We start from the raw sequence: 72,089 nt of genomic DNA, 5'->3' as shown, positions 1-72,089 counted from the left end.
GTATTTTAAAAGAGGTCAATGTGTATTTTGTTAACATCAAATCATTAATTTGTTAACATCAAACTTATATACCAAGAAAAATCAACTTAAGTTTAAGCTATATTTCCCCAAAAAGAATAATTTTTAATTTTCAACTTAAAAATACTCTCAGAGATGCATTTCTTTCTTCTCAATTGGGTACTTCTCTAGAACATTTTAGAATATCCTGAGTTACTACTCAAGTCAGAGATCCATGTCCATAAATGATTCATTTTACTAAGTTTACAGTGAACAACCAGATTTTTAAAAAGTAATTCTATTAAAACCTTTAAAAACTCCTTCATAATATTTTTCATTCATGCAATCAACCAACAGACGAAAGATGAAAGCATTCAGCCATGTCAAATCTGTAGTAAGTGATTTATGTGTAACAGACTGAATTCACAAAGAATGCTAAAGCCAACTCTTTAGTACTCCTGCCAGTGGACAAATCTCTAGGTTCATATATCTTGACAATATTAATCATATTTAGCAGCATTTTATTTACAAATAGATTGATCATTTAGAAGCATAATTTGTCAAACAAGATAACCAAATTAAATAAGCTTTAACAAATGCTGGCTTTTGGTACTTTTTAGAAAACACCCACAGGTGTATCTCTACTCCTGGAGAATAGTGATGTCTCCTTTAACTCAAGCATTTTACTTCACTGCCAAAACCCTTATACTTTCTTCAGGCTTCAAGGTAAGAGCACAAATATAGGCCCATAAGCTCTCTATCTAGGTAGAGAGTAGATTATGTTCTCAAAGCAACATTAGTGAGCATAGATTGGAGAGAACCTCCTTCATGCAAGTCATCTGTTCCTGAATAACCTGAGGACTGGGGGTGTCAGTTAATAGAAACATTTCTTGAGTCTACAAATACAAAACAAGCTGTGGGTACGCTCTGCTGATTAAGGTAGAAATTCACCATGACCAGATAGACTCTGGAGTCAGCTCAGTATGGGGGACTCCCTTCTTTGTCAGGGTTTCTCCTTTTCTGACATTGTCTAGGGAATTCTCAGGCCTCATAGAGGCCTCCACCTGAGGAACGTCACATACCTTCAATTACTTTACAGAATCAATTTCTTTTCTCCTGACAATTCCTCTTCAGGAAGCACCTGAGATTCCTGAAATGCATCCCCATGGTAATGAAATATTCCAAGTACCCTATGCCCATAGCCAATGACTTTTTTCGTCCTGGATGCCTATACCCTCAGATCCCCCACACTTTGTAAACCATCATTCACCCTTAGTAAAGTTGACCTGCCTACTGACAGCACTTCCCGGTTTGGTCACTCACCATACATACTCACAGGACATCTGAACCTCCTGTTAGACATCTCTGCTCCCACTGCCCTAGTGGATTGAATCTGTTGAGATCCATAAGAGTAGGGAGACCCATAACAGACATTAAAGATACCACTTAGATATTCTGAATAAATTGCCAAAGCTGTGGGTGTGATGGCAGAGTGTCTGCTATCCTTTAACAGAAAATACAGAGGGGTTGGGGATTTAGCTCAGTGGTAGAGGCCCTGGGTTCGGTCCCCAGCTCCAAAAAAAAAAAAAAAAAAAAAGGAAAGAAAAAAATCAGAAACTACGGGCTGTTAGGTTGTGCATCCTGGAATTTACTTTTGCAAAAAGGCAAACTTTTCTCCAAATTAATATATAACCAATTTAACTAGCAAGCAGGTTCCATACCTGCCAGGTGGTAGGCTTAGATACAAGGTGGCCTTGTTTCCAACATTGTCACATTTCCATCTGGAGAACATTGAGGGCAAAGAAATTGCTATTTGTATCTCTGTTGTTTGAGACCTTTGAGATAGGGTGCAGAATCTGAGATCTTCTAGTGGACAAAGAAATCCATCCCCTGTCATTTGAGGAACAAGAAGAAATTCATCTAATGAAAGCTTAGCAAAGAATGCAAAAGTTTCACAGATTTTATATGACTCAGTTTCACCAAATAAGTAAAGTTAAAATAAAGATAATAAAAATATCACAGTTTTCTGTATGATCCAGTTTTAAACCAAACTGTCTGGTCTTATTTCCTTAGTATAAAGAAAGGAAAAGTAACAATAAGTAGAGGGACACCATGTGATTACCTAAACCAAGATAGAAATAAAGGCTAGTGCCATACTTCCATTCCTGTGTGGTTACCAGCCAAGATGACAATAAACTCCCTGGTTTTTATTACATGTAAATACACTGTCTCTGTCTTCAGACACACCAGAAGAGGGCATCAGATCTCATTACAGACAGTAGTGAGACACCATGTGGTTGCTGGGATTTGAACTCAAGACGTTTGGAAGAGCAGTCAGTGGTCTTAACCACTGAGCCATCACCCTAGCCCAACTCCCTGGCTTTTATTAACTCCATGGTGAGCCTAGGTTTTCACCTAAGATGGTTCCCAGTGACACAGTACTCCATCAGTCATACATCATGTCCTAAACAAGAGTCAAATCCAAATTGCATACATGTTTTATTATAGTAAATTAAGATTATATGAATGTTCTTTCTTCAATGAACCTAAAAATCCTAAAATTCAGAAGTTAAAGTTCTAACAAAGTTATAAAAATAGTAAATAAAACAAAGGATATAGGAGAATTCAGAGCATTGAACACCTTGCGGTTTGTAACTTCTATGGGAAATATTTTACTTATTATTTGTTCTCAAAAGGAAAGTGTCTTTTCTGGGCATATTCTGCTTTGCTCTCCCAGCCACAGAGTTAGGTGGCCTTTCTGTTCCAGGATAGAGAGTTTGGAGTAAACTTTAAAATAATGTGCTTGGGTCTGGAACAGATCAGCCAAAATTCATTCTTCCCAGTAGAGTAGAACAACAAGAAACAATTTTGTGATATTATTCACACTCAAAAGATGAATCGCTGTAAGATTGAACACAATGCTCTACTTATGTATTATGAAATTTTGTGTGTCTTCAGATTAGGCATAGGACCTGAAATGTTTTTACAGCTTAGCTGTTGAAGATCAAGGAGAATTTTCTAGGCTTTGAGAGGTAGAAACACAAGTAGGCCAAAAGCATACAGCAAAAGAGTTATAAGGAAGAAGAGTGTTCTATGCTATCTCAGTTAGGAATATGTACGAGTATGTAGGTCCTCTGGAAACAGAACAGGTATTTGGACAGTGAGCATGGTTGTAAGCCAGGGCCTTAGGAAACAAAGTGAGTGGACTGTGAGTTCTAGGAGGTTAGAGCCTTTGTGTCAGGCTGGTATTCTCTCTTGTTGAGTTACCTAAATTAGTCAAATGTTAGGAAATGAAAGTTCTGAATTTGGGTTGGCAGTGGCCATTTGGCCAAGAGCTGAACAAGTGAACTTGATGTGAGCTTGCCCAAATGGAACTTAACAGATGAGCCCTCAGTAAGGTTGGAAGTTTGTATTTTGGAATGGAGAATTTGGTACCTTCATGGGGGAAGGTAAATACAGAGATCAATTCGTATACTTAATCTGAAATAACCAAATATGCTTGAAAAGTAAGAAACCCTTCCCAACCTATACAATTCCAGGATTAAGGAACTGCAGTGTCACTGGGAGGTTGTTAGAGACTTTAGCTAAATGAAGGTGGGCCAGTGGAGAACTCACAGAATTAGTGTTCTCCAAACTTTCTCACAGCCAGTGAAATATCTCTGGGGCCCTCTACCTAGCAGGTGATGTTTGGTCATGTGGAGGCTGGTTGTCCCAGTGAAGGGTGATGCCAGAGGGGTGAGGTAGCAATGGGTGGGAGGTTAGGGAAGTACCCTTTTATAGGCAAAGGGGAGGAGGGATTGGATGGGAGGTTTGTGGAGAGGAGACAGGGAAGGGGGCAACATTTGAAAAGTAAATAAATAAAATAATGAATAAAAAGAAAGACAGAAAGATATAAGCTCCAATGAACAGCCATACCCAAGTAGGGTAAAACTGTTAGGACCATTGTTACCTTTTGCTATGGTGCAAGTGTGTTCTGGTTGAATATAGACTGTCCTGCTATCTAGGTCAATCTGCCATGGAAATACAGTAAGGTGATAGGAAAAGGCCAGAAACAGTATGCAAAGAAACGGCTACCTGTGAAATACAAGTGGTGTATCTAGGCCTTCTTAGGTAAAGGCTTAGAGCTGGGCTCTGGTGTGACACCATTTTGTTAGCTCTAAGGGAAGCTGTAGATAGATGGAAGGCAGAAAGAAATAGAGACTTGGTGTGACCTCAGGAGAGACCATGTTTATCTACCCACATGTGCAGTTCCCAAAATACCTGCAGAGAAAGATGAGATGCAATATTTTATCAGGGTGAAAATTAGCTGGCAAAGGTAGTCTTTCCCAGAAAACTATCATTTTCTGTCTCTCTGCCTCTGTTTCTTAGTCTCTTTGTTTCTGTCTCTCTCTCCCTAGTTCCCCCCTCCATTTCTTGTTTCTTTCTTCATCCCTCTCCTCCTCTTTCCTTCCTTCTCTCTCACTCTTCTTCTCTCTCCTTCCTAATCTCATTTTCCTTCTCTTAAAAAGAAAACTGAAAAAAAGGTATTGAACAAAGATACAAAATTGCACATACAGAAAGCAAATAAGGAAAAATAAAAAAGGAACAGGAAGTAAAAACCTGAACATAAGAAAACAACCAGCCCAGTATAAAAATAGGGTATAAAACTAGACAGGTAATTCATAAAAAATAAAACACAAAATGCTGAAAAAGACTCAGAAACACATTTCTAAAGTGTTCACCATTCTTAGCCCTGGGGAAGTACATATTAAAACTACTCTGAGAGATTAAATTGTCTTATCCTAGTCAGAATGACCAGAATATGCTGGTGAGAATGAGGGAAAGGGGAATTCTTTTCTTTCATTTCTGATGGGTATAGAAACATGCCCAGCCACTATAGCAATTCATGTGGCAGATCCTCAGGAAGCTGGGAATCAATGCACTTCCATATATAGCTATACCGAATTTAGTGGTGTACCCAAAGGACACTGAGCCATCCTGCAGCAGTTACTGCTCATCCATGTTTGCTGATGTTCTAGTCAAAATTGACAGAAATTGGAAAAAAGGAGGTATTTCGAATGGCAAAACTATTAATCAAAAGCAAACATAACCTTTTAATTCTTTCCTTCAGATAATAATTTTGTCTCTCAAGGACTTTGAGAGATGAACCACTGAATGCTTAAAAGATAAATATGACAATGATAGCAATTAAAAAATGGTGACATCAATGCCAATGATGGTAAGTTTTCTCAATCTGACTACAAAAATTATATTTTAAAAATCTCAGGCTCAGACAATGAAAGACATTTATTACGTCAAAATCATGAAATATTAGACAGGTATACAGACAAGCTTCGTGTTATGGTTGATTCAACAGAGCACCAAAGTCACCAAGAAAAACATCAATGGGTTTCTGCTTCTTCTTTCTGTGTCATCACGGTTTTTCTATTAAGGTTGACTTGGCTTATGATCTTTAACCTGGGTCACATACCCAATTCTACTGTTCAGTTAAAGAAAGCCATCTTCATTTCTGAATGACCCATAAAATTCTGATGATGTCTCCCAGTGGACCAACTTCAATCATCCTTCAATCATTCAATCAATCAAATCAACTTTTATCCATCTCTAAATCAGTAATGTTGAGATTGCTATGGTTATGTTTGGTGGAGTCCTGAACTACATGACTTGTTTTTGTTTGTTTGTTTGCTTGCTTGCTTTTATTGTGATAAATTTAGCAAATTAACTCTGTCGTTCTACAACATAGACAGGAGGAACAATGAAGACCAGAGAGATATATGTCACAATGCCAAGGATAAAGGTTACAGTAGGAATGGTATGAATGACAAAGGTTCTTAACATGAGAGATAATAGAGTAACTTAGAAAATACAGATGATGATGATAATAGTGATGATAAAATTAGAGTTGATGGGAGTGGCAAGATTAATAAGGAATAAACATGTCAGCTTTAAATTATCTGAAGATCAGTAAATGTATGAAGATCAGTGAATTTATATATGGTCCATGTGCACATCTTAAAATCTATCCATTTTTATTATTCCATATAATATTTGTATAATAAATAATACATTATTATAATTTTCATTAAAAGGATGCAACTTCAGGGAGACCACGTCATTATTTGGACTATGCTATGTGAATAAATCACCCAATCAAGACCTGTTAGTGCAATAAAATTTACAGTTAAATTTGTAAAGAGCATCATGCTTGAGGTGTTACTCCTAATGTGCTTTATTATTATAATCATAGCATTTGTTGATTGATCTGTTTCTTTTGTTAGGTTGCCATGTTTCCTCACCTGCTGACTTGGGGTGTTGCCTTGTGAAAAGCCAGTAGGATGCAAGAAGTTAAGCTACTAAATTCTTCTGAACATCTGCTTTTAATCTGCTTGTGGCTTTCCTGGCTCTTCTTGTTTTAGTCATGCCTATGAAAGAAGAATGTTCCAAATAATGGCTTCTCTTTCAGGCTGAACTCAAGTATAGGAGTCTAAATAGAATCAACCTGTGTAACAGATGTGTGTTTAAGAAATCTGAGTAAGAATTAAATGAATGTGGATGAAATTTTGAAGGGATTTTGTATGTAGCATAACATATATCATCCTGACTAATACACTAATATAGTTGAAACGTACAACATTGCATGGGAAAACACAGCAAGCAAGCCAGCAAACAAACAAACAAACAAACAAACCATGGTAGAACTTTATTTTTGTCTCGGGCAATATGAGGAGATTCATCTCCACATTGAACTGAAGAGCTTCCATAGTTAGTAAAACTTACTGTTTATTGGTGTCTTTCCCCCTCAGGGTAAGCTGAAAGAGAAGGCATCTCAGCCCAGTCTATTCAACTCCTTTCCTTTGCTGGATATAAGGTATTGTAGAAATCAACATAGATTGAACCAGATTTAGTATTTAACAAATTAAATACCCTGTCAGCCTGGGCCTTATTCACAACATAAAAAATTGTTTTCTGATTTGCTTATAGTTTTCTTGGTAAATCAAAAACAATCAGTGAACAGTTGCATTTTCTCCAAGAGAGAATTTCCAAAGATTAGGATTTGTATAAACAATCAGGGGCCTTCCTTCTTTTGTTTTTAAAAGGTCACGTAAATACTAGATAATCACCAGCAGAAATTTAAAAGATTATTTATCTAGACTCTCAACGCCACCTGTGAAAAAGAAGGGTGCCTGTCTTTAGGATCCTGTGGCCAAGAGAAAGTTAGCAAGCGCCTGTCAAACATTAAGTATTTCATAAGCAAAAACTGTTACAAATATTGAGGGGAAAGATAAAATGGGAGAGATGCAAGAAAAAAGAAATTGGAAGAATTTGTGAATTGAATAACAAATACAGAGATATACTTGGGAGCTGTTTGGTGGAAAGGAGATGACAAGCTATGCAAACAGTAAACCTGTCCAAAGCTAAAATGAAAGAAGCCCAGACTGAATTCCATCTGTTCTCTGCCTGCACCTGCTATTTATTTACTTTTGGTTTTGTCAGCTGAGGACAAATTGTTATTTTTCTAAACCATAAAACATAAGGAGGAAGTGTAGAGTAGAAGGAAGAGCGAGCAGGGAGAGAAGAGAAATAAGGCACTGTGGCTGATACCTACTGAGTTCTTACTATGTGCATGGTGCCTTTAAATGATGTACATGAACTACTCTACTTACTAGTCACAACTACATGCTCAGATTACTCTTCTCTGTGTATGTTAGATAAAAACTGGGATAGAGATATGCAGCATGGTTTGCATAAAATCTAATAGCTTAACAAAATAATCCCAATGAATGAGTGTTCAAAACAATCAGGCCCAAAGAAGGGGTTCTGCATATAAAGATGTTTATCACCAAGTCTGAGTACCTGAGTAGCTAAAAACACCCAATAAAAGGAGAGAACTGCTTCCCCCACCTTGTCCTATGACCCTTGTGCACACACACACCCAAACACACACTAGCAGATAGAAAGGTAGAGAAATAAAAGTATGGGATAGAGGTAAATAGATTGATCCATGGATAATCAGATATAGCAAATTTAAAGCAATCTATATCACATGATGCACTAGTATGTTACGAGACTGTGCTGAGAGAAAAGACCAAGGAGTATTCTATATCCTTTATTTGTGGTTGGAGAGGATTTTATGTAGGGGGGAAATGGAGATTTAATTCTAAGGCAATATAGATTTGCAGGCTGAAGTTCATCCCAGGTGTTTTTCTCTACTGCGGACATTTAGGCAATCGCGCATGTTGGGTCAGATACCTTGAATCTCAGTTTTCCAGTTGTGAAAAATCTGTACTTGTCTTGTTGATCTCTGACTATCAAATAACAATAGCACACCACTTTTGCAAATACCATAAAATTTAAATCATGCAATGTAGGTAAAATAATTAGTGCTCAGTTGCGGCTCAATAAATGAAGGTTACCATTATAATAATTATATGTTATTATTAAATTATTCAAGTAGAAATAATCAAGAAGCTTTCCATGAGAAAAGTAATATTTCGCCAGGTTCTTGGGGGTGGAGAGAATATGTTCTCGGTGTAAATAAGATGGATTGTATGTTTTAGAAGAGAAAAATGAGCATGGGGAAGTCTACAACCATCTGACACTTTTTTAAAAAATATAAAATTACTATTTTAAAATTCAGAAAAGCATGTGTAATGCAATATTCTAAAGCAGTTTAAAGAATTGCTAAGTAGCAAGGTAGACTGTATTAGTCAGGATTCTTTAAAGGAGCAGAATCAATAGGATGAACTCACATGACAAAGGGTATATTGGCTTACATAATGCAGCTGGGTGGTCCAATAATAACTACATACTAGACAGGCTGCAAACCCCATAACTGCTCCTTCCAGGTGGCTGGAAGCTTCAGTGGTTCCATGCTAGTACTAAAGTCTAAGAGGCTCTTGAAAAGAATTTGTTCTTCAGTCCAAGCTGGAAAGCCAAAGAAGCTGGCCCGAACATAAGCAAAGGATGGCAACAGTGAGGAAAATGCATTCATGAACCAGAAGTCCTGGTATGCAGGCAAAAGCAGCACTGATTTTCAGATAGGGCAACACTGGAAAGAACTGTCCACTCCAGTAGGTCCTTCCATCATCCTTTAATACCTACTGGGAAGAACTTCCTGCCCTTGCTTAGAGGCTCCTTAGTTGACTACAAATCCAATCACACTGACAACTAATATTAAGTGTCACGCAGACCTTCAGTTTCTTGGTGGTTTTCATTTAATAATGGAAGAGTCACATAAGGAATCTTGAAGGCTTTATCATAACAAGAAAAAATCCAATATATGTATTTGCAGGAATACAGAAAACTTGCCATGGAAGAGTCTCTTCCCACAGGAAAAAAATGTTTGACTTCTCAATTTACTCTCCATTAGCTTCTCAGCTTTTTAAGAGACCTTCCTTAACAAAGACTTTATTAGGTAAGTACAAGGTCTAAGATGTTGTGTTTAAATTAGGATCACTTGTAATTAACTCTCTTTAAATTCACCCATTTTTGTATCACACTTACTGAGCAAGATGCCCTTGGTGAAAACAAGCAGAAGTCGCCTTCAGTAAGAGCCAGGAATCAACTCCACATGAACTTCCGGCTTCGAAGGATGAGAAATACCTGGCACAATTCTGTATGTTGCTGCTTCACACTCCCCAGCTTAGAGATAGGTAACATTTTTATTGGAAAGAGAGTCTACATGGTAAGAGTCTCTGTCTTGTCCTGGTCTATTTGTCTCTTTGGCTCATAACTTGGCCAGCCTGCCTTTGGACTTTAATTTGATGTTAATCCTTTGTAAAAACCAGTCTTTGTTCACCACTAAATACCTTTCTTTACCCGTTTATTGCTTACAGGTTCTTGAAATCTTCAATATCCTTTAAAAACAGGAGAATCTCAGCTTCTTTTAGTTGATACCAGTAGAACATTGTTGATAAAGCTCCCTCAGAAACATGGCAACCTTCTGAATAACAGATTATCGTTATTTAACAAAACCCATACCTAGCAACCTTTCGGCCTGGCTTCCTTACATTGGCCATGCTTTATATGCTGTGTGTGCTATTATGGAAACAATAGCTCCAGACAACAAGAAACACTTTCACTGAGAAAACTAATGATTCTGATCCCCTACATTCTTCTTTTTATGAAGTTCTTTCAATGTTTTTAAAGAAACCTGATTTTAGTCCACAATTAGTCATTTATAGTCATGAATGTTTACCTATTACTTGAATGCTACAGAAGTGTGACAAAACACATTTTACACATTTTCAAGCTCTTTGGCCCTTGCATCACAGTTATAGCTATACATCTTTTAAAAAAAAAACCTAAAACCGGTATTCCAAAAAATACTATATGATTATAATGCCATGTTAATCACATTCTATTCCCTCATTTAATTTCACAATTACACTCCTCAAATTGGAGTATAATTTCATTTCATAGTTAGAATAGTAAGGTACAAAGATTAATGGTCATTGCAAAATCACCCTGCCATCAGTATAACTGGTATTTAAACTTCCATTTGTCTGTCTTCAAAGCTGGGAAATTGACCACTTTGCTTTGCTATATTTCATCTTCCTAAGCTCCTCCTCTGGCATTTTCCTTTACCATTTACCCAGCATGGTCTCAGTTGACCTTACTGAATCTAAACCTAAGATCAGAAAGAGTTCTCCATCATGGGTAGACAGATGAAAACTATAGCCCTGTTCTCTTGTCCTCACCTAAAACAAAACTAATGTACCTCTAAGTTACTTCTCTGCAGGCTCTATGCCTTTAGAAAACTTATTTTACATAATCATAACAACCCACTATCTTAGTGCTATTTCCAGGAGGAAATGCCTGACAGAAACAACACAAAGAAAAAAGAACATATTAGTTCAGGGTTTAATGGCCATGGCTGTTACTATGCCAGGCCTGTGGAGAGGCAGAAAATTACAAGGTAAAAGAATGTAGGAAAGGAGACTCACTTCCTGGCTGACAGGAAGCAGAGGCCCAAGAAAGAATCAGGGGGTTGAGAAAATGTGATTCTCAAACAGTGGGATATTCCTCCTGTATAAATGTGAAAAAATCATTCTCCTCAGATAGGGAACTGATAATAGACCAAAGTAAAAATACCACTGAAGTCCTTCCAGGTGAATCATGGGCTTTATTGGTGTTGCTGACAGGAGCATAAATGACTCAAAGTCAGCTGCATCACTAAGGCCCACCCCATCACAGGAAGAGGTCAGAGAAGCTGGAAAGTGACAACTCACTGTTCAACCTGAGGGCAGTTCAAGGGGTTGATGAATATAATTTTTCAGTAGCTCACTTGATCTGAGCCTCTACCAAGCAGTTCAACCCGTCTCTGCCTTTTCCTGGGGCTTGACTTGTGTCTTTTTTTTGTTTTTCCAATCAGTTTGGCTGGCTGCCTTGAGCTTCTTCTTGGTAGCTCAGTTAGTCTGAGAATGTCTCTTAGCAATCCTCAAAGCTTATATATGTTTGGGGAGGAAGGAGCCTAATGGTTCTGATCAGGTTCAGAGACTTCCTGAAGCTACTGAGTTGTTTATTTCCTGAGATTAAAGAGCTCCTCTACTGGATGGAATGTTCCACTTTCCCTTAGAACATCCCATTGGTTCTTCTCCCTATTAATAGCCCGTGTCTCCATTACTTCCCTTCATCACGGATGGTTTTCTTTCAGAGGAAGGTGATACACAAGAGTATGCTACTTCTTCCAGTGAGGCCTCATCATTTCTGGTTCCCACAAACTCTTGAGAAGGGACCTCTTCCAGGATAAGCCAGTATAAGACATTTCCTACTTAAAGTACAACGTCCACTAACCTGTGGCGACTGATGAAGCTGACGAGTGAGCACCCATCAGCCGCTACCACCTTTCCTCATTATCTTCTCTTTGCTAAGTTTGGTACAATAGGAAGGGTAGATGCACAGTTAGAGAAACAAATCAGCCGGCCTCTGATTTTTACTGGGTATATCATGCCTCTAGATATAGTGAAAAATCACTCATATAATGACTATAGTAATTTGCTAGGTAACTATAGTTCACCACAACATATTTTATAGATTAGGGGAAAGTCATTTAAAGTTAGCAAACACAAAGGAATAATAACCAAATGAAAGGGAGATGGAAACAATTACTCTAATTTGATGAGCATAAAGTCTGTATGTTTATCAAATTATCACATAGTACTCATAAATGTGACCCATTATTAGTTACCAATTTTTAAAAACAATGGGTATTTTAGCTAATGCTGAAGACTTATATATAGTCATATTTAAAAACCCAATGGCAGTCATATGAACATTATAAAAGAACAGAATACAGTCCTCAGTGCATTTGCTGATCAGTCAACATTTAGAGCTAGCTCTTAGGGGCACTGCCTGCCAGCACTGACACTCAGTAGGAAGCTTTAAACATCAAGCATTCATTGTTCATCTGATTGCCTTTATTATTGAAGTTTTACTCTTGTGTTTTATATTTGTAAACGGAGAATGGAAAATGCAAGATCTGCTAGATAAAGACGAAGATATAATAAGCTTAAGACAGCCAAGAAAAGATGGAAATCACTTCAGCATACCATGTCAGTAATCACATGGATCACGAATAGAGGATCTACTTTAAATTTATATGCTATCAGTTTGAAGCTTGATAAGCCTAGGCAAACTATGTTTTCCTCTTCTATGAAATGGCAGTTATAATAATCCCTACTTTATATGTTTCATGGGTGTTAAACTGAATAATTGTGGACAGTGCTAGAGACATTTAGCAGCAGTATCAGTGTATTCTGGGAGTTTCCCTTAAATGTAAATTTCTCAATTTCCACTACAATACTCCCAAGTCAGACACTTTGAAGATAGTCACCTCTGACCCAGGCTCTCAGATGACATCAGAGCTTCCCAAATGTTAGAACAGTTATGTGCAAAGGAATATTGCAAGTGTTTTAGGTGTAAGTCTCTGGCTTTTACTAAATGTAGTTTCAACATGACCTATGTTATTTGTTCAAGCCTCAGTGTTCTCATCTGCCAATTACAATAATATGTTTCTCTAGGTCTGTAATAATGAGGAAGAGGAGAGAGAGACAGAGTAATGGAGGCAGAGAGAGAGAGAGAGAGAGAGAGAGAGAGAGAGAGAGAGAACAGTAAGAACAGTAAGACATGAATAGCTGGTTATTTTACAGTTCTCATTATTTTATTAATTCTGATTTTTAGTTTCACTTAGCACAATTAGTTTTATGATAAATTGTGAAAAATGAAAGTGTGCTTACGAAGTATTGAAAATATATTGTGGAAAGCATTTTCTAATAATAGAAGCAAACATGAATCTTATTGGTCTTTCTGGTTATCTAGAAATGAATCCTCTCCTACAGCACGATGCCTGCGGTTTTAATTTGTATTTTAACCATTATATGATTTACGGAATATATCATGTCAAAATGTACTATGCTAGTAACATATCTGAGGCCTGGAGTTATGTTCTCTCACCAGGGATTTCCTACTCTGCCAAGAAAGAGAGAGGATAAGCAAAAGTAAAAGGAGGGTGGCCAGGCCTTGTCAGTCAGAATCCTGAAGGCCAATTCCTCCTGCTGTGTATTTGCTTTGGCCACAGACTATTCCAAGAAATACTGCTGGGACAGGACACTGTGTCCTGTCTCTCAGGTATAGGCTGAGCAGGTGTGACCAGCAGGTGGTCTGATGACCAGAACACCTGGGCCCTGCAGGGAAACATCCTGGAAGGATCCAAAAACAGAGGACACTGGGGAGAGAGTGTAACTGCAAGCCAAGTCTCAGGGATGGATGGAGAAAGGGAAGAGAGTTGAATACAATGTCCCCACTGGGGAAAAGGGAACAGTACAGAGGACATGGTCCAAACATCCAGTCCTATTTATGCCACACACTTGGCAGGCATTAGACAATTGTCTGGTACCTGTGAGTGCCTATACCTGAAAACCAAGGGAATTGCTGCTGTGAATACTCATGATTTTAACTAGTTAAGCATAAACACTATCCAGAGTTGATATATTTTCTAAGAAATGCCCTTGACTGCTGTATCACCTTTTGTTCCTCCAATAAACACCCCCATCTATAGTGTTGGTCCATATCACCACAGGTTTCATTGCTGTTGTCATGGCAACACAGGCATCTCCATATACCTGGCTTCAGGTTTTTTATCTACATGATGATGTCCTTGGACTACAGTGTTATATTTTACCCAAAGTCTGGCCTATACAAAAGCAAACATTGTCATATATGCTGAGATATATCTTTGCCCACAAGATTTAAGGACAACTCTTTATAATATTTTCTAACTACTACATTTCCAGAAGAAAGAACACCTTCCTTATTTCTCTAAGTTCTTTCCTTCTGTCTTTTCTCTACATACCTTCACTTACATTTCTTTTAAGCCTGGGTACTTAGGAGATTAATCAAAGTTATGGATCAAACTTCATAACATCATATAACTTTAAACTTCTACTTCCCTATTTATAAAACGAGGATAGCAACATGTATCTCTTCTGATCTCTAGGAAGAGCAATTACATAAATAAGTACAATCTATTTAATACAAGGCCTGCTATTTAGTAAGTATTTAAAATAAGTACTAATCCCCCAATTCATATTTACCATCACCATAAACTTATATATGCATCTAGGGCTACAAGCTAGAAAGATAGATGGACAGATAGATATGATAATTAGATATAAATGTATGGAGGGATGGAGATAGGGAAGAGAGCAAAATGTCAAAATTTTATATATATAATACCCTGTTCTATGTGTCTATGTGTAAGTACACAATTTGTTCCTTTTGCTTTTTGAACCAATACTTAATATAAAAATAAGATTCATGTTAAAATGCAGAAGCCATTTTCTCTCTCTCTCTCTCTCTCTCTCTCTCTCTGTGTGTGTGTGTAGGTGTATGTGTGTGTGTGTGTGTGTGTGTGTGTGTGTGTGTGTGTGTGTGTGGTTGCATGCATGTCAGTATTTGCGTTTGAAGCAGGTTTTCATGATATCCAGTGTGGTCTTGAACTCATAAAGTGGTTTTTTTATTGTCTTAAATTTTATTTTGTCATCTTTGGTTATTATGTTTTAGAAGCCTGTTCTTTTCTAATGAGAGACAGAAAAGAAGTGGATCTGAAAGAGAGGGAATATGGAAAGGAACTGGGGGGAGTAGAGAGAGGGGACACTGTAACCAAGATATACTGTATGAGGAAGGAAGCATAGTACTTTTTAAATAAGCAATTTGAAAAAAAAGATAACACACCTGATCTTCCTGTTGTGTTTCCTGGGGGCGAAATTATGTCTGTATGCCTGACTCCAGGTTGAGTTTTAAAGTATGGTGTGAGCAAACCAGTAAGGGTGTGTGTGTGTGTGCGTGTGTGTGCGTGTGTGTGTGTGTGTGTGTGTGTGTGTGTGTGTGTGTGTGTGTTTATCAGAGAAATAGAGAGAGTACCTATATATTCTTTGTGGTTTTGAGCTTCACTGCAGTCCTGGCGGGGCTACATTTATTCTCCCTTGCATATGTAGCTCAGTTTCAATATATAATGAAATCAGGTGGAATGGCTCTGAAAGAACCCATTAGTGACAGTCTGATTTTGTCCCTTCCCACATCACTTGTTCTGCCAATCCCCTTCCTTAGGAAGCTATCTCATAGCAACTGGAGAAATTGATTACATGAGCTTACAAACTAATGTGGACAGTGATGGCTAACAACATGAAGCTGATACACAATATCTATATTTAATGTTATATAAAGAACAGAAGAATAGCAAGGACTGAAGTCCATGTCTATGATATTTAAAACCTAACACTTTAAAAATGTTAGGCATGTTTAGAAGGTATGCCAGGGCAATGGTGCCATAGAACTGATGGGTGTAGACAACCAATATCTAATTTGACTTAAGGACAACTCCATGAGACTGAATATACCTGAAGTTGTTTGTGTGACCAAGAAACAGAGACAAGGTACCCAGATATGTAGGGTAGAACCAAATACTATTTGTCCATAAACAAGTAACAGTAAAATAACTCCTAATGATGTTTGGCTATATGCATAAATCCATGTCTTATTCAGCCATCATAGGAGAGATTTTGTCCTAAAGCAGACGGCAATAAATACAGAGACCCACAGCAGAAATTTTCACACACACACACACACACACACACACACACACACACACACACACGAGAGAGAGAGAGAGAGAGAGAGAGAGAGAGAGAGAAAGGAACACACATCTCTGAATGAGATATTTACATCAACTCTCCTCAAAGCTAAGGGAACCCTAAGGAAGAAGAAACAGAAAGAACATAAGAACCAAAGAGGATGAAAAACACCAGGAAAACAAGAACCTCTGAATCAAATGAGCAAGGCTCAATTGAACACACAGAGATTGAAGCAGCAAAAAGTGAACACATATGGGTGTGCGTCATGTCCTCTGCATATATAGTATAGATTTCAGCTTAGTATTTTTACGGAACTCCTGCATGTGTAAATGAGTGGATTACTGATTCTTGTGCCTAGTCTAGTGTCTTTTTTCTTCTGTTGGTTTGCCTTGTCCTGCCTCAATGAAATGGTTTTTATATTGTCTTAAATTTTATTTTGTCATCTTTGGTTATTATATTTTAGGAGCCTGTTCTTTTCTAATGAGAGACAGAAAATGAGTCGATCTGAAAGAGAGGGAATGTAGAAAGGAACTGGGGGGAGTAGAGAGAGAGGACACTGTAACCAAGATATATCATATGAGGAAAGAAGTATAGTACTTTTTAATAAGTAATTTGAAAAAAAAGATAGACAAGTAGGACTGTTCATCTTGCTTCACTCATATTGTTGCCAGGTTAATAAAAGTATCCAAAAGTCTCACATTTTTTCATATATGTCAAGTACAATGGTAAGTACTGTTGTTATGAAGGAAATGAATAAAAGTTCTTGTTGGTAGGAGTGAGAATTTTTACATACATACATACATACATACACACACACACACACACACACACACACACACACACACACCCCTAACAAAAAAGAACAACAAACAAACAAAACAAGAGTTACAATAAAACACAATGAAAATGACAGTAAAGAAAGCCCAGAAGTCTAAATCAACCCTTTCATTGACAGAATGAGCAATTCTTTTCACAAGAGAGTAACATCTCAGCTAGGTTTCTCAAGAGAGTATGAGTCACGGGTCATGAGAGCATGGCATTAGCTGAGAATTTCAATTAGCTCCTTCTGAGTGCTAGCAATGATGCCTATAATGATAATAGTAACTGAAGTGTACCAACTAGTATATTTATATGTCAGTCCTGTTTTGAGTATTTTGAATATATTAATTCACTGATAGACTAGAAATAGAGTCCCCGGGTTGGTAGAGTCAGGGCTTTAGAAACAGACCTGGACTATAGTTCAACAGCCAGGGAATAGAGTAGGAATGAAGTTTTAGGAATTGACTATGGAGTAAAATATTAATAGGCTTAAACTTGGTCAACTGTATGTTCTTTAATAATCATTCTTAATATGCATGTGGTAGTGCACACACAAAAATAAGTAGCAGAAGGAAGACCAGGAAGCCGAATTCTGAAAGTATGCTACTGAGAAACTTCAACATCTGAATTAGGGAATGGGACTGGAAAAGAGGGAGACAATAGAATCTGGCATTTTATGTATTTGATTGTTGACCTGCATTCATTTGCCACAGGGCTCCGCTGCTGGTGGGGAGAAGCAGTGGGGACTTTGATTGTGTTTACTCCTCAGCTGCCAGGCAGGTGCTGGGCTTCAGGGAAGCACCTAGACTCTACTTCAGGGATGGAAAGCACGCTCTGAGATGTGGGGAAAGTCTGAGCTGGCTCAGGGACCCCCTTGCCTGCAACAAGACTGAGGCTGTGGGATTCTCAGACTCTTGGACATCCAGTCTTGGAAGAGCCAAGAATGGAGTGGGGTTTGGGGTTGGGGGTGTCATGGACTAGAGACAACATCTAGACTAGGACAGGGGAAACTGGAACTCCAGATTAGCTTAGCAGTAATTGTCCTTAGCTTTGCTGTGGTTTTCTGGGAGTACAGAGAGGCCTTCCATGTTAAAGTTAAGCTGCTGCTCTGTGGTAGAAGGCCTTCTACATGTTTCCCATGGGTTGGTAGTTGAAAGAGACAATCTAAAGTTCTAAATTGTTTATTCTAAACTGTTCACGGTGGAACATTGATGCATACGTACTTCTCGGGGTCTAACCCAAAATTAAATATCTTTTGGAGGGAGGAATGTCTGTGAAGGTAAGTTTTTTGGCTAAACCCTCAGGACCTCTAGGTATGTCTGTTCTGTCATGTTTCCATATCAGGGGAGTGTGGCATGTGTTTCAGGCCAAGAAACTGGCAGGGAACAGGGAGTCACCTAAGTCTCAGGTGTGTGCCCAAGGAGTCTCTGGGCTTCAACCCACTCTACCCACCAAGTGTCCTGCCATGGTTTTCCCATTCCACATTAGGTACACAGACAAACATGTGTCTGTACTTACACAGTGTACAATTACTCCTGGAGGATGATGGGTTGAGAAAAACTCAACCAGATTCAAAACCCATTTGTCAATCCTTTATTATTGATTTCCAGTGATAATGAACCCCATCATCACTTCTGAGCAGGGCTATCTCCCATGTCATGACTTTTCCTATGTCTTAATTTCCTCATACTTTAATCATAGCAATCAATCTTGTCTTTCAGAACATGCCAGTTCAATAGTATGTTCAACAAATCTTGAACTTCTACATAATTCTCCAGTTTTATCTTTAAAACAAAGCCAATGAGGAGGGTGAAGATGAAGATGGCGTGAGGGCCACCCATTCAACACCATTTCTCTTTGCTTTCACAGACCAAATCCTACTTTGTCACTTGCTTTCTGTCAGTGCCTTAGCTTGGTATTTTTCAAAGAGAATTTATACTTTAACGTTTTTATTTGTATACATTAGCTATACACAATAATGGATTTTATTCTTACATTTCTTATAAGCACATGATATTTTTTTATCATATTCACCCACTATCTTCTTTTTAACCTCCTTTGAGTTCCATAAAACCTCTTTTTGTTCCCCACTATCCCACTTCTATTCTGATGTCTTTTTATTCCTCTTTTATTTATTGTATGTTTACTGTCAGATTTCATTAGGGCTGGCTATAGGCCTGAGGAGAAGTTTCTTTTACACAGGCATCTTACCAGTGGCTACACCACTGAGGAGTATGTTTCTCCATCCTCCGCCTATCATTATCTTCATATAAGTTTTCATCACGGTGTAGAATCCCATAAACAACTTCTTTTTCCATGACAGTGAAAGTTAACAAGGTCAATCTCACACAGATCTTGTGTAGATAATAACAGATGCTGTGAGTTAAGTGTGCACGAACCTGGCAGTCAGGACTCTGCACAATTCCTCAATCTTTATATCCTCCCACCCCTTCTTCCACAATTTTTCTCCGATTACTAGAGTGGAATACATGGATGTTCTATTTATAACTGGGTAGAGTTTTTTTTTCAGTCCTCTCCTAGCACATTGAAATGTGACTTCAGTAGTCCATTCATTACAAACATTTCTATTCCTTATGGAATATTAATTTGTAGTAAATGATTGCTAATGGTTAGTTTAAAAACATGAATTCCCCAATGTCTAGAAGTATGGTAAGAATTTTACCCACACACATATCCTTATGCTCAAACTTGAAGGCCAGAGCATTTCAGTTCTTGTATTACTTAATTATTCGGAGCAAAAGTTGCCAGCCAGGGGAAATGACTGCTTGAAACATGTAATTTGCCTTCCAAAGAAGCTCATTTGGGCTTTGACATTTGACAGAGAAAGGTCTAGAGGGATGAGCTGTTCAGAAAGTGTGTCTCTGCAATCTGACACTGCTTGAACTTTGTGGGGTTGCTTTTTACAATCACCAGATCATCAAAGGTTAAACTCATTTAAATTCTTACTTTACTAACAAAGAAAGAAAACAAAATGCCACAAGCTGCCTCACCCTACTGTCCTCAGCTATGCACAGTCTCCAGAGATGCTCAGAACATTCTGAATGTCTGCAAAATTGTAATGAAGTGAGCCAAGTTAATCTACCATCTCATGGCATTCACTTTCTGCATGATGTCTTCCCTTAAAAGATCCAGAGATCAAAATCAGCTTTGCATAAGGTTTTCTTGGATTCCAAGTGCAAGCCACTCATTCTCAACCTTTCTTCTAGGACTACCCAATGCACTGAATTATTCAGTGCCAGGCAGGAAGCTGGGCACCAGGTACATACTGCTAAATGTATTCTTGTTCTTCTAGCTTCTGTCCCATGCTCTCTCTGATAAATACACAGTGAACGTCTAACTAGTTTTCCTCTCCTCCTGACTCCTGTCATTCTCTCAAAGTCGCCTGGAATACTCTGACAAAACAGTTGGGTAACACCTTCCTCCAGTGATGCAATATCACCATTTAGCAACTTAACTTTTATTTTTTTAAATATTCTTTTGTTAAATTCTAACCATTGACAGTGATATTGAAAATTAAAAAAATCATATAGCAAAATTAACCAGACCCGAAGATGATGAAAGTCATGGACTTCTATATAGTTAGGGTAACCATATGAAACAGAAGCTGTTAAGTTTCACAATGAATTTTATGATTTCATTATCAAATGTATTTTGTGCACTTATCCATGGTTTTCTTTATTAGTTTTTATATTTGTTTGGTTTGGTTTGGTTTTAGACAGGGAATCGCTACATGACTGTGGCTGTCCTATAACTTACATGTAGACCAAACTGGCCCCAAACTCATAGATATCTGCCTACCTCTACCTCCCAAGTGCTGCTATTAAAGAAATGGGCCACCATTCTCTGTCATTTGTTAGCTAAATTCATAATTATCTATGATTATCCAGATGCCAGATCTGCTATACTACATATTTAAAGAAGAAGAAAAGAGTCACATTAAACTAAATGTAAAAATTTATACTATCTATTTAGGAAACAGACACTTTGTAAGAACAAAATAAATTCCCTTCTTAATTAATTCTAGAAAACCCAAGGGAAGTCTCTAGTGTCTGAGGAAAAGACAATCTAGGAAAACTCTGAAACAAGAGGGAGACAAAAGAAGTCCATGCTGAATTGCAAGAGAGTTCCAGCTAAGCCTCCTGCCTAATGAGAATGATTAGAAGTGAGAGTGGGCAGGCAGAGAGCTGACCATGTATTACTTTATAAAAATCTGTCTCTGCTCTGACTGAACATTTAAATTGACTGGGGAGCTTTAAAAGACGATTGATGGTGGAATTGGTGAGACAGCTCAGTATGTAAAGGTGTTAAGCCTGACAACCTACCTGAATTAAGTCCTAGAACCATATGGTAAAAAGAGAGAACCAACTTCATCAAGTTTTCATCTGGCCTCCAAGAGCATGCCCTAGTGTGTTTGAGTGTACACATCCTTGCCCTTCATACAGACACAGAAGTTGTGGGGTAGGGGTGGATGGTGATGAACTAAATAAATGAATGAATTAATAAGTAAATAATTGAATATTTGTTTCAGTTTTTAATGTTCTATCCTTAAAAGGTGAAGTCAATTGATTTTGAGTCATGGGAAGAGGAATATAAACATTAAATTTTAAAGATATCCAGGTGATTCAAGCATGTAGCCAACATGAATAGCACTTGCTGTTGGATCTTCATTGTCTGTCCCAAACTTCCAGTATGATCTCATCTCCATTTTGTCTATAAATCCCCAATAATACTCTGCAATGACTTCTTTTTCCTTTATTTATTAGCTAGTTTGATTCTTCAACTATACTTACTTGAATTCCTTAACTTAAACTTCACTATCTTTCTTCCCAGCGTTTTTTGGGAATAGTTTGGGTTGTAGGTTATCCCAGGAATAGTTTAAGTAAGATAAAAACCAGTTTTCTTAGTTATGAGTTTCATATAATCGACAGATGGTAAATGGCATTGTTTCTGGCTTAGTATCATAGGGTCTGGTGATTACTCTTCAGTGCAGAGTAATAGGTGGAGGCATGGAGTATGGGTCTGTCTCGTAAACAAAACATGCCTCCTATTTCACCGGTTATTTCTTTAATATTGGTCATCCTTAGATATAAGGGAGACTGGAAAAACACAAAGGTGGATATGTCATGATTGTCATAGATTGCCTTGGATTGCCATGTCAGGGTTAGTGGTGGGATTTGTTTCAAAGAGATAATAATAATTATATATAAAGTTCATACCCAATGATTAATGGAGTCCTGTCAACTAGAATAAAAAAATTCACATGTCTGCCTCACTAGAAATATTAGAAAATCAGGGTAACTAACACTAGGCATGACAAAATATAAAAGGAAATGAAAGTAGTTCCTGCCTCAAAGTGCTTACAAGCTGTTTCCATATAGAGAAACTTGAGGATGAATGGCAGTAGGGGTGGGAGCTATGTGACAAAGAGAAGGGCTCAGGTTTGCCTCTTTATGAAATGAAAACTGCTCCCATTCTGTCTACTTGGTAGGCTGTGAATAAGAGAGATGTAGAAAAGCAGGAGAACAGTAATGATGTATTGGTGGTGTCTTGTGACTACTCATAGAGAATTTGTGCTATAGAAAGATTTTATTAGATGGGGGAAGAGATTCTATACTGAAGTCCTGTCTTGCTGTGGATATCTCTCTGAATTTTAGGAGAAGATGATTATTCAAAGGAATATACTGCAATGCTGTTATTAACAGAGGTTAACGCTACCCTTAACAGTTCTAGCTTCCTTTGTGATTACTGTACAAAAACTCCTAGGAAAGAGCCACTTTCTCCAAATGATTCTTTTTGGAACACATACTCATGCTTGGACCATATCACCAGATGTTCTCAAGAATAGAGGAAAAACAAACTATTTTAATCAATTTCCTTTCTGCTATGAATGGAAGATTAGATAATGGTTTCTCAATTCAGAAAAATTACTGCATCTCACGGCCAAGAAATAAGGATGAAGAAGCTTATCAAACTCCATTTGGACTCAGATCCAGTATTACTCAGCTTGGTGTTATTATACCCAAACACTGGGGACAGGCAACATAGAACAACAACAAAAAAAAAAGATTTAGTTTGGTCACAGGTTTTCAGATAAAGGTTCTAAGATAAGGCACTGCTATTGGTTTTGTCTCAACGAAGAACTGGTTGGCTGGATGTGGTTGATTATAAGAGCAAAAGATGACATATTGAATTGTAACAAAGAGAGAAGGAGGAGACAGTATTTCCATTTGCCCATTTTAGGACAAGTCTTCCAATGATCTACTGGCCTCCTACTAAAAATCCATTTCTTATAGGTATACAATACTTCCCTAAACTATCATGCTAGAAGACATGCTATAGCATGCTATAGCAGCTCCTACCTCAAGGATCATGTGTAAGTATACTTCCATTTCATTTTTTGATAATTTTAGCTATAACTTACTATCCCCTGTGCTGTCTCATTAAATTCTTATTGTCTCAAGAAGCAGGTTACATTGTTGTTATCAGTTTTTGCATGAAGAAACAAGGAAATTCGAGATGTCTAGTAGAAGTGGCTAAAGTTAACCACTGGGGCTCCAGAGCTTCTGCTCTTCATTGGTATGCTACTGACTGCAATAAGTTCATGATAGTGCAGTTATTCTCATATAGAATATCTTCCTTATATCTGCTTGAAATTAACATTTCATTACTAGTCTAAAGCCAGGACAATTAGAATCCACTCATCCTACCCATCCGGTGAATAGAAACCACCAGTGTGAGGCACATACAACTTGAACAATCTTAGCTAATTGTGTCCTCTATTTCCCACGAATCCTGCTGACTTGCCATTCTCCATTTCTCTCTATGGGCCTTATCTATTACTTGGACTTAGTCCTTAAGTTGCACTGAATTTGGATTCTGGGATTTGAATTCACGATGTTTTTGTAAGGGATGTCTGACTTTCTATCCTCAATCAGGCCTCCTAGACACTTTTGGCAAATAGAGGTAGTTAGGGCAAGCTTTCTCAGCCTCAGTCTCAATGTCTGTCTAAGTCTGCTTCAGGCCCTCAGAAAAGATAGGTTCTATCTTCCAGATACGCTTTAGTCATTCATGGTGTTTACTTTTATAGCTAATAATTTTTGAGATCTTGTTTTTTATTGAGTAGTGGATTTGTTTTGTCTAGGCTTATCCATTGCTACCCTAAACCTATAGATAGGATTTGTCTCCTCTCTACTTCCCTTTTTCCCTGCCCCTCTAATTTCATAGTATAGAAAAATGAATGAGGAAGATGTGGTTTGGTTCTCTTATATAAGATCAAGTGTTTCTTTGGGTGGATAGAACATAGACTCACTTTTATCTACATAAGACCAACATTATTGTTTTGGGATTTTTACAGAACAAGCATAAATTTTCTTTGGCAGATAACACATTCTGATAATTCTTGCATTTCCAGGAAACTTCCTGGGACTCATGAATCACACGACCTATATTCCATTGATTTTGCTTTCATCCCCTCATTTTGGGTGTTCTGTATTAGGTGTTCTGTATTTTAGATTTTCATCTCCACTTGCTTTCACTACTCTATGTGTGTTCTGATTAGCACAGCATGTATAGTTAGCCTAACATTTCTTTCTTACATCCTTTATGGTTTATTCTAGGCAACAAGGTCACACATCGAATTTCCCACTGTTAGCTATGAAATTGAACAAGGTATATGGAAGTTGGGAAGATGTCAAGAGAAACTATACCTAGAAAGGAAGAATATCAGAGAAAATTTGCAGTGGGAGCAAAGAAGTTTTACCAGGTATGCTTGGCTCTTATGCAACATATAGTTCCATATCCCTATTATCAATGATCTCGCTCTTCCTTGGAAATTTACACAGTAGAAAAGCTACCCTAAGACCATCTCCTATTCATACCTTTGTGTTAGGCTTAGCAGTTAGTGTTTTGAATGCTGGGCTCTTTTGGTCCTTGTGATCTGTGACATAATGGAATCAAATTAAAGGCCCATTTACCAGCTTTATTGCCGATTATTTATAATACTCTGGTTCCAAAGTGCTTCTTTATAGAGTGCTTAAGCTGCCATCTCTGCAAAGAGCTTGCCATAAATGCCTCCACATGTACAGAACATTATGCCCCACAGCCGTAGCAGGAAGGCAAAAAGATTATTCTCAATTACTTCATATAGTCTATTTTATTGTTTTATTATAATAAACTGTCATGCCTTATACTATATTAAAATCAATAGTTTGCATTAAAAATAATGAAACAGGGCTATTAATCTTGCTTAGCATTTCTATTACTTTCTGATAGTTAATACATAATATAGAAAAGGTAATAATTATTACTTCCAATCAATCAGTAGGAACATATTCACATTCTTTTCTCTGTTCCACTGGTACTACACCAATGGGAGCTGATGACAATGATTGAGTATATTTAAGAACTCCTAGTTGGCATGAAGTTCTTCATGTCCTCCAAGCACCTGTCTTCACATTGTCTGGCATACCAAACATCACTTTATAATCCCTTAAGACAATACAATTTCATGGTTAAATACTTGAGCTCTGGAGTCACTCTTTTGGCTTATTTTCCACTTGAGTGTGTCACCAATATGATTTCTATGACTCTAGGAGTGTGCAGTGGTTAATCGTTGTTGTCATCTTGATGAAATCTACAATCACTATGGATACAAACCTCTAGGAATATTTATGAGGGGTTTCTTCGATTAGATTGACTGATGTGGGAAATCTGACATAGTACCACTTCATGGGTTGTAGACTAAATGTCAAAAAGAAAGCAAGCTGAACAGCACCATACATTTCTATCTGCATCATGACTGTAAATGCATAGAGAAAGGACATCTGTCACTTCTGCTATAATGCCTTCCCTGACATGATGGACTGAACCCCAGACATGGAGTCAAAACAAACTTTTACTTTCTTTGGTTGCATTTGTTAGAAGAATGTCTAGTAGTTAACCATTTATTCCTCCAATGATATATTTCTATAGAGAAATGAGAATGCCTACGTTACAGGATTATTGCTAGGATTGCTTACATAACTTCATAGGATGTATTCATCACTGTGCATAAAACATTGTAAGTGTACTATAAATGATAATTCCCACTGCTATGCCATGGGCTTGTAGGGTTTTTTGATTGGCCCAAGTCTAGGAATGAAGGCAAGGGAAAGAGTTCACACTGTTTCTACACTTCTATTTATTCATTTCAATCTGACATAACATGATCCAGTCATCTTTCCTGGTGATACACAGCATGAGGCACAGAGCCTTCATAGAAGTGAAGTCAAAAATTTGGTTTTGAAGCAACATACCTGTAAACTGCCAGAAGTTTGCCCCTTATTGAAATTTCTGCAGAAAGCACTGGGGTGAATATGTTTGCTTGTCAGGAAATACCATTTGATCAACACTAAAATTAAATAAGAAGACAGTAAAATTTATGGAATGTATAAGTTGGAATTGATCACTGGGCATTTTTTAATGCTTCCATCCAATTCAATTTAACAACTATTTATTGAATAGCTAATGTGTACCAGGAGATGGGCTAGGGGACAAGTACGACATAATATATACTGTTTACCTTAACTTTGATGCAAAAAAAAATATCAACCCTCATATCACAAAAGTAATTTCGTCCAAAGTACAGGAAGAAATACTCATTGTTTTGCTGGTAGGGAAAGTAAAGTGTTAGACAGTGAGTAACCCTTCACTAAGTAGCAGTGAAAGAAGAAAATGTAGAGGGAAAGAGAATGACAAAGGGAAATATTTTGAAATAAGAAGGGTAAGGATATGCTTTAACACAGTACTTTTAGCATAAATCCTCCCAGAGTCTCCATTTTCTAAAGCCCATCTCATAGGTTCTGTAACCTCTCTTTCTAAACTTGTAGTGCACATATTATATTTCAACCCAAACTCTACTCTGCCCCAATGAAGCTTCATGGTAATGCAAAGTATATAATTTTTTTAATGTGTGGTTGTGCTTTCGTGAAATAACACTTAAAGTCAATTTGACAACAGTTGATTTATCCACCTAAAAATCTGTTCTAGACAGTTCAGTTCATATTTCATCTCCCCTAAAACACCCTCCCTAAACTTTAACTCTCCCTGGACCTTACTGTGAGGCAACTCTTTTGATGTCAGATGTTGTTTCTCGGGTCTACGGCCATATAAATCCATAAGCTGAAGTGCGAACTGAGGAAGAGGATCAAGTGCAAGAGATCTGAGACCCAGCCCGCACAATGAGCAGGCCTTAATGACCACTGGAAGAAGATCTACACTGTTCCGCCTTTTTCGATAGATGCACCAGAATTGTTCTACAGAACACATCTAAACACGCTGTACAGAACATTGTGCCATGGGATAAACTAACATCAGAGGAAAAGTGAAGGATCTTTTAGAGGAAGCATATCATATAGAATTTGGATTAATTACGAGATGGAAGATAGTCCTTCCTGGAACTGAAAAAGATCACTGGAAAGTGCCCAAAGTACCATCACCTTTACTGCACCTAGCTTTAGAAAGTGAGTGGCAATAACATCAGCTTATAGAAAGGCCCAACTAAGAGCCATTAAAGCAGAGTCCCCCTTTTAAACAGATACCAAGTAATTCCAGACTAAGAAGTACTATTTCAGAAATGTATCACTTTGATACCCTCTAAGTAGTTGAAAAAAAATGCTGGCAAAAAACCCCAAAGAACACAAGAGTCATCTCGAGAAAAATTTTAAGTACCGTTAAACATCTTATTACTATTTAATTATACAAAATAATGTGTTTGATTATATTTTCATACCTGTATATAACGTACTTCAATCATGTTGACAACCAATAGCTTTTCTTATCCCAATTTCCTCTGAGCCTTTTCCTTTCTCCAAATAGTCTGAATTCTGCTTTTCTGTCCTTCCCTATGCAAACAAACATACTGCATTTAGAACAATTGAAAGATGAGTCCCAGAAAGTATATGATTAATAATTGATAGAAGATTCCCATAACCCATCAAGGTTAAAGATCACTGACATAAAAGTATATATATATATATATATATATATATATATATATATATATATATCCTCCTTTTCTCCCTCCATCTAGCTATCTAGCTTTCCTTTCAAGCCATGGTGTCTAGACGGGCTTAGCAATTATCCCACATTTGGTTTCTAGGTTTCTAAATTATCTCCTGCCAAAAATAATGCGGAGCTTTGGATTTCATATTGGCTCTCAGGATTTTTTTTCCCCTGAGGATTTTTTCTGTCAGAAAGAATAGATGCCAGAAAAAAGTTTGAAGGATTCCCATATCTCTGCTAGTAGTCCAGCCACCCACCATTGCTAAGGTGAAATGCGGACATTTGTGACTTGAATATGAAGTATCTTTAATGACACTTGTGTCGAAAAGATGAATCAGAAATATTTGTTCAGAGGTGGGAAATTTGGAAGTGGACCTATGAATATATCAATGTGCTGATGTATTGATCACGGGACATTATTAGTAAGCAATAGAAAGCAGACAAAAGTAGAAATTAGTTGGAAGACCACTGGAGGCAAATATCTTGTTTCCAGAGCGCTCTCTCTCTCTCTCTCTCTCTCTCTCTCTCTCTCTCTCTCTCTCTCTCTCTCGTGTCACTCCCCCCCATCACCCATTCCTGCCTACCTTCTACAAGATAAGCAGCTCTCCTTTTCCAGGTCCTTATTGCCTTGTGACACTTCTAAAAGCAGTGAAGACATCTAATCAAAGACTGAAATCTTATGAAACCATGAGCCCAAATAAGTCCTGGTTCCAGTTGTATTTGTCTGACATTTCGTCATGGAAACATAACTAATACAGATTTTAATGCTCTTGAGAACAGAAACATCCATGCCTGCAACAAATAAAATATCTTACTTTAAAATGAAGCTTCAAATCTAGGGCCCCAGAGGGAAAAGAAAACCCATGGGAAGAACAACAGAGTTAACTAAACTGGGCCCTTGGGGTATCTCAGAGACAACCACCAACCAAATAGCATACATGGACTTGACCTAGCCCCCTCCACACATATTTAGTGTATGTGCAGCTCAGTCTTCCTGTGGATCCCCCAAAAACTAGATTTGATGCTGTGCCTAAAGCTGTTGCCTGTCTCTGGATCCTATTCCCTTAACTGGGCTGCCTTGCTTGGTCTCAGTGGCAGAGAATATGCCTAGTCCTACAGATTCTTTTTTTTTTTTTATTAACTTGAGTATTTCTTATATACATTTCGAGTGTTATTCCCTTTCCCGGTATCCGGGCAAACATCCCCCTCCCCCCTCCCCTTCCTTATGGGTGTTCCCCTCCCAACCCTCCCCCCATTGCCGCCCTCCCCCCAACAGTCTAGTTCACTGGGGGTTCAGTCTTAGCAGGACCCAGGGCTTCCCCTTTCACTGGTGCTCTTACTAGGATATTCATTGCTACCTATGAGGTCAGAGTCCAGGGTCAGTCCATGTATAGTCTTTAGGTAGTGGCTTAGTCCCTGGAAGCTCTGGTTGCTTGGCATTGTTGTACCTATGGGGTCTCGAGCCCCTTCAAGCTCTTCCAGTTCTTTCTCTGATTCCTTCAACGGGGCACTCTCTCAAAGAAGAATGTGAGGAATGGGGAAGAGACTGTACGAGGAGAGATAGGAGTGGGGCAGCGATCAGGATGTAAAGTGAATTAGTTGAAAAAATAAATGAATGAATGAATAAACAAACAAATAATAAGTAAATAAATAAATAAATAAATAAATAAATAACTGGGGGGAAAGTGAAGCTTCAAGTGGTGTATGTTCTCCATTTCTCTCTTTCGAACACTGGGTAACAATTCCTAAGATATATACAGATATTCCATATAGGTATTCCCTACTAAACTCAGTGGATTAAGCTCTCCAGCACCTCTCAATATGACAGATGAAACTGTCTGAGCAGTGGTTTGAGTTAATCCATATTTTATACAATCAATCACCAATTTAAAAATTGTGATGTTATCAGAATGGTAGAAAAATTCATTCCACAGAGTTGATTTTACTGTACCAATAAAGGACAAGCATTTATCCAAGTCAGGGACTACAACTGATGATTATAAACTATTGTGATAATGAAGACCAAATTGAATTATCGTCAGCCATGATTAAATAGCACAGAGGATTTTTTTAATAAACCAAGCTGTGGTTTAGTTTGTCAGAAATAGTTTGGATTACGTTAGCTGGCTGAATGGTGAAAGAACACTGAAGGCCTTTCAATAAATCAGCCAAATAGAAATGAAATGCAGAGATGGCCAAATACGTGTACAGATGAGTGAAAAGGTGGAGAGTTATAGAAATAAGTTGTAGATTCTATGGAAGACAGAACCTTTCAGGCACATTCAAAGGATATGACAGGACCCTTTGGGTTAGAAATATGTACTCAAGAGTAATCATAACAATTACTGTCAGCCACCATTTTCTGAACATCTTCTCTGTGCCAGACACTAAATAACTTTCTAGGGCAGATAGTTTTAAAAGTCGCCTAAGGCATAAAAATACATTCATACTTTGCTTAAGAAGTTTATGGAGTTAGAATTTAAATGAATGTTTATTATATTTTTAAAATACAGGATTCCTTTCATTGTACATTATTCCATTCAATTAACATTAAGGGTTTTGAACATTAAAATGGAGAAGAGGATACATGTCCCTTTGTGTATGAGATGGTTTCTCTTCCTGAAAAAAAATTCATTTCCACCCATGGACAGTTATAAGATTTCATAGTTTCCTGACCTCTAAATTCACATGAAAGTCCACACTAAAAAAACATGTCCACAAAGACTTAAAAAGCAGTAAGTAGAAACAGAAAAAAGAGAAAGGCAGACAAGAAAATGCCAGGAAATCGTTTACAAAGTGTGTCTAAAACGTGTTCTGTTTAGAACAAATATATTTTTGGAATTCTGTTCTCTTAAAATTCTTGTTTTAAATTAACATATTACATGCATATATTTGCATAATTGCAAATTAATTTTTAAACATTCTTATCAGCCAAAATATATATGAATCAGGGAGAGAATATGCACCTTGCCAATTAGGCTTCTCCAATGTCAAAGTCATTGTCTGCTCAATTCCATACCATGCTGTGCCTGAAGAATGTTATCTGGGCACATCTATATCAACCACGGGTTATTTTCTATTCGGGAGATCATGCTCTCATCACTCAATCTCCACAGTAATCAAGCATGCTCTATTAGAGTGAAATGATTCTATTAATTAAAGGTTTCTTAAAATAATGCTTTTTAGATTGGCTAGTATCCACTGCCCTACATTTTCTCTTGACTGTTTTGAAGCAATGCCATGTCATAATAAAGACATTCTATAATATCTATAATAAGCATAGTGGCTTTCCTGGATCTTGATGCATTCCGTATCATGCCTTCTCTTGCATATAGGTATGTGGATGCTGGTGCCTGTGTGCTCCGTTACATGTAGAGGCTAGAGGTCAACAGCAGGTCTCTTCTTCAATTGATTTCCACCTTATTTTTGTTACAAAGTCTTTCATGAAACCTAGATCCTTCTGTCTCCACTATTCAAGCAGTGAGATTATAGGTGAAAGCTAACTTGGGCAACTTTTTACATAGGTTGTAGGGAATAGAACTCCAGTCTTCTTGCTTGCACAGAAACTGAGGCATCTCGCCAACTGGCTTCTCACATATGCATCTATCTAAAAGGTGTCTCTTAACTCATTATATCTCCCTCCTTTCATTTAAGAACAACTTCCATTTCTCCTTTAATCTGATGCTGTCTAGATTAATTTAATTTATATTTTAAAACATTTTGATTTGCCATCATCTTCTCAGCACTTATAGATAGCAAGATAGTGGGGATGACTATTAGTCACTGTTGGAAATGTAGACCATCATAAACAAAATAGACATCAGAAATGAGGAAAAGTTCATCTGAGATTTTTGGAATTATGGTTCGTATGACTGGGAGACCCTGTGGTTAGTGACTCTTCTTTGATTTGATTTTTTTTATATATTATCAAAAGACATTTGTGGGATCCTGAGAAAAAAGTGGGATATGAAGCTCTGGGAATCTGCCTCCATATCTAGACAATGGCATAGGCAGAATCTGTAAGCTAAGGAAAGGTGTTTGAAAATTCTAAGCTTAGTGAAGGTTTACATCTTCTAAGAGAAGGAAGGCTTGGGTGAAAAATTATGCTTAATTGTGGTTAATTTCATCTCTTTTCATAGTAGACACTGCCCATATCTGCCAGCTGTGCACTGACTCCTTGCAGGATCCAGGAAACCAAAAAGCATTCTTTCTTCCAAATATCAGCAATTTATGCACTGTTCACTATTTGGTGCTTCTGGCCAGAATGCTACAGATGGAGAGGTCAGCAGTCAGTGTTGTCACCCTTTCCTCCACTTTTGCAGGCCCCTCCTCTAGCTGAAGTGGCTATGTGAAGAACTGGTGTGTGTGTGTTTGTGTGTGTGTGTGTGTGTGTGTGTGTGTGTGTTTAATGTTTTTAACTAAAATAAAATTACATCATTTTGTCCTTCCCTTTCGTCCTCCAGTCCCTCCAAGATACCTTCCCTCAAAACTATTCCATGCTATCCCATGTTCCCCATTATCAAACTGACATCCTCTTTTAATTTGATTATTGTTTTAAGTGTGTGTGTGTGTGTGTGTGTGTGTGTGTGTGAGAGAGAGAGAGAGAGAGAGAGAGAGAGAGAGAGAGAGAGAGGATTGTGCACCCATAGATATAAATATAACCTAATGAGTTTCTTTTTGATTTTTATGTGTAAGTGGTTTCAAGGTTGACCACTCTGAAATTGGCTCAGGGAACATTATGGAAGAAGGGGAAGAAAATTTGAAACAGCCTCAATGCCAGAAAGTCTGCCATTTAACATCTTCTTATCAATTGCTGCATAACCAAGACAGGAACAATGGCAATATCCATAGACATGTTAACATTGAAGGTAAAAAAAATTCAGGATCTCACACCTAAACAAAGAACTACAAACACCTAATGGCGGCTAGGAGAGGAACTGGTCTTTTTTAGGGATGCCCACCAACCATTATTGTGTTTTTGTGTATATATATATATATATATATATATATGTATGTATGTATGTATGTATGTATGTATGTATGTCTTAGGGTTTTACTGCTGTGAACAGACACCATGACCAAGGCATCTCTTATAAGGACATTTAATTGGGGCTGGCTTACAAGTTAAAAGGTTCAGTACATTATCATCAAGGCAGGAACATGGCAACATTCAGGCAGGTATGGTGCAGGAGGAGCTGAGAGTTCAACATCTTCATCTGAAGGCTGCTAGCTGAATACTTCCAGCTGGTTTCCAGGCAGCTAGGATGAGGGTCTTTTAGCCCACACCACAGTGACACACCTATACTATTAAGGCCAAGCATACTCCAACAGGGCCACATCTAATAGCACCACTCCCTGGGCCAAGCATACACAAACCATCACTATCTATATCTATCTATCTATCTATCTATCTATCTATCTATCTATCTATCTATCTATCCATTCATCAATCTATCTCTATCTCTATCCCTATCTATATATGATATATAGATATATATCAATTATTTGCTCTACATCTCATGGGCCTCTCCCAGTCACTCCTTCCCACAATCCTTCCCACATCTTCCCTCCCCTTCTCTGAGTGCACGGGCCTTTCCTGGGCATTCCCCCATCCCGGCACTTCAAGTCTCTGAGAGGTTAGGTGTCTCTTCTTTCACTGAGGCCAGACAAGTAAGCCCAGCTATGTGAACATATCCCACATACAGAAAACAGTTTTGGGGACTAGCACCCACTCCAGCTGTTCAGACCTGACATGAAGACCAAGCTTCACGTCTCTTATATATGTGTGAAGAGGCCTAGGACCATAGCCCACTTTGTGTTTTTTTTTCTTTACTGCTTTGAGATGCAAATAATCAAAGACTAGAATATTCAAAAGCAGATCCACAAGTACAATAATTTCTAAATTGTGATGCATGCTTAGGAAAATACCCAGACTTAGTATAGTCTTGAAATTGTCTTAAGGTCATATTTCAGGCTAATCTTATAAAAAAACAAACAAACAAATAATTCCCCGAACAAGCAAACTGGGGAAGTGAAATACTCTGATCTTGAGACCTACCATATAATTATATTCAAAGGGTCTCGTGTCCAACAAGGAGATCACAAATCACACAACGAAATAGGGAGGTATGACCCTCTCAAAAAGAAACTCATAGCTATCAGACAACGCTCTCCTCAGAAAAACAACTCTGCCAACGCCACTAAACAAGGACTTTAAAACAATTTTTACTAGGAGTTCTTGCTAGGGTCACATTTATATGTCCCAGGAAGTTTCTGCTGCAGTAAATGTCCACCTCACCCCCAAATACTCTCTAATCCCAGTCATCTCTCCCTGTACTCTGCTTCTATCCCTCCCTTCCTACCTCACCTGATACCTCCTATTTCCATCCCCACCTCCCTCAAGTCTACCCACAAAATCTATTCTGTTTCCCCTCCCAGGAAGATCCATATATCCCTTCGTTGAGCCCTCTAGTTACTTAGCCTCTCTGGATCTGTGACTGTAGCATGATTATCCTTTATTTAGCAGCTACTAGTCACTTCTAAGTGGGTATATATCATGTTTGTCTTTCTGGGTCTGGGTTTCCGCACTCAGAAAGTTTTTTTTCTAGTTCCTTCCATATCCCTGCAGATCTTGTGATGTCATTTTTGTATCATATGAGAAAAAAGTATGTCAAAAGAAAAAGAAACATCTTTTTGAGGGAAATAAAACACAGTATTTGTTACATGACTAAGACATGAGTATATTACACAGTGAAGTCTAGCTTTTTTTTTGCTTATTCTCTGATACACACACACACACACAGAGAGAGAGAGAGAGAGAGAGAGAGAGAGAGAGAGAGAGAGAGAGTGAGAGAGAGAGAGTATTCTGTTCACACTTATCCTTCCCCCTTCTTTTATTACATACCCGAATCTCATCACAAGTTCTCAAGTTCTCATCCACTTTGGGGTCATTTGCTTTGTTTACAGTTTTGCTTTTGCATTCTACTAAGTTTAACCAGAGCCATTCCTGTAGGGATAAGTGTGAAGCTATTATCTACTGAAACACGAGCAACTTTCCAAGGATACACCACTGAACACAGTGACTCCCTCATGTCTGGTAGCCACCAACTTTCATGAAGAGCCCTGGACAGGACTCCTTAAGCCCCTCATGAAATGAAGACTGAAAGGCCTCCAGGAGACCAGGCTTGGTCTTCTGCATGCCTATGAAGGCTATTGCAGAAGTGGTAAGTTTATGAGGGCCATATCGGAAAGGCCTCCAGAGACCAGGTTTGGTCTTCTGCATGCCTATGAAGGCTATTGCAAAAGTGGTGAGTTTATTCGGGCCATATCCATGCCATGCATGTATGACAACATCGTACAATCCTGTTTTCTCTTTGACACTCTCCCAGCCCTCTCTTCCCAAATGTTCCCTGAACCTTGTAGTGAGCAATATGGCTAATCTCTCAACTATTGCTTGTTCTCAGCAACTTCTCTGACCATCTCTGCATCCATAATCATTTGTGGTCAAAAGAATATCTTCTTTGATCAAAGCGAAACATAGCACTAGTCTTTGGGTGAGACTAAGTAGCCAGAAGCTTGACAACATTTCCACTGAGTAAAATAAAAGCAGTTCACTGCACTCATCATGCTTATGTCCTCTCTAGTTACAGGACCTTGATCAGCTTCCACAATACCAACCATACTCACTAGAAATAGGCATTCTGCTGTTGCTACAGTAAGGAATACTTACATGGCAACTTAAAGAAAATAATGAACTAAATGAAATGAGCATTGAGTTAAGAAGACAGTGTATGAACATCAGTGAAGTTGTAAAAAAGACTTGAAAGGAAACAAAAGATATCTTTGATACAGAACATGAAATAACTGAAATGGAAAACTCACTGGAGTCGTTCACAGACTAGAGAAGAAGAGTCAGGAAACTTGAGTAGCTGCAAATCACTTACGCATTTGGGCAAAATTGCCCCCATCTGCTGAGATTCCAAAACCTATCATTGAATGTCAACAGAAGTTATGGTAAGACTGGGAAATAAGAGCCACTGATCACCAGACAGTTTCTGGCAGCATGAAGAACCTTCATCTGAAGCTTTCCAACCCACCCGGAAAGATAGATAGCTAGACCCTTGGGTTCCAAACACAAATCAGCCTTCTTGTTTTGGTCACACTGAATAATCCTTGTTTCTCAGAAATGAAAATTGTGGGTTGAGGGGCAAGTGCAATGTAGATATGCTATTATTCTAATTTCAATGCCTCCATGAGTAACATGAAATATTGTTAAAATACAATTCTTATTCTGGTCTGGGATTAGCCTAAAAGACACACACACACACACACACACACACACACACACACACACAATACATATATATACTTGCAGAACTCCATGTGATGTTGCAGCATTGGTGCATGAATCACATTATGAGTAGCAAAATTAAATGAAAAAGGCGTAGTCTCACAAGGCCAACTGATGAAATTATAATGACCCTACTTTCTATAATGGAAAACTGCACAGCTATTAGGATTAAGATTAAACAGAATAATATATAATATGTGCTTATACAGTGTAACAATATGATGAAGACAGAAAAGGTTTAGCATGCCTCTTCTGCTTCCAGATCTGTCAGCTCCTTTGATAGCCAATCAGATGGATCATGCAAACAGGATTTTGAATTGGCCAGATCTACTGGATTATACTTGATAGTGTTCTCATCTGGGTATATCTTGTCTTCTTAGATACAGGCCAAGTCTGCACTGTAAATGTACTTCATTTTGTTTTTTTCTATAGCTGACTATCTCACAGGAAGATGCCTTTACTTTATAGGAGAACATTAGTATATTATCTTAATTGTCTAAGCCTCCTGCCCTAAGTTAGCTTTACTTTCATAGTACCTGGCTCAACTATCAGTTTTGACTACCAGTCTAGATCAGTTTTGTCTCCTATATAATTATTTTCTTTATGTGCACAATCCCAGAGGTTGAAATTGAGAAAAATGTAGGATCAGACTACATTTAACCATCTTAGTTGAGATTACTATCCTTCTGACACCAGCACAATCACCATCCTCTTCCTCATGACTAAAGTTTAATTTTATTTGATTGAATGTAATTGAAGTTTTTTAGTATCTGCATTTTGTGAGACACTGCAATTCTGTCCATACTATTTATTGGTGGCTCAGCCAAAGCCCTATGAACAGTCTAAGGGGGTTGAATGACTAGGGGTGTGCCAGAAAACTCCCCATAGCTTTATCCTCATGATAAGGGAAATCGTTAGCAGCAGTGTAACTCAGTGACTGGACCAAATATGGCTCTCAAAGAGATGGTTTCCATTAAGGACCATAAGGCAGGGAAGAATGAGAGGGAAAATCTGTAGTGTATTCTCATCTCACAAGATATGGTAGACGAGGAAGGAAAAAGAATGTTGGTCATGAGTAACCAGGAGATCTGCTCACACTTGCTACTGGCTGGATTCTTATCAAGTTTAGACATTATCTGAAATTAAAATCATACCTGACATATGAGGCCATAGAAGAAACACTTTTAGCCTTTCCAAACTAAAAATTTCCTCCTCCTCCTCCTCCTCTTCCTCCTCCTCCTTCTCCTCCTCCTCCTCTTCTTCCTTTTCTTCTTCTTCTTCTTCTTCTTCTTCTTCTTCTTCTTCTTCTTCTTCTTCTTCTTCTTCTTCTTCTTCTTCTTCTTCTTCTTCTTCTTCTTCTTCCCTATGTAGTAAGAAGGCTAACAGGAAAAGCTCAACTCCCTCCCTTTCTATCTGGCATATAAGGTGGTCTTCCTTAGAATGACTTTTAGAGAAAAATCTTCCGAGGACAGCTCTCTTGGTCAGAATTGTATACACAGGGACATTTATTAGGAAGAGCTCATATGTGTTTAGACAAGAGTAAATGTCACCACCCAAACCAACATGGTATTTAATAATTATTCTTTTTAGTACCAGGCCAGTCACTCCTACATTTCTCACTCAAGGTTCTGAAACCTAGAATAACCATGAATGACTTAATTCAATTTTACAAATGAGTTATGAGTTTCAAATGGCACATGCATTTTTTAAATAAATAAACATTAAACTTAACTCCTCTTACTGTAGCTTATTACCTTTTTTGTTACAAAATGAAGTTGATAACCTTACATCTAAAGGAACATTTAATACATTTTGAGAAGTTGAGCTCGGGCTATACCTTAGTTTGTAGAGTGCTTGATGAGCGTGTGTAAAGTCCTGGAGTCACACTCAAGCTTGCATGAAGCCATGTTTGCTGAGGAGTGCCTGCCATTCCAGCATCCAGGGAATGGAGGTAAGGAGGATCAAAAGTTCAAAGCTATCCTCCTCAATATAGCTACATTCAAGGTCAGTCTTGAATACAAGAGATTTTGTCAAAATCAAACAAACAAATAAAATGAAAACTTAAAAAAAACAAAACAAAACAACAACAATAACAACAATCTAATAAGAAAAGATGGTTGAGGCTTTGTAGACCACAAGATCAGAATAGCAATTACTCAACTCTACAACTGCAGTACGGGACTACCATACATATCATATAAATGAATGAGTGTCTCTACCTTTGTAATGTATCATTCTGTTATTTATAATACAGAGAGTCAGATAATTCTATACTAGAATGTTCTATGACATCTTCCTTCTAATAGGGGTGATGCATGTGAAGAAAAGTCAAAGAAACATTGGCGACCTCCCAGTTATCATTCTTTCCAATAAATAACCTTGTCTTCGAGGACTAATTTAAGATTCTCAATCTCACACTCTTAATGAATAAATTACTCATGCCCCACATCAGTCACTAAATCTACCATATTTTTACATTTATACATGAATATCACTGTAGAAAATGCATCATATGCTCCATAGAGTCTTGATATGACCTATTGATTAACTTGAGGAATTCTATCACATAAAAAGTTTAAGGATCACTGAGTTCAATAGGAGGTACAAATTCATTTTCACCTTTCCTGAAAGGAAATGGAGACATGTTTCCCCTTGCATCCCAGACAGTTTTCCTATTTACTCTCTTTAAAGGCAAGGAGCAAGGTATCAACATGTAACTTAAGGAAAGTGTTTATACCATGGGCTAAGAAACAGTAATTTAAGTATTTCTGGCAGAGATGAAAGATGGATGGTTAATTAGCACATCTATTAGACTTTATCAAACAATAGATACTCACTGAGCCTCTGAGAAGAGCTAGCTCATATTAGCTGCACAACCAAATCCTCTAACAAGGACTTCCAGTGCAGATTATTTTATTGTAGATTAACATAAAACCCACAAACTTTGGTCAGTCTATAGGAAAATGACAATATTATATAAACAGTTTACAATTTATCATTTACTTCCTATACAGTGAAATGGCAGCTGGAATTGTACACACACAATGCAAAGTCTTAATTTGAGATGTCAAACACACTGTTAAGTACATAGTGTTGTACAAAATCAAGGAAGAAAGGATGCATATGAACTCAAGTGCAGAAAGGGTCTGAAAAAAGAAGATTTGAAAAGTAACCTACCATTGTTTCTGGAAGTAGTGCTCATTTTCAATGTTTTAGTGCAAAAATAGAGTAGCCTCACCAGAAGGGCCAATATAAAAGAAGATTGTATCAAGGCCAACCTTTTTTAAAATTTTATCTTATGTTTGAAAGTATTTTGGCTGCATTACCTCTTTTTACCACATGCATACGGTGACCAAAAAGGACGATAAAATGTCATTGAGTCCCCATGAAACTGGAGTTACAGAGAGTTGTGAGTTGATATATATGGAATTAAATCCAGGTCCTCAGGAAGAGCAGCCAGTGATATTAACTACTGAACTATCTCTCGAGCCCCATATTCAAGGGTCCTAACTAGTAACATCATTAAATATTAAAGAAATTTTGATGGTAGTATAGTTCACTAGCAATAGACAGCAATACCTTAGTCAACCTCACTAAGACACAGTCTCAAGAACAAGAAATTCAAGTATTTGGTCTTTCATTCACAGATTCATGTATGTATGTTTTTATTCATTTATGCATACAAGCATTTATCTATTCCTGGGTTAATTTGCATAGTGGCCTCCCAAGATCTATTTGAATGCATAAGTATAGGAATTCATTTATTCATCCATGCACAAAGTTATTTATTCATGCATCCATGAAACTTTGATTCACTCCTTCAATCATAGATTCTTAAAAGTACTCATTAATCTGTGCAGAAAATTGCCTTTTAAAACTTACCATACAAAAAGCATTGGATTAATCTGTGTGTAGAATGAAGATTACTCCCTGTCCTAGCAGACTGCACACAGAGGGAGGAAGGAAATATAAAACATGACTTTCAAAATGCTAAATATTATACCAATACAAAACATGTGCTGCATGTAAAGTTGGTGAGAAATTCACAGGCAAAGAAGGTTCACGTCCATTTGAGGCAGGCTTGTGAAACACATTACTTAAGAGAACATGGTCCTTAACTTGAAGCAGAGAATGTAGATAGAGGTTGGAAATGAGGAGCGTGCTGGCTAATTTTACGTCAAGATAGCACAGGTTAGAGTCAATTGGGAAGAGGGAACCTTAATTGAGAAAATGCTGCCATCTGGCCTATGGATAAGCCTAGGCTTCATTTTCTTGATGGACAATTGATGTGTGCAGGCCCAAATTGCAATGGGGAATGCCACCCTGGACCAGCAATCCTGGGTCCTACAGGAACCAAATCGAGCAAGACATGGGAGAACCCTTCACAGCCACTATGTCAGTTCTCTTCAGGTTTATGCCTTGCCTGGGTTCTTTCCCTGATGTCTATCCGTGAGGGCCTATTACCTGGAAACACAAGATGAAAGAAACTCCTCAGTTTTTGCCAAGCTGCTCCTGCTGGTGGCATTTTATCACACTAAGAGAAACCATAACTAAGACAATGAATATGCACAAATATGTCAGAAAACATAAAGTCATAGAGTATGTTGAATTATTATGTGGTCGGAAAAGAGATTTTGGAGGCACTTGAGGCTAAAAACAGTTTGGAAGGCATATGGAAGCCTTTTCATGAAGGACCTGGGACACAAAATGTTGGTACGTCAAACTGGTTGTATAGGTAGCAACAAGTTTCTGAAAGCCATTGAAGTGAAATTGTGCTATCACAAATGAGCTGAAGGCCCGCCTTGAGGAGATCCATCAGCAGTTGCTCCCTTTCCGAAGATCAAGTTCAGCTTCCAGTACTTACGTGATGTCATCCAATTGTCATGTTAGTCCCAGGGTTTAAATGCCACCTTCTGAGCTCTACGGGCACCAGGGATACATGTGGTATACACATATGGACACAAGCAAAACACTCACATACACATAATATAATGCAATAAATATAATAATAATGAGCTGAAGGGATTTTACTTAGGTGGTCAAAAGTAAGAAAGTCAGAGAAAAAATGCTGTGAAGATTGGGGGCACAGCAGAATAATTAGGGGAGAAGGAAGAAGGCAGAAAAATGGTGGGGGAGACAGATTGAATTCAACAATGGTTAGAAAGAGGAACCTGCTTCTTTGAGGATTCTAATCTTACAGGTCTGTGAATGAGATGCCGTTTGGACATAATGAGGATGCAACCAAGAGGTCTTGGGCTGGGAAGAAGAAATGAAGCTTGACATTCTGTAATGTCCTTGAAAGCAGAGGTGAATAACTTTGGGATCCCCATGAGCTATCCCATGAGCTGCTTCTTTCTATGGACCATTGAGCTGCACTCCCCAGCCTCGATTTCTCTCAATTCCTTGTAGCAACCAGGCCTCTGGCTACCTGAAAAAGAACAGGGCAGGATGGTACAGTGGGGAGAGTTGGATTACCCTAGTGTGACCTTTGTACTTTGCTTGCTTCTAGCACCTCATTTTCTGATGCTTCTCAGCCTTGGCCTGAGCTAATGAACCTCAGAGAACAAAGCTGTCTTTTGTTTGTTTGTCATTTTGAGGTTTTCCGGTTGATTACGATCTATGCCAGCAGGAGGATATAAAATCACCAGCAATTCTTAGCTGAGGATCACAGGGCATTTTCATCCTCTTCCGACAGAACGCTGAACTTAATGTAAAAAACGCTGTCCTAACTACTTTAGATGAGAGAACTGTTAAAAGGATTTTTTCTGCATTCATTTTTCTTTTCATGTGAATTGTTATTTTCCCCTCCTCTTAGCATTTTCTGCTTTGTTTCATACCCCCTGTGAATCAGGTGCCTTTTTAAAAAGAGCAAAATTTGAATTCCTACTTACAGACAAAAACTATAAAAGACTCTCTACCTGAGCCACCAAAAAAACAAGAAGGAAAAAAAAATCTGCTACATGGCAACACTTGGAGGTTTGTTTGACCTCATCAAACCATGATCTCTCTTTCCCACAGGCCATTTTTGGTACCCACTCCTAATCTCCGTTTTACATCTAATCTCCATCTTTGAGAATTCTCACTCTTCTTGTAAAGAATTCTGCCTTAGCAGCTTAGACTTCTGGGGGAATATAATTTTCTAAACTGGCATGGATCCAGAACTCAGCTCCCCCATGAAAATGATTCCTTATTAAAGATTAAGTGGTAACAAGTGTGTCAACAGCCCTCCCAGCTCCAGAATAATTCTGAGCAAATAAAAAAAAAAATGGCAACAGTTCCTATTTTCAATTTGGAAACCCTCCCTGGGCCTCTTTGTACCCAGGTGGCACAGAGTTCTCTAATTTGTTCAGGTGTTGGATCGTGGGAGCCAGTAGACAGGTGATGGGGACAGCAGCGTCATCCATGGTGAGGAGTCAGAGGATGGAAGCCAGGGAAGCAGCTGGTTTGGAGGCAGCCTTGTGAGGCTGGCTTTTCTAGGGATGCTGAGCCAGGCCACTAGGCCTGCTCAGTCTAGGCCTCCTTCCTGTTTCCTGTAGCCTCTGCCTTGGCTGACATGGCAACACTGCCCTCTGCTGGGACAGCGCAGTCATCACACTTCACCTGTGTTCCCAAGGCCAAGGACAATGGCTGGCAGCACAACGGGAAGCAGAAATGCTTGACAACTAAGCAACAGACAGGATCCCTTCTTGCATGGCTAGAATGTCAAGAGTCCCCATTTCTGATGTCTGCTGCAATCCAAGCTTTTGGAACCAGACAGACAGCACTGCCATGTATTTATTATGTGACCCCGAGAATGCTTTACCTTCCTAAAAATCAGAACAAAGAGAAAGTCACCTGTAGTTTATGGCTATGGTGCATAAAAGTTGAGGTTTAGCATTTTAGCTAGGGTGATCCTACCTCCACCTTCCCTCAAGAGTTCTAAGTTTATACTAGCTACCATAGTGTACCTATTAACAATACTTTATTTGTTCTCAAGTGGTCCCTTTGTTTACTACAGTGCTATTCTTTCTATGGTTATGCATTTCCCATTCTCTCTCGGTAACCCAGGCTATCCCAAAATTCTCTTTGAAGACAAAGATGACCTTGGACTGTCTGAATCTCCTGCCCCTACCATCAGTGTATTGGGATGACAGGTAGCACACCTGATTTGGAGCTCCCAGCCATGCTCTATGCATATTAGGCACTCACATAGTCAGTTAAGGTACACCCGGAGCTCCAGTGTCTATTTTCCAAAATAACAATGTGAGGTTGAATAGATGTCTCAGTGGTGAGAACTGGCTGTGTTTCCAGAGGACACAGGTTCCATACCCAGCACCCACACGGTGACTCATAACTGTCTGTCACTCCTATCATAGGGGATCTGATACCCAATTCTGACCTCCAGATGTGGTACACCACCAGGCACAGATGTGGTACATGGGCAGATATATTTAGGCAAATCATCCATACATATAAAGTAAAAATGACAGAAAATTTAAAGGCAGCTGTGCCGTACTACTCCCTTTCCTTTGCATGAGTCCAACTGGTTGCTAACTTCCCTGCACCCAGTGAAGAAAGGATATGACATCTTTCTAAAATTGTTATCCAAAGTAGCAGAGCAACTGCAGAGTGAGGCTGAGCAAACTTTTTCTCAGTATAAGGGGCATTCTACCATTTGCTTGGCTCTCCTGCAGGACCACATCAAGGCTCAAAGGCAAAGAGTGTGAAAAGGCAGTATTAGATAGAAGTTAAGTATTGATCCCATTCCAAATGAGTATCAACTAAGCACAGTTGAAAACGTAAGAAAAAAGATTATATATATATATATATATATATATATATATATATATATATATACACATATATATATATTGCCTCCAAGTCTGAGAAAAGTAGGGAATTCAGGAAATGTCTACTGATGTGGTAGCTCAAATCATTGACAATGGCTAAATTTTGTTACATTGACATCCCTGAGGGGAAGTTGGCACCAATGCCAGGGTAACAGCTGATCTGCATGTCTATTTACATAAATTTGCATTGGCCTGGTGTTGAAATATAAATGCTGATATTAAGGAAAGTCATTTTCTCCCAAATTAAGGCATCTCAATATAGCACAGACACAAAGATACATGCTGGTCTTTTACCTTGTATTTCCATGACCTTGAATGAGTGATGATCTCATTGTATTGTTTCCTTATCCAGAAATGGAACCAGTAATAGCACTCGTCAAAGAAGGTTGGAGCAAGGATTAAACGAGCTAATGTGAGTGAGGGATTTAGAGCATGGCATGGCTTATTAAGCTCTCAGATGTTAGTGACTATTATTATCCCAGAGCCTGCCCATTGCCCATTGCCATTAACCCGTTGCACAGCCTCTACTTTTTTTTCTTTCTGAAATTCATGAAAGTTGGGTATTTAGAGCTAGGAGGGATCTCAGAACATCTAATCTCTCACTTTCAAACTTATTTCTTTCTTTTAAAATAACCATGGAACACTTTTGGAAAATGAAAGCTTACGTGGAAACCCAGCATGAAGATCTGTGGAGTATGGTGGTTAAGGAAATAGGCTTGGCAGACAAACAGGCCTGATTTCCAGCCCTGACAAAACTGCTTATTAGCCTTCTGACTTGGGGCAAATGATTTACCTTGGCTTTAAGACTCTGTTCCATAAAGTGTAAAATGGCAATAGTTGCTGTAAATATTTCATAAGGTTGCTGTTGAGCTCGATGACTTCATACTTATTGAGTGTTTAGTGCAATTCCTGGTACATTATAAGGACCCAATAATTATGCTAACGCTTGAGATTTTAATCAGTGAATTATACACAAGTAGAAGCACTCTGGTGTAAGTAGACAAGAAAGCTACAAGTACACAGGAGCTCCAGGGCCTGCTATGAGTCTGCTAAACCTAGTATAAAAGCTTCTGGTAGAAGACCGTATTTAGAAACCAAGATTCAAGATGTTCTTGCCCCTAATCACATATTACATTGATTAGTGCTTTCCCCTGCCCCTTGCCAGGGTTCTAATTATTGTTGGTTATTTGCTGGTTATTGTGATTTTCCTTTCCTTTTAAGCCAATCCCTTTGAGTTAAACATCTTTTCCAGGGAATATTAAGCTGCACAAGGCTCTATGGCATCCATTGCAATCAGTTCCCAATGGAGTGAAAGTGTCCTGAACTTGTACTTTTAACATCATCCGGAGTCTTCCTGTGCTTTCCATAGCTCATAGACAGAAGGAGGATGAGTCAATTTGTTAAAAATAAAAACACTACCATTTTCTTTCTTTGTTCATGATCACAGCAAGCTAGCACTGATACAAATCCCCAAGAAGTCAGGGACAGTCAGTGGAATGCCTGCAAAGTTGGCCCATCATAGTATTGTTATCACCATTGTTCAGCCAAAACAAAGTGATCCATGCTCACTTTGGATGGGAGCTAAGAAGATGAGGATCTGAGCTGTATTAGCGCAGTCACTGCAGTAGCCAAGTTTCAGAAGAACAAAAATTGTGATAAGCCGAGCATCTCTTGGAAACTTTAGCATTTGGTTTGTAGTCCAATCGAAGATGGCCTACAAATGTGGAATAACTTGTGAATGAATCAAAGCAAGACACAAATACAGAGCTCCTGTCTGTCATAACTCCAATGAGTAGAGCTACTCATGTCCATGCCATATTGGATTGTTATTCCTACAATCATGCTAAATGTTTTATAGTAATTTTCTCATTCAATCCTAGGCACAATTCTATGTAGTAGGCATTGCTATTTTTTCCCCATTTTGGAAATGAACAACTGAAATCTATAGAAAAGTTATTGGCCTATGCTCCTATAGAAGGTATGTGGTGAAAAGTTACATGATATACTTTCCCTTGAATACAGAGTCCAGAGTCTGAAGCACTAATTCACCAGCCAATGTTTGGGATACATCAAGAGCATGTTTATTCTATGATGTGTTTGGTAACAGAGCAGGTCCATGGCTTTGATTCTGAATCCTCAGATCTTGAAGCATGATGAGAAATATGTGCCCACAGGGGTATCTATGCAGTTCATCAGTAATGTTCATGGTGCTTCCTCTAAGGCCAAGTCCTCAGACGAACTGGTGACTGTCATGTAACTCTGGTCAAGATCACTTCCTGTGGCAATTGTGGAGTGGCATCTTTTCATGCTTCATCAGATACTGTCTATAGACCTAATTTATGCTGAAGCTAGTGGCAGGGAATCAATGATAGCACTTAACTGAATGTCAGCAGATTCATGACTCAAGCCTTACTTCTACGGCATAATTTTGGAAAACTTTTCCATATTAGTTGACTTCTTTTTAATAAGGATAAGGAAACCAAGTGATTTTCATGATCCACTAACAGCTTGATTTTACAAAACATGAAACAAGGTTTCTAAAGGCCAGAAGTCTTTCAGATAGGGGATCCTTTATAGTCAGAACCTGTTCTGTGCCCTGACTGAATCTTTGCTGTATCTTCAACTTCAGTCTCTTCGATGTCAGGAGCTCTTCTGCTGTGACAAGTGAAAGTATCTCCAAATATTGTCAATATGTCTGGGGACCAGAATAAAAATCTCTATAAGGATCACCCAGGTACTGCCCTGGCTTTGACATTATCTTGCTAGGTGTTTCCAGTTAGGTTCCTCACTTTCTCTGGGCTCTCACCTGTAAAGGAGCGAGTTGCTTTATTTGGCCAGGATGACTGGGTCATGAAGGCTTCAGCCATGATCTTTCCCTGCCTGTGCCTGGGTGGAGGTAATGATCAGTTAAGAGAATTGGTACTCGGGGTTGGGGATTTGGCTCAGTGGTAGAGCGCTTACCTAGGAAGCGCAAGGTCCTGGGTTTGGTCCCCAGGGCCGGGAAAAAGGAAAAAAAAAAAAGAGAATTGGTACTCAGTGCTTTGATGCAGGTATGCACCTGTCAGTTTGTATTGCTTACATAAAGGGCAGCATGGGGCTTTGGAAGGAATATTATGTTCACTCTAATGCTAAAACCTCACAAGTCATGTTAGTAACAAAAGGAAAATCAGACAAGCCTCATTTCAAACCACCCCTCAGTACCAGGGATGTGCACACCAAGCTCTGGGCCTTCATTTTCATGATCTGAACCCTATTTAACTCTGTGATAGATGAGAAATGGATAGATAGATAGACAGACAAGAACAATAGGTAGATGAGAGGGATAAATAGACATCAGATGCACATATGGATGCTTAGGCACATATCTATAAAGATCTCACTTAGATTTATCCACTATGATCTAGATAATGCAAGAATAGATAAACGGATGAATGAATTGATAGATGATAGGCAGATAAATACACAGATAGTTAGTAAATAAATTTCCATTCATTCTATGACTAATGTAAGATGTTAACTGTAACTATCACTAACAATATTATCTCAATATTAACTAAATTAATTGTAAATGCCAGAAATTATCCTAGCTTACAGTATCAGTGCCAATTTCTCTGATGACAGTAGAGAATTTGGTTCTAAACTTCTCAGTCTCATGATTGTGAACTTCTCTTTTGCCATGTGTATAATGGGCTTTCTACCTTCACCTCAAATATTCTGCTTAAGCTCTCCTTGGAAATGATGCTTTTCAAGGGAAAATATTAATTCATAGAGATTGTGCACATCATTGGCAGAACTGTCTGCTTTTCCCTCTCTGTATGTCCCCTGTCCTTATCTGAGTTCAATTGGGTGTATAAATAAAATATCCTACATCCCTAATGTCCATCTTGAAGTATCAAGGCAACATATATCCATGCTCACACTGTATACATTTATACTTCATTAATACAAGAAAAACAAACCATGTAAATTAATAGAGTGTTTTTTGAGTTTCCCTTGAGTAACTGATTTTAGGGTTTCTCGGGAGAATAGACTATTCTTCCCAAATGAAAGATCATCAAGAGTACACAGCAAAAACACTTAAGCACCTAAAGCCCAAGAAACATGGTAGATGGGAGGGGAATGGGAAAATTGCAAGAGGCAGAATGCCAAAGGTGAGCTAAACAAGGATGACACCAATGAACATGCCAAAAGACATGGGCAAAAAGGAGTCCACAAGGGCTGAAGTTTAGGCAACTGGGGAAAGCTTGGAACTGGAGAGTTTAACTTGCCTTGGAAAGAAAAAATAATCTGTCATCCATTGCCAAATGGTCATGTCTGAAAACACACATACAGGCAGTATTTTATGAACTAAAGAGGTTACATTTAGCAGTACATGTCTGCATGTAATGGCAATGAATGGAAAAAGAGGCCATAATTTTGAAGGAGAGCAGGGAGTCATATGGGAAGGTTTGGAGTAAAAAGGGGTAAAGAGAAATGTTATAATTAAATTATATCAAAAGTGTTTAAATGAAGTTAAATTTTCAGATGAGCAAACTGCACAAGAGTTGGAGACACAGCTTAATGGAAGCGCAGTTACCTGGCATGTGAATAGTCTTGGGTTCAATCCCTAGAACTAGAAAGATGACATAACATGCTACCCAAAATAGGTGCTATTTTTGTTTGAAGCATGTGTGGTGGTGGTACAGGAAATAAAATTAGATCCAAAGAGTCCAATCCCACCCACTCTGTCCCTTCTTATACTTCTCAACTTTTTACTTTCTCTCTCCTACCCCAACACCACTTTTGGCTTTTATTTATATCTTGAGTCACTAAAAAAAAATGCAATTAAGAAGAAAGAAAAAAAGATAGCGAGATGGCTTTTCAGGTATGCCATCCGATAACCTGATAATTCCTAGAACCCATATTTTGAAAAGATAGAAGGACAGTATGGACTCCTTAAACTTGTCATTTGACCTTCACTTTTATGTTATGGCACAGCACACGCACGCACACACACACACACACGCACACACACACACACTCACACACAAGCACACACACAGAATAAATGAATATAATCTGTTTAATTAAAGCTAGTGTTCAGTGGTAAGAGCTTGTTCTGTAGAGGAGACACGTGTGGGTCCCACACAAAACACACTCACAAACAGCTGTGACTTCAACTTCCAGACCTGACACCACACTCTTCGTACCTTCAGGGACAATGGAACATAACACGCGGACACACAGATTTCCACACAAGTTTCCAGGAAAAACACTACGTACATAAACATTTAAGAAAGGAAGCAAGGAAGGGGGAGGGAGGTAGGACGGGAAGCAGAGAGGCAGGGAGAGAGGACAGATAGATGAAAGATAGATGAGGAGAAGAAGGCAGACATTGAAGTTGAAATATGGGATGAGAAGTGAATGTGGTCACAGTGCATTGTTTACATCTATAGCACTTTCTATAATGCTATAGATGTTTTAACTAAAATTAAAAATGTTGAAAGATATCTTGAAATAGTTTTTAAAAATCTCAAAATTGCCATAAATTGCCGAAAGAACACTCAAAGGAAGGGGAATGATTTCAGATGATGTAAGTCTAGCCAATGTCTCCCTGTGGCTGACTGCAAGGTCTCTGTCCAGGCATTTTCCTGGTTGTGTCTCCGTTTCCTATTTCTAAGGCAGGACAGATGGAATAAAATTTGGAGGTCCAAAATCTGAAAGTCCTCAAATGACTACCTGAATTTTGATGTTGTTGTTGTTGCTGTTATTGCTGTTGTGGTAATACTCTCTTTTCTCTTTTCTTACTGCTCCATCTCTTCCTCCCTGAAGAAATGCAGGGCCAAGGAGAGCCCTGTATCATAATGTCACATGACAGGACACCAGAAGCAATCATAGTGTGATTTGATGGGATTTCTGTGGCAACTCAGGTCCCAAACACTGTAATCAAATGTCCACATGCTATGATCAGCAATGATGAGCAGGACAACAAAAGATCCAAAGTAGAGATGATAGCGTCTGCGTCTCCATGTCTGGCTCAGACAAATGGAAGCACAATGCTGTGGCTCTGCTCCAGCTAATTAAAAGCAATATCAGTGCCTATTTGCCAACTCATTACAAAACACCATTAAAGCATCATCCAGCCAGAACCTGCCGCTGCTCCTCACAGGACCCTGAGTTATTCCGCTATCTTTTGAGTCTTTTCATTACGAAGTTCATATTGGATGAGCATCCTTAAACTTCTCTCAGCATCAGTGTGGCTGCAGTTGGGACCTGCTTCCTTCTGATGCTCTTTTCTCTTACATGTATATACAGATTTTCCATTTGATGCTGTGTCATCTCAAAACTCTCAACTTCTTGCATTTCTGTACATCGGACAAAACTCCCATATTTGAAATCTCTGAATGATGTTAAATAACTTCAATGAACCTTGGATTTGACAGCTATTATTAACATCTTGGTCAAGTTCCTATATTTGTAAGATAATTAAATTACACTGTGCATTTTAAAGTACATTACAAATTACAGAACTATCATTCAAATGTTAGTGGGTTTTGTGGTCTAAGCAACTATTTGCATTTCCAAAGCCCTTTCATCTCTGCAATCATTTCCCAAATTGGGTGCCAGGGAAATCTTATTCCCATGAAATTATAATGAGAGTGCTCAAGGGAGAAACAAACGTTTTAAAAGATTCAATGAAATTGAATTTTCAATTATGCAAATATGTTTGTGCAGACCTTTTCAGTGCCTTTAAGCTGGTAATGTCATCTGCCTACAGAAGCTTGAGGTGTTCTGCTTGTTTCTTCCAGATATTACATATTTCAATTTCCTGGAACAATTTTAGCAGGAAGAAAAATTTGAGAACTATTGATTCATATCAATATCTATCAAAGGAATTACATCATAATATATTATAATGGCTAGTTTATAATTAGAATAAATACAATCAGGAGAGCCAAAAGGCTATGGCACACAGAAATTAAGTCACCTTGTTCCTTCTAGATGGTATAGGTGGTTCTCTCTCTTCTCCTCTCTCCCTCTCCCTCTTCTCCACTCTCTCTCACTCTGTGTGTGTGTGTGTGTGTGTGTGTGTGTGTTTGCTTCTTTTATAAAATTACCTGAAAAAAATTCTAGAAATTCAAATTATTACTCTATCCCCAAACTGAAGGAAACAGAAACAAGGGACTCAACTTTTGGTTTCATAAGCAAGTTAAAGTGATTTTTTTGGTTGTATATGAAGGTTTCTGATCGGCTGACTATGAATCATTGATTTAACTACATATTATTATTAAAATTTTAAAATTATTGAAGTCCACATTTGAGCAGTCTGATGGAGTATTATGCCACATATTTGCCATGGTAACTAATGCTAAATATTCCATTTCGCAAAGTAGATATTAGCTGCACATGTCAACACCCTACATACACAAGAAAGGATAGTCTCCAAGTCCTCCTTTTCTGGGATGTGGTGACCTCCAGACAAATAAGGCAATAAAGAATCAGTGTCCTCATTGAAAAGTCTCTTCACTGAAAATAAATCTTTGTCGTTATTTAAGGACAATTGAATGGAAGGTGATAATCTTGGTGTCTGTTATATAAGGAGAACTCATAAACAATAGTTATATTTCCAGTCTGTAAGTACCTTCTCTGTGGTATAATCTATGATGAGCTGGAAGCTTCATTAAAAAGTAAAGACAACAGCATGGGCACACCTCACAGAGCTCAGGATCTGACTGGTGAGAGTGAGCAGAAATGATCATGATGCAGAGAGACACATTTGGCTGGGAGAGTTATGGTTATACAGCACCTGAAAAGATGGGCAATAGCAGGATGTGGGGAGTTGGGTAGACTGTAGTCACAAACAATTCCACAAAATATGTTGAAATACAGATCATGAGAGCAAGAGTGAACATTATGAATCTGAGGAAACTGGAACTGCCACAGATTGAGAGCTTCCTCTTATGTGTGGGACAAAATGAGAGTGAGAAGAGATGAGCTTAAAGACATGGAGGCTTGATAATCAGAAGCAAGAAGCCACTGAGGGACATGGGAAGATTCTTGGCAGAGGAGGAGTATGTTTAGATGAGCATTCTGTAGCTTGTTCTGGCTATCGCACAACAGGGGAAAGGAGCAACAGGCATGAAAATAATGTTTCCTTAGGAGAATAGTGGAGGACCATGGAGGAAAGTTTCTGTAACCTCCTTTACTGAATTTTGATTCACACTCTTACAATGAATATTTAGTTTTACATTTTGCCATGCATCATTGGATTTTGTCATAAAACAAAATGGTTGCATAGTAGTTTGAGTACTTTGAGAGCTCCTCACCGGGCTTAAGTCTCTCTTGGATATGATATATGCTGCTATCTAAGTGTCTCTATTACATTCTTGCTCATAATTGATTTTGCTTCTCATTTGATCCACAGCATAAATCGATGAGTAAGGTCAGGAAGAAGTGGAGATGGATGTTCTAAAAGAGTGCATTACAAAACACTGGGCTGTACACAGTAAGGCCCTTTCTCAAAACTCCAAGAACTGAGCATGTAGGTCATTGGTACAGTGCTTTTCTAGCGTGGCCTGTCTTAGTTTAACCTTGTGACAGAATACCTGTGCAAAGTAATTTTGAGGGAAGATGAGTTTATTTCAGCTTTCAGTTCCTAGTTAAAAGGCATCATGACAAGGGAGTTAAGACATCAGGGGCTTCGAGCAGCTGGTAACATCATGCCTACAGTGAGAAGAGAAGGAAAATGAATGTGTGCATGCTGGTGGTGTTTTCTACTTTATTAAGAACATGTTCCCTTGCCCCAGGAATGCTGTTGCCCAGAGTGAAAAGGTCTTCCCTCATCAGCTAACATAATGACAAACATCTCTCACAGGTTTTCAAGAAAGTTCAAAGAGGAGGCAATTTTGGCTATATGCTTTTTTACAAATGGTTTGCGCTTTTCTACAAATCTTTCTATCTCTAAGTCTCCTAGTCTTTCACAAATTAAGTGGTGTTATCACCCACTTCCCTGTGTTATATATATAGCATCTAATATTAAAGTGAAATCTACAAAATCTTAATGAGGGTTAATCTTCACACTAGAAGAGTGATCCACAATTTACACACAACTCATGCAAAAGAGCTTTTCCTTTAACTTATAACACTGCAGAAGTCAACCTTTAACTGAACATATTTAGTAAGAATTCTTAAACTCTCTTCTCACTCCCTGGCAAGACGAGTCTGAAAGGTACAGGAGCAGTCCATGAACTCTTCTCAATATTTCAAAAATGCTAATGGGAATCATATATTTCCTCATTAAAAATCAAACTTTAATTGCTTTTGGTGGGAATTGTATCAACTAAAGTCAGTACTTATTGGAAAACTAATTTTATTTTAAAGCAAGAAACTTAATATACATACCTCCTGAAATATCAACTGTCTATGAAGAAGCATGTCCCAGGAGGATTTCATAATAGAAAAATGAGGGAATCTTGGGACTAGGAATCTACATTCTCAGTACATGAGAAAGGTAGAGTCTAGAAGCAAGTTATAACCTGTCACTCTGGGTTTGCTTCATAATGCCATCCCTAGGCAATGCTTCTGGGTACATTCAAGTCCTACCTGGGTCTCCTCTGCCCCACACACTTCAATATACCCTTCAAACTTCTGGCAGAATGGTCTGTTGACATGTAACCCTACACACACATACAGCCTGGTAGTGTAACATTGTCTGATGATTTCCCTGGCAGTGTTACTACAGAGAAAAGACTATTAATAAGAGACTAGACATTGACACCAGTCCTTAGTAGGATATTTTCACAAGCAGGGTTCAGGTACCCCATACTGCTAGCCTTGAGTGACTTTAATCTATGAGTGCAGTGTCCCTGATCTTTGACCAGAATTGAAATGTGATCAACCAACATTGTTCTTATTTGCATATTCTGATTTCTATTGCTCTTCCTTGAATGGCAAAGACTGCACTGCTGAAAATCATAGTTATACAGGCTCATACTAATAAACAAAACACAGACCAATCTAGATGATACTCTTTTGCATAGTATATATTCCATTCTCAGAAACTCTTCACAGAGATACTCACAGTATTTGGAGTAGATCTTATAAATGAGAACATACCCCCAAAGCACATTACTCTGGGATGAAAACAATACTTGTCTAATCTGATGTCATTTCATTTTACAGGATGTGTAATAAAATTATCTTCCTATTTGACCTAGAAGGGTCAGTTTACTTTCTGTTTGCATATATCACAGGCATATAATCCTGCTTGAAATACAACATTTTCATGGTCTGACATTACCCAATATCCCTTTTTCCCTGTATACACTTGGTCTAGTTCCTTTCTGTTTGTGTTTTAGTTCATGGCTCCTTCTTCTCTATGCAGAAGCCCCTTCTCTTATTATTTTTTAACTTTGATTCACCTTTCCAGTCTTAGCCTTGTCACGCCTCCTCCAGGAAGTTTTCATCACTTAAACATTCTTTCACTGCAGGAGAGATGGGGGCAAACTCTGAGCTTTTCACACTCCCGCTTCCCTGCGGCATGTACTTCTCATGTTGGATTTCCATCACCTCAGTAAACATGGATTGCTAAATGAATATGACATCTTCAGTCAGACACAGAAGTCAACTGCTGGCCTTCTGACTCTTGGCTGAAGGACATTTGAGCCATGTAACCTCACATGAGATTTGAAAATCTCAAGCAACTTGCTTTTTGAGCCCAACAGAGAGAAATTATCTAACATTAGATTGCTTTAGTAATAATTATAGAACTATTGGGGAGGGATGGTAATGACATACTTTCATCTGCCTTCCAAAATAGGAAGGCGTTTAATGACAGAAGCCCAAAGTGAAATGAGCTTCCAAACAGTGGTGCTTTTGATACTTAAAGCACCTTCACCACAAATATTTTTCAAGTACAAACTGAGCACGTATTTGAATGACAAGAAGTGAATAACTGAAAACAATGCGTAATGTCTCATACTAACTGCTAAGAAGTAAATACAGGCCCATTTAGACTGCCTTCCTTTGCATGGTATGTACTCGATGCCAAGGAACTGCAAATGAGGACACTCACATCAACCAAAAAAGTAATTCTCTCAAGAGAGACCCTCAAAACATATAGTGCTTTGTCTGAAGGCAGTAGTTTAGTTATTTTACAACCTGATGTCATTGTCCCTGCATGCAGGAAAAATTGAACCAATGAGGCCCAGCACTGCATACCAGATAGTGAGTAGGGCAGCCTAGTCCCATAATGTCAAGATATGTTTAACCTTATTTCCTATGATTTCTCTGTTTTTAGGGATCCAGCTAGAAGCATGTTTCTTCTTCCTGTTTATAGTTACTTGGCTATAAGCCACTGTGTTCCTGCACTAGCTGTGCAAAAGCATTGCGGCTTCCAGGACCTGCCTTTAGCTGCTGCTTCCTAAGATAAGAAGAGTAGTGTCAAGTAGGAATGTACCTTCATGTTAAAATCAGGTGATCCCGGGACAAAGGAAATACACAGCCTATGGTATCTTAGGGAACCTTTGTTTGCTTGTTGTACAATCATCCCTTTTAAACTCATTTATAAATGAACATATACTCTTTTATATATATATATATATATATATATATTCTTATCTTATGAAGTTTCTTCAGTACTAAGTTTCCATATGGATTTTTCTAATGTCATTAGTGTTAGTTATCTCTACTCCTACTCAGTATTACTCATCATATACTTCTCTGTTGAATAAGACACTGTGAAGTGCTCATCTCTAAGTAAAATATCTGTATCACATCCTCCCCTAGAGACCATAGAGAAATAGGCTGAAAGGATGGTAAGAGTCAGAAGTCACGGTTGTCCATAGCAAAATGGCATTTGCTGGGCATTACAGCTCCACTGCATACATAAGCTCACAGTCGCAGTGACTCCATGTACAATATCTACACAACATCAAACTGGCCCAAATCCCAGCATGGATAAGGAAAGCACTTGTGAAGTCAAACACCTAGCTGAGATGTTGGAGGAGCATAAGGCAATTTTCTTCAAGGATGTGGTACCCACGCTTTAGTAGATGGTCCTGTCCACATGCACATGGAGGCAGAACTAAGTAGACTCGGTAGGTTTTAAAAAACGAAGAACATGAAATTGAGAGGAAGGCAGCGGAACTATGAAAGAGGAATTGGGGAAAAGATTTGAGTGTTTGAAGCTCTCAAACCATATACTTGGGCCATTATACTTCATTCATTGAGTAGTTTTCTGCTTTGTTGGAATTTCTAAGAATTCCCCCTCTAGTGGCAAGCTGGTGAACTTTTAATAGTATTTTCTTTTGTCAGATGAAGAAACCAGGCCTAAAAAGGGTGTTGAGTTATCTGAGATCTGACTGAAGTATAGAAATTCTCTATGTACTCACAGGACAATAGACAATAATTTAAAGTTGAATTTTTTCTTTTATATATAACTTGAAGCAAGTTACTAAATCTCTGGTCTTCAGCTTCATCATCATAAAGCAAGAGTATTTCTCCTTCTCTTACTGTTCTCTTAGAGAAGCATAACCCCATGCTTTCAGGTGCGTGTCTTAACTTCTTCTCAGCCTCTTACTGATCTTCCAGACTCACTATAAAATGGAATTTGACAAAGCATCTAGCAGAGGGAAAGATATGTATTGGATGCCTAGCGCCAAATATCCCAGCCTTCAATTCTATAAAGTCCCCTTTTCTTGACCATTCTGCCACAAAATACTCTGAGGTTTTGGTTAAAGGGCTTTACCTTCTAGATTGCAAATCCCCCACCAATAAAGAAAGTCCTGTGACTTTACCCAATCTCATTCCTCCCCCTTGAGCTTGGAAGGAAGAGTTTCTCTCTGATAAGATTGTTCTCATAGATAAAGATAATGCTGTGCAAGGGTGTAAATAAATGCCTGGCATTTACTCAACCCTAAACATAAATTATCTATCATCTTTGTGGTTTTTTACTTACATTACTGGATGCTCCCACTATGAAATAAGATGTATATCCTCTCACTCGGTGAGGTTATGACTCCAGTTCCATTTGGATTAAAAAAAAAAAAGAGCTGAGTTTCCAGTAATTTTACCACCAAATGGCCCTTCACTTTTTGTTTTCTTTCAATTGACAAAGACTCATAGTCTCTGGAACTTAAAAAAAGGTTTTCCATGGTGTCTTAGTCAGTGTTTTACCACTGGGAAGAGATATCATATCATTGCCACAGCAATTTCTATAAAGGAAAGCATTTAATTGGGATTGGCTTACAATTTCAGAGATTTAGTTCATTATCGGCATGGTAGGATCCACAGTGGCATGCAAGCAGGCCTTTTGTTGGAGAATTGGCTTGAGAGTACTACATCCAGATCAGCAGGCAGGAGGAAGAAAAAGGGAGCTTCTGGTCCTAAGTCAAGCATCTAAAACCAAGGCCCACCCACACCTCCCACCTCCCATACACAAACTTCCTCCAGCAAAGCCACATTGCCTATATCCTCTTTTCAAATAGTGCTGATCCCTAAGCATGTAAATATATCAGCATAAGAGGGCTATTCTCCTACAAATCACCCCAAGTGGTATCCACCTAATGTTAATTCATTAATAAAAAATCTTCTCTCTCAACCTTCAGATGGCCCTTAGATTTATATTTTACTACTTCTTGTGATGGGGACATTATCAACTTCTAAGTCATTCCAAGCACAGCAGGTCTATATGCTAAGCTTCCTAATATTTATCTACAACACACACCATACTGGCATCTTCCTTTCCTCTCAAATCTCCCCTTTACCTCAACCTGGATCCAAGAAAGTCACAAAAAAATTTACAAAAGCCAACCTTTCGCAGCATTTTTCTCAGACACTAACAAACTCCGTTCCTATTTGTTGATCATTTTTTTTCCTCCCTCCTCCTGAAAAACATCTTAAGCACATTTTGCCAGTCGAAGGACTTTTTTTTCTACCCTTCTGCTGGTTCCCACTGGGATGAAAAGCAATAAAAAGTCAGAAAGAAGTATAGGTTTGCCTTCTGGCTTTGTCACTTAGACGAATAACACTGTAAAAAACACTGAATGCTATCGGTTAAAGTGAACTCCTTCCTCGGCCCCTGTGCATTTCACTGGATTCTGATGTACAGGCTTTGGACAGGGAAATCTTTTTCTGGAGATGGATATGTTGGTGAGTTAAAGATTTTGCATTAAAAACAGATTCTGGTTATAATATCCTCTGGAAGGTTGCATTCGGTCCCTTGATTTGGAGAGTCATGTAAGTAAGTCATGGGGGTGGAGAGATCTGGGAACACCTTGAACTATATGCTAATCAAATATAATAAATGGCCTCAGCTATCAGCCAGTCCTTGCAAGATACCAAAGGGTCTGTATACATCTTTCTTCCTCCCCATCCTTCCATTATGGGCTTTACCTTCCTTATTTAATTCCCTTTGTGTTTAATCAGAGTCCTGGATCTGCTGCTGGCTTCAGGAAGTCACAAGAACACACATCATGAAAGGACCTTGTACTATTTCACTTTTCAATGGAAGCTTTGCAGGCTGGGAATGTTCATATTTAAAAACAGATAACAATTCTGAAAAGATGCAGGAGAATTTTCCATTAAGATGCGGAGATATTTGGAAAGAATTCTCATCTTGTTAGAAACCCTTATCAGGCAAGTAGATACCTATGGTGTTAGAGTAAAAATCTGGTAGAACTGTATCTCTTGCCCCGGTGAAGCATAAATGTGAATTTTAAGTTCAGAGAAAATGCAAAACTGAAAAAGACTTCTTGATTCCTTCCTCTTGTAAGCAAGGTTGGGAGCAGCAACATGTACACTGCAACTTTGACGTTGTGGGAGGGGTAGATATTGTATGTCAAAGTTGACTTTACTTCTTTCCCAGGAGAAATTAGCCTCACTGACACAATAATACACTTAAGCTGGGCTTCAACTTTGTATCTCACCATGTAACTTACAATATCTTCTTTCTGTTGCATCATGGGATACTCCAATGAGGTATTAATAATATTCCCCTACTTTTTTGTCCAGGAGGGTGCCAAGGCTCAGAGGCATGAAGTCATGTGGTCAAAGTCACAGGCTATATAGTTTTGGTTTGGGATCAACATTTCTCTGACCTCCAACCTTTTGCTTCGTCATGTTTCTGTGTTTGTTTTCTGTCAGCAAATAAAAAAGATTGAGGTTTGCTTATCAGGGGAGAGGATAGAAAGATGATAGAAAGGTGGGCTGCTGTCGGTCATGCTTTTGGCAGCACCTTGGATTATCTTCGAGTTTTGAATATTACAAAGTGCCAAACACTATAGTAGAACTCTCATTTTATTCTTAGAACAATCTCACTGTAAATTGTCTTGTATTATGTTTTAATTTTATAGGTAAGCAAAGTGAAAACCAAAGACATTTAGCAAATTTTTTCAAGGCTAAGTAGAGGATATAAACAGTTTTGGATAAATTTAATGTTTTAGTTACCACCCCCTCCATTCCCAAATATGAGGCAGTTAATTTTATTTGCCAAAAACCAATAACCAAGATCACTGGTACATAAATTGCTTCTAGTTGAACCAGTTACGGGGTTTCTATAAGAGAAGGTTCTAGAACACTGGGTTACCAATGTGGGCCGGCATCATGTCCGCTTGAATTACATCAACCACCTTAATGCTTTTAGAAATTTTCTCTCCTGATTTGAGCTGGATTCATCTCATTGGTTGTACTTGGGCATGAGAAATTCAGAGACTGACAAGGAAAAATTATGTTAACACTTAATCTATTCAGGCTGTTATTTGATTGGAGATACTCACAGGAAGCTACCAACTAATAAAGGCTGGGTTTGGAAGGATGTTGGATATAGAGGAGTAGAGATGATCAGTTCCCAAGCATACCTTGCGCATCTACTGCATACAATTCAAATATACAAAGAGAGACAAATGGGGATTTCTCAAGATTACATTTTGAAAACTCTGCCAGAGCCTTACCAATACAGATGCAATTGCTTGCAGCTAACACATCGCACCAAGCACAGCGACCGCAATGGAGGAGTTAAGGGAAAGATGAGAGGAGCTGAAGGGGTTTGCAACCCCATAAGCAGAACAAAAATATCAACCAACCAGACACAGCAGAGCTCCGAGGGACTAAACTACCAACCAAAGAATACAGGGAGGGACCCATGGCTCCAGCTGCATATGTAGCAGAGGATTGCCTTGTTTGGCATCAGTGGGAGGGGAGGCCCTTGGTCCTATAAAGACTTGTTGCCCCCAAGTAGGGAACCACTAGGGCAGTGAGGTGGGAGTGGGTGGGTGTGTCGGGAAGCACCCTCATAGAAGCAGGGGGAGGGGTGGGATGGGGAAAAAAGAAAAATAAAGAAAAAAAGAAAATAATTTACTACTCTTGATGTGCATCATTTCAGCAGAAGGCAAGGAGATTTGATGAGTAGCAATCATAAGGTTTCTTGAGAAAGGGCAACAGCAAAGTAACTTTGTGGTTTAAAAAAATGGGGGACTGTAGCAGAGAAATGGCTTAAAGGCAAGGGAAGAATTGATTTTTATGAGTTAGAAAAGAATATAGTAGAGAGGACAAGTTTGGAGTTGCAGGAGCGAATGACTAATCAAGAGAAGAGTGAAGTCTGCAAGGGAGAAATGCAATTCCCAAAAGATAGTCACCTTCCTCTGAGGCTCCAGGCACATTAGATGGATCCTATCAGATTTTTGCATAGAAACAATCTCAGCATGAGCAAAGGGAGGTGTAGACTCAAACCGTGATTGTGTCGTTCTCTAAGAGTGTGTACAAATTAACAGAGTTCTGTCCCTCCATTTGTGACAGAGATGAGAAGTAGATAGACCCATCTCCCTATACCAAAGCATAGATTCCCAAAGTTGTTTAGATGGCAACATTACATTTGTGTGCCCATAGTTCCCTAAGCGTAAAGGAAAGCCCGGCAGCTGTGATAATTAAGTGGGCCAGAACAATTTAATATAAATATATACTTTATCATGTAATACACATAATTTGAGAAAAAGCTGACTTTATTATCCAGAACTGGTGATTTGTAAAATGAACCTGTGGGTCCAGTATAGTTCCTCAAAGTGTAGATTAGACTGAGCACCACATTCTCCATCGCCTCTCTTGCCATCATTGACCTCTGCATCATTATAAAGGATAACAACGTGATCTGTTGTTAAAACTATGATTTACCTTTGAACAGTGAATGTCTCAGTAGCAGTAAAGTGTCCATTGGTTATTTTGCTAGATATTTTATCAATCTTAAGTCATCTCCAAAGGAAGAATATCAATTAGGGAATTTTGTGAATCAGATTAGTCTATAGGCAAAATAGGGAGTTCTTTACTGAGGATTGATATAGGAGGACTCCGTTCACTGCCCAAGGTGCCACCCCTAAGCAGATGTTCCTGAGTGGTATAAGAAAGCAGAGCAGACAGAGCAAAGCAGAGAGAGCAAGTTGGAGAGCAGCATTATTCCAGGGCATCTGCTTCTAGTTCCTGCCTTGGCTTCCTGCTCCTCATGGAGGACTACAACTATAAGCTAAAGCAAACCCATTCATTCCCAATTATACATAGTATTAGAAATCAAACTAAGACAGAAGACAAATATCACTAGATTCTTCTCTAAATTGTTACACATATCTTAAAATTATTCTAAGGTCTTTAGGACTCTGTCCACTTCTCCCTCAGAAGAGTCAGACCCAATTGTGTACCAGGATGAACTGGAGGGAGGGAAGCTATGCCAGGCAGGCAGGTACAGGCAGGCTTTTGGTCTGTAGTGAGTGTTTCAGCAAGGAACACACACACACACACACCAGGACCAGCTTTGGAGAACTGGTTCTTTACTAAGGGGGGAGGGGACATTTTTATTCCTGGAGAGGTAGCCAGTGTCTCTGGGGAAAGGTTTATATGGCTCTGTAGCATTGGTCAGGACAGAGGTGATGGAAAATTCATTTGCATACTCCAGGGGCTGTAGGGTTGGGGGTGGTTATGAGGTCAAACCAGAGTGAAGCACAATAACTGCCAGGGTAATAAATTCTTACTAGGATTGATGATGGGGCAGCCAACTTTATGGTACCAGGTTAGTGGGAGGGAAAGCGAAAACTGTGATGCCCTCATCTAAGGTGTCTGGGGTTCAGGATTTTCTGGACCCTTCCTTCATAGGCCTAGGCCATTAAGGTCCTTTACACCATTAAAAAGCTCTGAACATTAAATTAAATGCAATATGTATAATGCATTATGTATACCATACAATAAATACTTTCAAATTGAAAGCATAAACTGGATAATCACAGTAAAGGGTGGAAAAGTGCAGATGAGGATAAGAGAAAAAAAAACTGTACAGGAAAACATCGAGGAGAATATCCTATTAACCAGTACCTGAAAACCATGACTGGACTTCTACCGTTATGGAAATAAAACCAAAACATTAGCAACTAGCATTTAACCTAATCAATACACTAAAAACAAAAGACAGAGTCTATCTAGTTGAGAATAAATGTCTAGGAGGAAATTTCTTTTTCGTTTATTCTGCAAAAATATATATGTAACTGCAGAACTTTTGGAAATTCAGCTGAAGGTATATAATAAAACTTTAAAAAATGCATCCATTTAACATAGCAATCCTATGTAAGGGAATATAGCATGTAGAAAAACGAAAAATAACACATGAATATATGGCCAGGACTATGTATTGGGTGACTATTTATTATAGCATAAAACAAAGTCTGGTTCTAACATGAATGCTTGTCAAAGGGAGAATTTTACAGAACTTTTCCAGAAAGAGTCATTCAGTTATTTTTTAAGGATGAGTTAGCTCTATGTATATTGAGCAAAAGGGAAGATTGTAGAAAAGGCAACATGTAGAAATAAAGAGGGACAGGGAAACATTTTTATATAAGGAATAGAAGGGGCTTGGAAAGATGGCTTAGTTGATAAAGTGTTTGTTATGCAAGCCTGAAGATCTAAGTTCAAATCCCCCACACTATGTGAAAACTGGACACCTGTACCTCTGAACTGAATACATGGAGACAGGTAGATCTCAGAGGCTTGTGGGACATCGAGACAGCCAAAACAGTGACTTCCAGATACAGTAAGGGTCATTGTCTCAAAAAAAGGAAAAATGATCACTCACTCACTCTCTCCACTCACCCCTCCCACTCACCCTGTATCAACAGATTCATGTATAAGCAAATGCCCCCATGTTCTCATTTGCAAGCACGTATATACATAGAAATATATCAAAGAAAACAGTATCGGACTTGCAAAACTATTAGGGAAAATAAATAGTATAAAAGTCATATTTGATCGTTGATATATATTAAAATATATGTGGGTATGGCAAGATGGCACAGTAGGTTACCTGCCACTGCAGGTAGCAACCTGAATTTGATCCCTAGGACCCAGTGCCAACTGAAGTAAGTTATCTCTGAACCCTACACCTGTGCTGTAGCGCACGCATACACACACACACACACACACACACACACACACACACAAGTAATTAACTAAAACCAAAAACAAAACAAAACAAAAAATAACAAAACAAAATCCAAACAACTTCTGCTGTTGGAGGCTGGAGGATGCATTTAAATAAAGAAAAGGGAAATTGCTAACGTAATGCACTTCTAGAGAAGTTGTTTTGCAGGTGGCAAGCAGCCTTTGTGGACGGCCCTAAGCAATTTTAACATTGAATCCAGTGCCGTGCCTCTTGCCTATCCCCTTTGTAGGTCCATCAGACATGCTTACAGCAACCCAACAAGACTGAGTGATTTACGTTATCTCTGGTTTCCTCCCAGTGAACTCCTGTTCTGTGGCTGCACTTGCCTAGGTGCTTACATCTCCATCTCCTTTCACTCCACCTCCTCTCCTTCTACTCCTCCTAGAGAGACACCCACAGAGAATTAAACAGGACACCTGCCCTTAAGGGGTTTACAATCTGCCAGGCCTAAGCTGAGCACATTCTCAAAGAGAGATGGTGGTAGTCAAGGGGAATTGTGCCAGATGAATGTAATTTTAAATGAAGGACGAGGTAAGTCATCTACTTAGGAAAGGAGGGAATTGAGGACTTACAGGGAATAAACGGGGCTTATGTTGCAATATGGATTCAACAGGAAATGAATTGCGAGATTGTCATTTTGTGATCCTCTCAGTAGGGTTTTGAAATTTATCTTTCTAAATGCAGGAGTCTGGGCTGAGGCTCTCTGAAAGCCTCCATGGAGTCTGATTGCTCCCTTCTATCTCTGAGACATACGGGCAGGGGCCCTGCCTCTAAGTTTCATTTTTCAGTAAAGTGTATAGAGACAGCAATCACTTCTGCTCATGGTCCACCTTCCACTCTGCTTCATACAAGCACAGAAACTCGGTTTTCATCCACCTGCACCACCCACAGCCCGACTCTCTCCACTCACCCCTCCCACTCACCCTGTACACTGGCCTCTTTTTAGCCCTAAGTCAACTCGTTTCCTGGCCTGCTCCGTCGGCCTTCTTGGCCAATGGTTCTGGCAGAGACTTAAGAAAGGTCAGATGGGAGGACTGCTGGGCTGCACTCCCACAAGCTGTGTCCCAGTTTTTGTTGTTGTTGTTGTTGTTGTTGTTTTAAGCTAAACTATCCAGAGTTGCCTCAATGGCCCACTCCCATCCCTCCCCCAAATCCCTTTTCTGAGACTGAAGAAACAGTTTTACAAGCCTGAGAAGAAACCTTCTGCCCCAGGAAAGCCAGGCCTAAGGAGCTGCCATCAGTCCCCATTGTCTGTGTCCTGGGATCCCTGCCAAGGACTGTGACTCTTGGCTGGGAATGTAAAAAGGGCCCTGTTCAATCCCATCTGTTCCGAGGTGTAGGGAGAAGCCAGATCTCCTCCTTCTCCTCCTCCCTTCTCCCCACAAATCCCAAGCTCCATGGATGAGTAGCTTTTTAGAGATGAAAAACTGGAGCCCTGTCAGGAAGTCTTTTTGCTTGACAGAGACAGGATCTAAATATAGTAAGGTACAGCTTAACTCCACAGCAGAGCAAGCATACCCAACCAGTTCCTGGCTTTTGAGGTTTCTTCCCCTTTTGGCACCTATCCAAAACCCAGTACAGACTGGGAGTAGAGGGGCTTCTTCGAATATTCTGGATTGACCTTCTTACATCCTGCCTGGTATGCCTCCTCCCACATAATGTCAATTTCACCAACATCTCTTAGGACCCACTAAGGCATTCTGGAACTCCTCCCTTCTACCCCCCAATAGCACTGTACTCTCTTCCACTGCAAGCCTCATTCCAAAGGCATCCTCACTTTTAAGGGGCCATCGCTAAGAATCACATCACATTACACATATTTAGCTTTCCCTTGCAACAGACACTAAACATCCATGACTTTGTTAGCCTTTACCACAGCTAGGAAATAATGGCTCCAAATGTACAGATAACAACAGTAGGGCTATGCAGTAACTGATTCCAGAAAGCCCACCTGGTTGAGTACCGTTCATCTCTTGCTTAAGAAAAGGCCCATGTCAAGGTGGAACTCGTTTTGCTGGTTCTCTTTGGAACTTCACTTTATAATTCAACTGAAGGATTTCAGGATATTTCTTTCATTTCATTAAAAAAAATTTGGGGGAGACAGTTTCACATAGCGTAAACTAGCCCCAAATTTAGTGTATACCTAGGCTGTCATTTTACTCTTGTTCCTTTTGTCTCAGTGGGTGCTGCAATTAAATACATGTGCCACATCTGAGTCTTTCTTTTAGTTTCACTGAGAATCATAGCATGTGGGTTAGGATTTTATTGGAACTGTGTTCAAGTATACAACAATAGCAACCTAAGGAAGGAATTGTTTATTTTGGTTCAGGGTTTAAGAGGTTTCAATGTGGTGTGGTGGAGCAAAACCCACATCATTGAGGGCTAAGATACAGAGAAGCAGAATGCATAAACTACACTACCTCTCTCTTTCTCCTCCTTTATTTTGTGTAGACACCCCACCCAAATATGCTGCCATTCACATTCAGGGTGGGTCTTCAATTCCCCGTTACTCTTCCCTTCTTGGTGTGCCTCTGTCTTCTAGGTGAATCTAAACCCAGTCACCTTGAACACCAGGAGTCTAATAACTTAGAAGCAAAGCAGAGAAATATGGCAGTCTCAAATAAAGTCTCCTGTGCTCACAGAGATGGAACAGCCCTCTGTCCATGTTTTCAGAGCCATAAAAACCTTTATTTAGGTTTGGAGGCTATTATTGACTAGGGTGGGCTCTGGGGAAGAATCTCTTGTATTGTCCTGCCTCTAGGGGTTGCTAGAGCTCATGAATTCTTTGGGCTTATAGCTATTGCAATCAATTTATGCTTTCATTTTCATAAGGCTACAATCTCTGTGTGTTTGTGTCCCTGAATCTACCTCTTTTTTTCACTAAGAACACATCGGTTATTGCATTTAAGGTCTTCTTCAATCCAGTATGAATCCACTATATCTTGATTTCATCTTTGAAGATCTGATTCATAAGAAGATCACCTTCTGGGGAACTGACTATAAACTATTCCCCTTACTATGAGAGATGCATTCTAAGGCACTTGTGCATGCCAAAAAAACATGTGTAACAATAATAGTTTTCCTACACATATATAACTCTAATAAATTCAATGAATAACTAAGCACAACAAAAGATCAAAAAAGTAATAGTAAAATAAATATGACAAAACATATCATAGTAAAAAAAATACCTGTTGATATAGTCTCATCTTTCTCATTCCCCCTACCCCTCTCTCTGTCTCTCTTTTTGAGGCAGGATTTCTCTGCACAGCCATGAGTGTCCTCGAACTCACTCTGCAGATCAGGCTATACATGAAATCAGAACTCTGCCTGCATCTACCTCGTGAGTTCTGGGATTAAAGTCATGCATCACCACTACCCGGCCGTGGTCTTCTTTTTAAAACACCTTACTTTACTACAGTCACTGTTTAAATGTACTGTTGCATATCACAACCAATGATGTAATGAGATGAAGTGAGGGGGATGACAACATCACTGTGACTCACCATTCGGCTACCATATAAAATTTCTTCAAACAAAAGCATTGTCACTGTAATAATTGAGTTGATTACGATCAAATGGATGAGCAGTGTATGCAAAGGAGAGTCAAGTAGACAAAGAGTCTTCTCATCTAGAACGAGATAGACTGCAAGAATACTAGATTCTATCACGGTATTCAAAAGGACCAAACTTCAAAATATTTATTGGGCTCATTGGTCTTCCTTGTCAAAGTGATTAGATTAAGAATCCCAATGGAAACAGACCTTTGTGTATAGCTATCAGGGTATTTCTGGGACAGTCTAATTGAGGAGGAAAGGCTGTTTCTGAATATTGGTGGCACTATCCCATGGACAGAGACTCCAGATTAAATAAAAAAGTTCAGCTAAGCATCATTCTTCGTCTCTACTCCCTGACTACAGTGGAAGTAAGAGCAGATGCCTCAAGCTCCTGCCACTATGGCTTTCCTTCCGTAAAGGACTGTGTCCTTGAACTGGAAGCCAGAATAATCTTCCTTCCTTAAGCTGATTTTGTCAAGTACAATTCATAATAATCAGAAAAGTAAGGAATGCACTTGTAAAATAATTTTGTGTGGAATTTTCCCATTCAATCTTTTAAAGCTAGAGTTCAACATAGGTCACTGAAATGGTAGAAAAAGAAGTAAGGGAGAGGACATAATTTAACCCAGAATAGACGTCTAGGTAACTAGGAGGATGAACTTTAATTGAGGACCTGCCACTTGATCATTGTTTGAATTTATATATCTCAGCATCTCTGAACTCAATATTAAAAGAGGAAATACAAGTATGAAGGGCCCATTTGATATGCTAATTGGAAGAATTCTCCAAGATAATCCATACAGGACACTCAGCATATTGTCTGGGATAAGTGTGTATCATAATCACTGTTCTATTGCTGACAAAAGAGACTATGATCAACTTAACTCTTTTCTATAAGGAAAAGCATTTAATTGGGCATTTGCTTACATTTTCAGAGCCTCAGTCCATTACCATCATGGCAGGAAGCATGGTGGTGTACATGGTGCTGAAGCAGTCACTGAGAGAAAAACCCACAGGCAAAGAGAGAAAGATTGAGGGAATGGGCTTGGTTTTCCATGGCTTTTGAAATCTCAAAGTCCATGTGGGTATGAACCTCTTTCCTGCACAATCCCACACTCCCTAAACCTTCTAATTCTTTCAAAGAATTCCATTTCCCAGTTGACTACATATTCAAATATAGGAGCCTACGGGGTTATTCTTATGCAAATTACCACAGTGCACAAAGGAACTGCTGTCTCCATAAGCTGGTAGTTAGAACTACAGACCCTGAAGTCCACTGCTGGGGAGATTCCCTGGCTCAACTATAGAGAAAAGTGTCTTTACCACTAAAGCTTTTCTTCTATCATTATAAAATGGAGCTAGGAATTATATCTACCTCCTGAATCACAGTGAGACAACAGGAAGTAGTGTAAAATAAGTATGTAGGAATATTTTGCAAGCTTTCAGTAGTTGTGGCTTAATGATATCAATATTTGAAGCCACAACTGTTTAGTTGTAACTGTGATTATCCATGCAATAAAGACAGTCCTGGGATTCTGGCAATGAATGACCAGAGTAGAACTTTGTGAGCCAGTATAAAATAGGCTTTTTCTATTATGTGAAGTAACTACAGGCCTGAGTTCCGAAGGCAAGCTTGTTTGTAATTGATTGGAGTCAATAGGTCTCTCATTTATGGTTTCTTTATACTCAGTGAACTCACAGACTTACAAGAGTGTGTAACTGCTTCTGAGATGAATACACACACACACACACACACACACACACACACCACACACACACACACACACAATGACAAACACATAGGTCTCCAGCTGCCAGATGAAGGTGACCTAGGAAATCAGGGTGGAGGATGGCTGGGAGCTGGGGGTGGAGGAGCAGCATGAAGCTCATTAGTAACTGACTACTCTGGTGGAACAGTCCTCTCTTGGGGGCCATAACTCTGTCTCTGGAAGGAAGAATGATGAGTGGGAAGTGGCAGAGAATCCAGCAGCACATGGCTGAGCAGGGTGGGGAGAGAAAAGCTGGGTCCCTGACTTCTTTCCCTACCCAGTACACTCACCAAAAAAGAAGAGCTGCATCATGAAAACGAAAAGGGGGAAGGGATGAAAGAAATCTGAAAACTGGGCCATGGTGCTTTATCTAAGTAAGCAGCCATCTGGACACAGCACCTGAACTGTCAAGGTTATTTCCCTGTTCTGAAGAGGGAGTGTTGTGCAAGGGAACATCACACATGTTACAGTTCGATTTCTCCACAGTTCTGGGTGTTTTGCACAGCTCAGTGTTTTCAGTCTTCAGTGTCTACATCACATTTGTGCAATGACAATATTCTAGAATGTTTCAGTGTTGGCATAATGATTAAATTATTTGATTTATCTTAAACTCATTCCTACAGGCCCACCAAAAATTCAGATCAGCTTTCCTCTCTGTCAGGATACCTTCTTTGAGTTTCTTTGGCCAGCCCTGATCTATGCCCTGCCAAGTCTTTATATCTCCCTGCCAGGACATTAACACTTGTCATCCAATTAAAATTCCAAGTTTATTGCTCTGTATTCCACTATATAAGGCTGAAAAGTCACAGGGGACAAAGAATATCTTATTACCTTTAACATTAGTTATCTCTAGAATAACTCCTGGAATGACCTGAGTGAATAAGTCAATGAATTAGTAAGAAAATAATTCTACTTTAGAAGGGTTTGTATTTATTTATTCATTCATTCATTCATTCATTCATTCATTTGAGGGTGTACATATTCATATTTGCATATTTATGAAGTTGTCTCCTTCTACCATGATTCTGATGATAAGTTTAGGTTATCAGGCTTGTCAACAAGTACCTTTACCCAACTGAGCCATATTGCTGGTTTTAGAAGGCATTTTAAGCAGTTGCTACATTTACATTGTTCTGTAAGCCCAATGGAGAGATACATTCTTGAATGTGCCTTCCTTTCATAGGGAGACTTTACTAGAAACACAGCAATGAATGTATGAGTTGATTAGATGTTCTCAAATATGAAAAATCTTACTGTATATTAAGCATCAGCCCCTTCAATGTGTGTGAATCACTCAAGTATTTGAAATCTCCCTGTTACTATCCTGGTTGTGCACAGGAGAAAACCGAGGCTGAGAATGATGAACTAACCTTAACAAGAACACAAAGCCAGTGAGTGGCAGAAACATTGATTGTAACCATCATATGCTCTGCTAACAGCTTGGCTTCTTTTCTTCACATCTCTCTTAACATTAAATCGAAGCTTTCAATTGTTAATTCCAAAGTATAAAGATGAAAGATAAGAATAAAATTATTGGCTGGCACCAGGAGCCTAGCATAACTGTTATATGAGAGGCTTCTTCTAGCAACTGATGGAAACATATGCAGAGAACCACAGCCAACCATTAGGCATAACTTGAGGAACTCTGAGACATAGAGGAGGGGAAGAATTGAAGGTGTCAGAAGGATCAAGGGCACCACAAGAATGCCTACAGAATCAATTAATCTGGGCACAAAGAGGCTCACAGAGACTGAACTACCAACCAGAAAGCATGCATGGACAGACTTAGAATCTCTGCAGGAGGAGGAGTGGATGGGGTTGAAGTGGGGATTGAGAGAAGGACTAGTACAAGAGGAGAGAGGGGAAACTTCAGCCCAGATGTAAAGTTAATTAATTAATTAAAATATAAATATTGACATAAAAAAGAATTGTCTAAGGTTTGTCACATATAACATACTACCTGTATTTTCTTAGCCATGTATGAGCTAAGAAAATATTGAAGTAAAAAGTGTTTTGCACACTTAGGCATCAGGGAAGGGTGGTAAAGGACTAAAACCCTGTGTCTAAGGGCCAGATAGCCTTCTCAATCTTGATTTTAATGGGTAAAATCTGTGATTACAGGTACCCTAGAAAGACTGTAGAGCTTTGAGGATGGGGTCAGGAGAAAACAAAGTTTTTGCTTTTCTCAGAAAGAAAAGATTACATAGATGTGATGAATTGACCAAAGTTCAGGTGTTGAAATGCCCTGTTGCTGGTTATGAGAGAAGAACACTGTCTCTCAGGTGTGTCAAAACTTCTGCTCCCTGGGCTCTTCTAAGGAGTCAGGGTTAACTACTTTCTCTTTTAGTCTTAGAAGACTAAAATCTCATTCTGCAGAGAGATTCAATGAGGCATAATATTGAGAACCATGTTTTTAGTGTGTGGCATACCTAAAATCTGTGACCATGTTTACACAGCTACAAAGAGCATCTTTTACATAAACACATTCACTTAGATATGACATTCTGGAATTTACCAGTTTTGAGACAAGTTTAGACATTAAATCAGCCTCAATAATAAAAAAATGGACACATTTTTACCTTAACTTATTTTTCTCAGTTCTGCCTCTCACATGTTCACTGGCCTGGGTTCACTAATGGGTTTAAGGCCATGGAATATATATATATATATATATATATATATATATATATATATGGAAATGTATATGAATATATAAAAACACATATATATGTGCACACATACATACATATATTTAACAGTCTACCAAATAGTGATAAGTAACTCACCACTCCTAGCGTATAACTAGAAATGAATGGATATTTAACATTAAGTTCTGACAATATCTAAAATGACTAAATGAAATGGAACTCCCCAAACACCCAAAATTAGACAATAAAACCAATAAACGATGGCATAGTTGTTAAATGTGACATTCAATACAGATTAAAAATTGTTAGTGGGATCATATTTAGATATACAAACATAGTCAGAAGATTGTACTTATACATACAAACATATTCATGAAATTGTCAATAAGACCACATATTCAACAACAGTACAGGTGGGCTTTATTTCTTCTTTTTAATAATTAGAATTTTTCGAGTGTTCTGTAATGAATGTCTGT

The sequence above is a fragment of the Rattus norvegicus genome, chromosome 5, assembly GCF_021556685.1.
Source record: "Rattus norvegicus strain SHRSP/BbbUtx chromosome 5, alternate assembly SHRSP_T2T, whole genome shotgun sequence".
Lineage (NCBI taxonomy): Eukaryota > Metazoa > Chordata > Mammalia > Rodentia > Muridae > Rattus > Rattus norvegicus.
This window is presented reverse-complemented; position numbering follows the sequence as displayed.